Source organism: Xiphias gladius, chromosome 22 (genome assembly GCF_016859285.1).
Source record: "Xiphias gladius isolate SHS-SW01 ecotype Sanya breed wild chromosome 22, ASM1685928v1, whole genome shotgun sequence".
Lineage (NCBI taxonomy): Eukaryota > Metazoa > Chordata > Actinopteri > Istiophoriformes > Xiphiidae > Xiphias > Xiphias gladius.
In genome coordinates this window covers 9,049,710-9,118,462 of record NC_053421.1, presented here as the reverse complement: position 1 = coordinate 9,118,462, position 68,753 = coordinate 9,049,710, and the positions used below count along the sequence as shown (strand labels likewise).

The 68,753-nt window shown below is 39.8% G+C and overlaps 2 protein-coding genes across 3 annotated transcripts in view; both read left to right on the top strand.

Annotated features, from left to right (window-relative positions):
- The first annotated feature begins 9,007 nt into the window (after nucleotides 1-9,007).
- has2 (hyaluronan synthase 2) lies at nucleotides 9,008-25,899 on the top strand. Its single transcript, XM_040118910.1, has 4 exons — nucleotides 9,008-9,739; nucleotides 18,216-18,842; nucleotides 21,804-21,905; nucleotides 22,043-25,899. Exons 2-4 carry the CDS (start codon nucleotides 18,216-18,218, stop codon nucleotides 22,970-22,972), a joined length of 1,659 nt encoding a protein of 552 aa, XP_039974844.1. The 5' UTR covers nucleotides 9,008-9,739; the 3' UTR covers nucleotides 22,973-25,899.
- A 28,698-nt stretch (nucleotides 25,900-54,597) lies between these two features.
- Nucleotides 54,598-68,753, top strand: part of LOC120784292 (zinc finger protein 407-like) — a 155,047-nt gene continuing 140,891 nt past the window's right edge. For both annotated transcript variants that reach the window (XM_040117969.1, XM_040117971.1), the window contains exons 1-4: nucleotides 54,598-54,719; nucleotides 56,547-57,257; nucleotides 57,463-59,718; nucleotides 67,128-67,242. In XM_040117969.1, coding sequence (XP_039973903.1) covers nucleotides 56,615-57,257; nucleotides 57,463-59,718; nucleotides 67,128-67,242 — 3,014 coding nt within the window. In that variant the 5' untranslated portion in view covers nucleotides 54,598-54,719; nucleotides 56,547-56,614. The remainder of the gene's footprint in view (nucleotides 54,720-56,546; nucleotides 57,258-57,462; nucleotides 59,719-67,127; nucleotides 67,243-68,753) is intronic.

Here is a 68,753-nt window from a genome sequence, read left to right as displayed (position 1 = left end):
GTATTTTACACAAATGACAACATAACAAGACTCATGAGCACATCACAGCATCCTCTGCAAACAGCACATAAATCAAATCAAGGCACTGCATAAACATATATAAATGATCCAAACCAAACCTCATCATCATCATCATCATCAGTGTGCCTGAAACCACTTAAACTATTACTTTAATTTGATTGTAAAAATAAATTACGTTAAGCCTAATTTTCTTTCTGGGAGTCCGGTAGACCCAGGCCCCTCTTTAAAGGCTCAAAAAACATATACTTAACATTGTGTTATCCCCTTATACTTCATGACTTTTCTTCCTTTTCTGAGGATTTGTTTTTAAACCTGATTTTGAACCGAAGACATATTTCAGAAGTCTGCTACAAACAGTGACAACCATTTCTTCTGTTTGGGTTCTCAGAGACTAGCAGTGAAATGTTTTATGGTTTTATTTGCCAGTTGGTTTTCATATTAACAATACATGCTGCATATACAACTAATTCGTTAGTTAAGAGTGTATATACTGCAGACTGTATACCAGTGTATGAACAAGTATATTTATTTAGAATAATACATTGTACCCTGATTAGTGGCAAAATTAGCTTAAGGCAATTTGTCAAACAGATTTCTGAATATCACTTGATATTCGCTCACATTTCTTGCTTTGTAAAAAAAACACAAAAAGATACAATATATATAATTTCAGATTACAAAAACAAATGCAATCAAGTAGCGAACATACTTGTACTAACTTGTAAGATTGTGATAAAAAATCTAATTGCATCGATGGGTTGTGATATAATTATTTAAATTAAAGTCTCTATAAAACAGGAACTGCTGAAGCCAAATTAATGGTAAGTCATTGATAAACACACTGTTGATAGCTACACTTGACCTGCTTTTTGTTCATCTTATAAAACTGGGTCTAATTTTTAGTCCCTTTTTATTTGATGGCAATTTAACCAGTTAGTTTTATGTCTGAATAGGCACCAAAGTCACTTTTAAGTAAAGGCCACGACCACATTATCTTGCTAGGGTGGTCCAACCCAGGAACATTTCCATACTTGTTAACATTTCCGTAAGTATTTGAACATGGCACACATCTGGATCAAATGTCACCAGATTAATGTAAAAGCTGCAGCAGCGCAAGATTAAATACACAAAGAAAAATTAAAATTGTAATAAATGTATCCATTCATATATTACACGCTGTGAGTACTTTTTGGCTCGTAATATCATATATGTAATCTGTCGGAGTTGCCACGTTGCAAGCATATGGCTCTGTTGGTAAATGCTGCTCATTGTCCTATGAGAGAGGATGATGATTGAATACATGTCAACTGTAATTCTCACAGGTTGTGGCCTTGAGGTCTGTGTGGCCACTACAGGGGACGAGAGAAGAGGAGGCGGTGTGGGTGGCGGTGGCGAGATATGGAAAGTATATGGAAAAAGACATAAAGAAGGAGAGAGGGCAAGAAAGAAAGAAAATAGGCATAGGTAAAGAGAGAAGAGGAAATGTAGAGGGGACGGAAAGAGGGAAGTGTATGGAGAGTTATCCTATAAAACATCACTATGGTAACAATACCACAACAAGATGGGTGGGGTACCATGTCCAGACTCTCTATCCCAACACACAAGCCGTCTCTCCTGTTCTTGCACTCACGTCTTACCACAACTCCCTAATGAGTACACACATTCACTCAAAGCAAGTCACCACAATTACCATCCTCATTGCTTCAGTCTTCAGCTCTTTCTCTCTTTTTTCCCTCAAAATCAAGTCTTTCTCTCTTGTTCAATCTCTTTTGTTCTGTCAAAGTGAACTGCTGTGGCCAAGCTAATGTTTGTGTGTGTGTGCGTGTGTGTGTGTGTGTGTGTGTGTGTCTGACTATTGGTTCCATCCGCAGGCGATAGCAACACAGCACGTCATCATGGCATAGGTGGAAACTCTGAGCCAGGGGAAGGAGGGAGGGGGAAGAAGACGATTTCCTCTCAGGGATCAAAGGTTACTTCTATCCATTACCATCACTGCTCCACCTCAACTGACTGTCTGTGTGGAGGAAGAGATTAAAGTATGAGTATGTACTATGTGTGAGACTGTGTGGGACTATTCTGTGAAGTTATTGTACTTTCTTTCATTCGCTGTGATAGTGTCGATCGTGGTGAGCAGAATGTTTGCAGTAGAGATTGCTTTGCTAGATGTGTGCTACTGATAATAGGAAGATATCTGAGCTTTTTTTTCAGCTTAGTTCATTTTGACTTCACTCTCATCAAGCTCTTCTTGCATCAGAAACTTGTGTGAGAAAGCACAAGCAGCCCAACCTGACCGATCAAATTTCTTGCAGTCCCCACATTTCAACAGTCACCACAGTTCTGATGTGTATTTATATGGTGCATTTCATCTACGTCATAGCATATGCTGGCTACAAGCAAAGGCTCTGTAGCTGAGTGTAACCCCTGTTAATCCACCGTTAAAATGCAGGTCACAGTGGAGTTCAGTTTAAGAGTTTTGTAGAAGTCTAACTCAATGGCCCCCTCGGTGCAATAACAGCCCCCTTTTCCCCATAGAACTTCTGCTGTGTAAACCATTGTTAAGTTTTCATTGTCCTCAATGACTTATGTTCTATGTAAATGAAGTAAAGGGTCAAGACCATTGTGACTAGGTTGGATTTTGCTTATAAGGAATCTAAGCTAGTTAAGGCATTGCTATTTTAAAAAAAATTCAAAACTTTTCGAACTTTTAGCTCACTTTCTTCAAAGAAAGTTGCAGTGAGAGAGAAATACATACACGGAGATCTCTGATTGGTTTACTTGTGGTTATTGCTTTTAGTCACACCAGTGTCATAAATTAGCAGTTCTAAATTTCACCAGGTCTTGGTGGGAGAAAACTGCTGGATCAGCTCTTATATAACAGCAGGTCCAAATGTCTTAATCTGGGTGTGAAAGGATCAACCTTTTCTCCAAGGCCAGGTCATTACTACAGCCTGGTAAAAACAGCAATATTTAAACAATTCTGCAGAGCCTCGTCTGCTGTGTGTGATGTATCTATTAAAGAGCAAGATAAATGTCAAATTTAGTGCCTTATAAGGAGACAAAGTCAATGTTTGACTTCTGCCCTCCCTAAATATTATTCCTTCCTGATGGCTGACTGCGTTTTTTGGAGGGAGGGCAGAGAACAGTTCCCAATTTTCCTAAATTTAAGGAAAATCACAGCTTAACATACAGCCCTCCAGAGAGAGACTTGAGGAAATCATTGACTGAAGGCTGTGATGTATTTAAGAGCAGAGACACATGGTACCAATTGCCCCGAAACTCCAGGAGTAACACTTTTTACGTCAGGGCGTAGAGAGGAAGGGAACCCAACATGGTATCCCGTTTGTGTTTGTATTAGATATTTCAGTATGACTGTGTCACTCCTGACTCAATCCATTTGGTGTGTGTGTGTGTGTGTGTGTGTGTGTGTGTGGGTGTGAGTCTGCGCTTGTGTCTTTGTCTCTGACTTAATCCCACCAGCCACAAACCCCGTTGGCAATATTCAATCAGCGGCCTGTTTTTGGTGGCTTTCTCATTGAGCTGTCTAGAAACTGCACTCCACGCCCTAAAACCACGCCTCAAGACGCCACCGATTTGCAACTGTGGTTAAATTACACTGAGCTCTCATTTGCACCACCCATCCATTCAGCTATAGTCAATCAAACTTTCAGGCCTTGGACTTGGAGTCTTTTTTAAATATCTGACCCACTTTAAATCCAAGCATATTGAGTGCACTTTTAACACAGAATAGGCTTGATTTCTCAATTCGAAATCTCATATATGCCTCCTCCAATAAATCCAATTATGTAATATGTTGTACTCATACAACAAGCACACTGTAAAACTGTGTAATAGCAACAAAAAAATTAAATCTGGTGGATAAACATGATGTAAAAAATGCCTCTGTTTACATTGCAAATTGACACTTTGCACTTCTAAAAGAACAGGAAAACTCATATCGGCATGTGAGATAATTGTCAAAGTGCTGGAGACTTTCCAATTACAGCGTGCAGTCTTTGACCTTCCTACAAGTACATAAAAGGTAATAGGAAATGATAGCATAAGTGAATTCTAAACTAGTGATTCACAACAAGTGGTACTAGTAGTCCAGGGGAGATTGTAGAATAGCTCATCTAATGTGATGAAATAGAAATTGCGATTTGATTAAAAACATGTATTCACATATTTAGTCAGTTGTAACACCTGAACACCATGTGTTGAGAGTGCATGAAAAGTAGTTAGCAAAGCAGAGAAGTCTGAACAATTAGCTAAAAGTAATGGATAAATAGTTCAAATAGATTAGTAAAATTAATGAATAAGTGGTTGAAATAGTTAGCTAATAGTGATGGGTTTATCCATTATGGGTGTAGTCTTTGTATGTTGGTTGCTTTAAATGCTACATCACCAAAAGAGTGATGAGAGGTGTTACTTATGGTCTTGGGTTTAAGGAACTGAACTTCAAGGAGGTCACTGTAAGATGAGTGAAATAGTACACACACCTACACACAATATTTAAGGCAAGAACAGCAACAGAAGACAGCTGGCTACAGTGTTTTCAACACCATTACACACCTGCAACCTTTCATCTTACACCTGAAGGTAAAGTAGTGTAATAACGACCACACTGACAAGGACAGCTGAAAGAGACAGAATTTCATCTTAAACATCTGAATGTATTTTCTGTGATCTGAACATGCTGTGGAGCGGCACCACGGTCATGTCTTTTTGTGTGCGCACTGATGTCATCAGTGGTCCCTGTTTCTCCGGTCCTTTTGTGACCATGTGTGGTAGACACCGTCCAGAAGAGCGTCACTCATTCAATCCTGGCCCCTTTGAGATTTTTCTCAACTGATTGGAATAAACCACAGTATATTTTGCCCGTGACCTTTGCTCCTCTAAAGTTTAATCTACACTTAGGTTGAGGGGTGGTTGTGTCAGTGTGGGGGATTTGTGTTCAATCTCAGGCTGCCACACTGGACAAGGCAAAAGTAAAACAAACCTTAGATTGACATTGTGTCATGTTTTGTGAGTCTAGGTCCACAGCTAACTATACCTCCCAGGATAATTGCTCATTATATTCCCCTATGCCTTGCTGCTGTTTCCTGCCTGTTGAGTCTCACAGTGGTACACATAGAACATAGAACATAGAATGTGTGTTTCTGGCCATGTGGCATGTGGTATTGTCTGTTGATTTCAGTGCATATGTAATAGACACACCATCAATGGAAGTGACAACACTTGGTTGTAGTTCTTATCCCACAGTGTGTGATGGATATTGTTCCATAACATGACACTTAGAGCACACCCTATGTTCAGTGGTCTGCATGATCGGATGTTACCATTTGCTCCCATCCGCCCTAATGGCAGAGACTTAGTAGCAAACAGACTTTGCAGTGGATGCTATAAGCTGTGCAGTAAACAAACATAAGGAAAAATTACTGAATAAAAAAGCATGTGACATAAGCACGCTTTATCGTAAATCAATCTTCTGAGCACCTCATAATGGTATAGAAAGGCCCTCATTTTGAAAGTTTCCCTTTATGCCAATTGCATCTCTGTTCTATACTGTGTTAACTCTACATCCACTTCCTAGAAGCCTTTAGGTCTTCAAGTAATTGTATATTTCCTTGTTTAAATAAATACCCAAGTAAATGAGCTTGTACAAAAGAAAAAAAAAAAGCAAAGAGTACAGGACTCATTTAGACCCAAACAATATAAGGCCCTTGTGACAATGATGTCGCTCACCAGGTGGCTCAGTTGGGGATAGACCCACTGGAGCTTGGAAACTGTGTGTTTTTACTGCATCATACATATACAATGCAGGTCTACTGGGGGCTTCCTACCACAGGCCCCATTTCTATTCCTCACCTCGGCTCATAGACGCTCATGTTCAGAACGTGATTTTTCACAATAACGATGCTCATCACGTGAGTTTTGGATCTTTGAAAATATGACATCATTGTGAGCCAAACCTTCGGTTTCATGATAATATTGTCAAATCAAGTCAAGCTTGTCGTAATTATAGGGACCAAAATCATGAATTACAAACTGGCCTCAAAGGGCTAAACAATCTGTACAACATATGACAAACTCTATCCTCAGACCCTTGATCCACAGAATAACCCTTTAACATTCATAACATTCATAAACCATGATTATTAGTTCAACAAAGTGACACACTCTGACTTGTTCAAACTTGTCAGTGCTGCATTATTTAATACTGATACTGCTATTTAATACTTTAACAGAAAGTGTATCTTACATCCAACTTCACACTTAATTTCTACAGTGTTTCATTCCTTGCTACCTACGTAGCTGAAATACTTAACATCCTTAGTAGAGTTCAAAGTGAACAACCATGACACCAGATCACAGGATGGGTTTGCTTTAAAAGTTCCTGTACCAACTCTGAACTGGGGAGGACTGTTTTTTCTACTACTATGGACATTATTACTTGAATGAACGGCAAAACAGACTAAAGTTCCTCTGAAAGACTTTAAAGTCTAATCCTGAAAGCTTCAAATAACTATTTTTCTAATATTTGCTAGATGAAATATGCTCCAGAACATATGTTCATGTGGAGAGGTGTTGTCAGAGGCTTCTGTGACCCAGACTCATCGTACAGTCTGGCAGCGGTGCAAAGATCTCTACTAAAGTTTTTTAAACAGCTCCCCGCACTCCTAAATAATCAGAGAGGGCCAAAGTCAGGGGTGGGAGCTCACAGCTGTCAATGAGCGAACTGGCTTCTGGTCTACAACCCCTCTCACACCAAGGCTTCAAGCTAGTATTAGCATGGATGTGTTATAAGAACTGGATACTGTAATCAAAGGTTGTGCCCACTCAATGAATATGAATTGCTCGCCGGGTGCATAAGCAAAAAAAGTTTTTCAGCTTCTCGAATAGCTTCCGTCTTGTACAGACAGCAGTACAGTAAAATTAGTACAGTTAGTGTTTTCCCCGCTGGCTCTGCCGGCATGTCGGCCCACAGATGTTACATTGGGATGACATCAAAAACGTAAAGCCCACTTTTCTGGGCTGTGGGAAAGTTGTACAAATATAAGACCTACGTGGACAAAAAATTCATAACAGAAAGAGTTAAAACCGACCTTGTTTGCAGATGGAGGTTTCCTGTCAACAGTTTACTGATGTCTCTTTCATAATGGTGGCCTATGCAGAAAATGCTTTTGGTATTGTTTAGAAGCATTTTTGATAAACAGTTCTGTTCAAAAACAGTTCTGTTCGGTGCCAACCTCTCAGACAAATACATTGTGCTTTCACTAGTTGAATAGGAACTTCTAGCAGTTTATAATACGAGCTAGCAACAGACGAAAATGGTCTGTTTGTATCAACAGTAACTCTCGTATGGCATTGGGAGAGTGAACCATAAACAGTAAGTCATACGTCAATCAGATAACATTACAAAGAGACATGCTGGATTATATACATTCGTTATTTCCTGTGAATCCCTTATGCATGTGAAGCCAATTTGAATCCAGCCCAGGGATGGCGGACATCCACCACTAACACTGAAAACGACTACAGAGTGAGGTAGTTACTGAATGTAAATATATTGAATGGCTATTGCTGAAAAAAATCCAATAAATAGTATCAAAAATGGGGCTTGATGAGGGTTAGAACCTTCAAGGTCTACTTGTTCATATTTTTATTGATACATGTGAATGCTTTATTTGTTTGTCTCCGTGTGTGACAGCTGTTATTAGTGCGTCTTATAGTGATGTTGTATATATGTAATTTGTTCTCATGGCTGACTTGTAATAGAGATCTTGATGTCAATGAGAATTCCTGAATAAATAAAGCTTAACTACAACATTAATAAAGCCTACTTCATGCTTGTGTACATTGATAGAGTTAACAGCATTCAGAGACGATCCAGAAAGGAGCGCGATCTACAGACATTTGTGGATTTATCGCTGTCCTGGAACAGTGTCTCTTTATATTTAAAAGGAAAATCAGCCCTGTTTTCAGCTTTGTGACAATGCATTTTCAGATAGTTCAATGGGGGGTTTATTTTTTTCAGCCCACAAAGTTACATGTGTTCCCTCAGTGTATCTGAGAAATTCAAAATCACTAAATCTGGAGATACATGATTTTCACTGGACAGTGACTTTTGTGTCCTAACTTTCAAGCTTTCCAGGTACTGTGGAGGAGTTTTCCGATGATGATGACATTCACTGACTGATTCATATGGTCGCGGGAGTAACATGAATCCTGATTCTGGTTGGATATTCCCCTTAGATTTCCCTTCAGAGGAGCTACTGTACATTTCAGAGCCCGAACTCCGGGTTCTGCATGAAATAGCACTGCCTGCTGGTCGAAGCGGGGAACTGCACAGCTGTGAATCAATGAAATGACTGAAATTCCATCACATCCAGACTCCAGCTTACACGTGCATATGAGCATTTCTCATAGAGATGACTGCTTGGATTCTCATTCTGCCTCCAGGTATTCTGACACTGTCTACCTTCTCCACGGGTGTTTTTTTTTTTTTTTTTAATGATCATATGCATCACACTCAGTGGCAGGCGGTATTCACAGGCTCAATTTAAAGCTCACCATTTGAGTATTTGAGCTGTGCCAGTTTTCACACGATGCACGGGGGTAATTAAAGACAAAACCTGTAGGTTTAACTGCTTCTCGGGAACATGCGATAATCCTGCTCTGCCCTCACGTTTGAATGGGGGGCATGGTCAGCCAATGCAAGTCTCTCTCACTCTCTCTCTCTCTCTCTCTCTCTCTCTCTCTCTCTGTGCTCGTGTGTGTGTGTGTGTGTGTGTGTGTGTGTGGCTACCTCAGGAGTTTGAATGACTTTGGATAAGTGAGTCCTTCTCTCCTCTCTCTCTCTCTCTCTCTCCGTCTCTCTCTCTTCTCCTCTCCGTCCCTCCTCCTTATACCCCCAATACCTTCCCCTCTTATTAAAACAACACGCCAATCTGTTGTAGCCCGGTAAAAGGGGTTTGGGAGCCGGAGCAGCCATAAAGAAGGCTCCACACACACAGTCGTCTGGAAGGAATGAGACAGCTGAAACAGCGACACAGAGACTTTTGGCCACTTCTGTGCGCTCTGTGTAACTTGGATGCTGGGGAAATGATAGACATGCTTAACGACATGCCCCTCCATGCAGCAAAAATACAAATGATCTGACTCATATTTGATTATTAGAGTCTCTGCTGGAAGCTTTTTTTCCCCCTTCAGAATATGACTGACGCTGCCAAAGGTGATGGCTTTTTTTGTAACTTTTTAAAACTTTTAAATATAAATGAAACTGTCAGAAGTTGATGGAGAGCAATATTTATCATTTTTACACAGTCTACTTTTTATTTATACTTTTTTATATGAATGATGCTAAAGTTGACTGACATGATGTTTGTGTTTGGACACCTCAGATGTAAGTGGTGCATAGTTAATGACTGCAGACAGACCGTTAAAAACTAGAGAAGACAAGCAGAGGTGATTATTTTTTGATTAATTTTGAGCGACCAGTTGAGAAAACTTAGAGGAGCGTGCACGAGTCTTAGTTTTGTTTTTGTTGTTTTTTTAATCAATGAGGATCACTTTGAGCGGATTCATGAGAGTCACTTCTCCACAAGTGTCCCTTGAAACTTTGCCAAGACTTTTCCTCTCCGTGGAGCGGTACCAGAGCCGCCGGAGCTGACCGCATCCTTTCTCAAGGACGAACGAGAGGACAACAGCTGCTTTCAAGGTAGGCGGCCAGTGATCTTTCGGTCTGGTGACCCTGCAGCATGCTGACAGACAGCGATGAACGCTTCATCACAAACCAGACATACTCATGCAGAGTTGGTTTGTCGGCTAATTAAGCGCATTCAAATTTTAATTAAGGGCACGTGGAGGCTCCAAACTCGTATTTCAATAAATGTAATATAATGTAACAGCTTTCTTTCATACTTTTAAATTATATGGATGTTGTCCAATATTTAAGCTCAATAAAGGGAGTGATGCTTTAAATTGGGGGGCATGCCAGCTGTCACTCTCTGTCTTTCTCTGTCTCGCTCTCTCTAGCCATGCCTTTCGACAAGTGGTGCGTAAAGCGCGGAGAGCATCCCTGAAAGGTTTGAAGTTGAGAAGTAATTGCGTTTTTTTCCCCTCCAGAAATGTGAGCTACGTATTTAATATGTCATAAAGTAAAAACTCCGAGAATATTTGTCTGAAAAGTTTCATTTGCCCCAACTGGCACGAACATCTGCATTCCTGCCTTGCCCAGCCGTGCCAGCTGTGTGAATGTGGGGAACATTTGTGAACTCCACTCTTCTTCTTGGCTGACAAAGTTACTATAGCCCGAGAATAAACTAAAGTGGTGACGTCCCAAGGCATTCGTCATTCTTTGAGATGTGTGAGCCAATGGGAAGGCTGGAATGGGACACGTTCACTGTGCCCCGTCTTAGGGGCGCGTAATTTGACGTCTAATTTGTAAGACCGCTATCTGCGCACATGCGAATGCTGAATAGCCGTCACGTTTTAGACAATAATCGAGTAATTATAGGTAATGATGGGGTCGTGGTGGCTGACATGCAACTTGTTAAATTGTTCAGCTGTGTATTTAGCTCTTCCTAGATTTAGAGCGATGTTTTGCTGGATATCAGAATTGCAAATGCATGTATACAGAACTGAAAGCTTATGGCACGTGCCACCTAGACACACGGCACCTATAACAAAATGAATGCAAACTTGTTACTTGATGTTGGCATCATGCCTTCCTCGCACACCTTCTACACACAGTTTACCCACAATTCCAAATGAGCGTCTGCCACACTCCTATAACATTCTGTTTTCCTCCGGCCGCCTATTCTGACCTCTCAGTTTGCAGACACCATCTGTTGGCTCATGTAAAACCCACGCAAGGAATCTGTGAGTTGGATGTCCAAGCATTCTTGACATTTCTCTATGATGTACAATAGAGTTTCCATCCTACACATGGAAATTCCCCCTACTGACCCGGGTAACCGTTTCATGATGCGTTTTAATACTCACTGGAACGAGCTGAACCCAAGTCATGCCCAGAGGAATGGAGTGATGAAGCATGTACACCCCTATCAATGATTACATACAGTACCAATGATGTTGGACGCATTATCCTCAGACACACCGTTGATCCAGCGACAAGTATTACTGTACCTCTGGGGGAACTTATACAGTAGCTACTGCACTAATCGCTATTTCCACTTCTTATTTAGTTTGCAATGCATATGTAAATTTCAAATGATGGATGCAGACCACATCTTCTTTGCATAATCGGTACGGGTAGACCTTCTGTCTGTGTATGCACAAACTAATACCAACATACTGTCCCTAATCTCCACCCTGGAGGGAGTTCCTTTGCTGAGTGTGGGGCTCAGTGTACAGTAGTACAGTAGGTAAGGAAGGCAATCCAACTCTGGTGTCTGTTAGTAGAATATGACAGTAGCCTAGTGTATGTGGTGACAGCAAGAAAAAAAAGAGGAAGAAAAAAAAAACGGTTGAAAAATAACTTTTTTTCCACTCCTCATTCATGACACAGGCATACAGTTTACTGCAGGCTCATCAGTGCTACAGGATGTTCAGGCTGTTCCTCCGCACAGCGCAGAAAGCATTTTGCGACTTAACAGAGGAAGGCATTCCACGACTGGTCTCCATTAGGGCTCACAACAAGTCTCACGTGCCATTACTGCGCACAGCAAGGGTCCTTCGGTGTATAGGACCTTAGGGCTGGCAGGATATAACTACTGAAGTTAGAAGAAACACACACCGCCACCACCTAGCTCATCTATTCTGCAATAATGCCACGGTTTTTTCCAGGTTTGCTTGGTAAAGTAGGAGTGAAGCAGCGGTGTAGCCAGCCAGTAAAAGTGTACATTTGGATTTCTACTGCCTCACACTGAGTGACGCAGAGTCTCGCAGGGAAGAGTGATGCCAGGTCCAGGAGTTACAGTTTACCGTGAAGCAACCCAGGAACTGTATAAAGTAAGCTGTGTTTGAGTGCCTGCAAAGCAGATTTAGTTTGTTCCCTGACTTTTCCATTTATTTATGATACTGATGATATTACCTATGGAATACCTTGTGGTAAATCTCCAATGGTCACAGTCATGTCCTTTCCTTCTTCCTTAATACCTCCAAACATATTTTCATTTATCCATTCAGGCTGACTGCGAGTCTCTGTTATCTCTTAGCCATAATTAGCCCTGATAATACAGATTGCTATGAATAGAATTTTCTGTCATGCAGGGAGGAAGCCAGTTATTTTAGAGCACTGTTGATAAAAGTCTGTCGCCGGAAAAAAGAAAGTGTTGGGTCGATGGATGACAGACAGAAGCTGGATTCTCAAAAAGGGAAACATTTTAAAACACAGGCTTTCAGAAGCAGGAGAATCCAAACACTAAGGTTTTTTTTTCACATGACCGTGAAAAGCTAAAATATCACATTTGCTGTTACTGTGTGAATGCTGCATAGGGAGGAAGGGAGACAAATACTACGACAGCAGAATGGCTGTAGAGGGATTTACTTTCAGCTGAGCTGCATCTGTAATTTGGCTGGAAGTGTTGGAGCCTGCCATAGTCGCAGAACTCCAGTGCCTCAGCTGGCAGTGAACTGAGCCAAGTCCACCACCATGCCCCAAGTCTCTCTCCCCCTCCCTCTTTGGTATTTGCCATCCCTTTTTCACAAACCTCTTTTCTTCCAACCCACATTTTTTTTTTTTTTTAGTGAATACCGTCATCCTCCACCACTTTTCCAAATCTTTTTTTCCACTTCTCTTCTCCTCTCCTTTCCCTCACACCTTCTCTATAGTACGGTTGCATTCTACTCTACTCATTCACAAAAAACGAAAGCCAGATGAGTCAAAGGGAGAGGACATGCCAAAATACCAAACAGCATAGCTTGCCTTGAAAACCGAGAATGGATTTACCTCAGCCTTTTATTACCTCACTCACCTTCACTTTTGAAATGAATAAAACTAAAATTGTTGTGGTAAAAGAATGAGATGATGCAGACACAATGAAGAAATTGATGTAGAGTAATACAAAACACTCTGCTAGGATGTTTTAACCTTTAGCCCCTTTGCCCGTTAGAGCCCTATCACACCTGATTCTAATAGCACTACGCAGAGGAAATGACGAGATGGCTGAGGGTGGAGAAAAATGACAAGGGAAATGTAAAAGTCAACTCCCTTTTAATGTTGTACCTCTGCCAGTTGTGGCCCTTTCCACCTGATTCCAATCATGTAAGGAGCAGTGCAGTGGAGTGCAGGTGGTGGTGTTACTGTTTAATTCTGGTTCTTATAATGACAACACTCCCACATCAGCAGCACACTGTGACCACATGGGGGGTTTATGAGATGGAGGAGAAAGAGGGGGAGTGGGGAGAGTCAGTCACTTCCAAGCGGTACCCTTCAAGACCTATTTGACCTCTTAGCTCCTTTAGTGTAGAGTTTCATTCATACTAGAGCAAATTGTCTAGAACGGTGCAGCGGCCATTTCACTGCACTATATATAACATTGAAAAGTGTTACTATGAGGACAGTTGTTGATTTCATATGAAATATGTTCAGGTTTTTTTCCTGACACCACCATTTCATTCATACTGTCTCTTGAGCCTTATCTGACCAAGATCTGACTATTTTTCATCAACCATCAATGAAAAGAAGAAACTTATAATATGAACTAAGTAGACTTTATGCTAGAAAGTTGAAAGCAGCAGGAAGCGGGAAATAGCAAGCTGGCGTTAATCCAGTGCTGTGTGTCTCCCCTAAGATAGCAGCTAACTCTCAGGTCTCTCTCAGTCGCTTCCTCTCCTCTGCCTCATCATCTGCTTAAGAGCATGAGAGCTTTTCCTGCATCCTGCTACAACTGTCATGAGGGCCATCTCCACATTTAGGGCTTTTCAGCCTTTTCTAGCCCTGCCCAGCTCATACACACACCCACACACCGACACACACACACCGACACACACACACACACACACACACACACACACACACACACACACACACACACACACACACACACACACACACACACACAAAATAATGCACACACCAGTTTACTGTGTCTATTACTTATCAGGTTCCAGACTGTATCTTTCTCCATTTTAGCATGTGTGCTTTTTCTTTTGGAAGAACATCATGCGCTTGTGACTTCAAAGGTGTGTATGGCCTCAGCACATCTGTTTTTCACACACTGTCTTTGTGATAAGATAAACTTTGTCCAATATTTCTTCAGTGGATCAACAATAACAGGCATTAGAAAACTATAAATATCATTAATACAGTATGTCTTCATTTGCATGTATTTGTTGTAAATTGATAGAATAATGACATTGTTGTAAATATGCCCTCAGTTTATTAAATAGACCTATTAAATTATAGACCTTCTTCAGTCATGTACCGCCCGAAGTATACCGGCTACAGGTGTGAGCTGGTTCGCTCTTCAGAGCAACATTGAAGTTGGATTTGTGAATAATGCTCATCTGGCCAGAGCCACACATTTATGAATGTTACACTTCCAGCCAGTGACTGCTGAAGATGTAAGCTTTATATTATCTCAGCTCCACACAGACCGCACAGACAGGCCACATATATATCTGGACGGCTATACACTGTTATGCAACATACATGAGGGTTATTACAGCATGCAGTCATTGTCTTGACAAGACTAAATTAATTATTATACTTCCCCAAAATGGGTGACAGAGATGTTTCCTTTAGTTCCCCATGTACCATGAAAATTAATACACTAATATGCTTAATCTGAGACATTACCACAACGTAAAACTTTTGACACACACAATTCTAAAGACTGAATATAAGATAGATGAATGCCTCTTTGTGTATTTTCTCAGCTAGTCCAGATATTCAGACCATTTATCTTTAACCGAGTCGACACTGTTCGAACATCAAGGCTGCTACCACCCCTAACACATCCATCCAGCTATCTCTCTGTTGTTTTGACTGTTAAATCTCAGTAGAGGAGTGACTTTATTTCAAAAAGGGCCAAATGGGGTTTTCTCCAGAGGACACGGTTATGTTAGTGACATTCATTCATTCATCTCACTGCTAACCCAACATCTATTCTCTGTCCTTGCAAGACTTAACATGATTGTAATATTATCTCTGCAACAGAGCCAGAGGGAGTTTCACTCAAGAGAATGTTAATAACGTCAGCGTGAGACCGCTAAAGCATCCAAACCAAGGTCATCACAGGGTTGGACACAGACACACGTACGCGCACATACAACAAAGACCAGGGGATATTGATGAGGTTCTATCACTCACATGTGTCAAGATACAAAAACAAGCATAAAGCTGGGGTGAAATCATCCTCAAGTGCTGATGACATCTTCAACTTGCACATGTCATATACTGACCCATGTAGATACACATACACACTACTCCAAAGTGACATCATCCACATGTGTCGATGACACTTCAGATGCTCGACTGATTAGAGGCTTTATCTCTCAAGTTTGGGCCCAAGTTTGGAAGTCCATCATGACTGATTTTTTTGTCTGCAGTTAATCTTCTTGCAGTCTGAGCTAACTGTTAGTCTGACCTCTGCATTGGATCACACGCCCAAATGGCTTATGACATTTTATGAAGAGCAGAGCATTCTAACACGTGTCAATATCTGTCTTTTTGCACTGAATCACAGAATTTGCAAAACTGTCCGCATTTGACAGTGTTCAACCGGTCTGACAGAACAGCAGAGGGTTTATGCCCTCGGAACATGTCCTGAAATTAATTTCACAGTTTTGGTTTTGTACTTTAACCACAAACGTTTTATCAGACCGAGCATTTCATGTCAGTAAAGTGCAGATCGTAAATAAATGAGAAGTCAAAAAGCATCACACACCGTGTGGAGTTTGCATGTTCTCCATGTGTCTGTAGTGGTTTCCTCCAAGTTTTCCGGTTTCCTCCCAGTGTTCGAAAAGTGAATTGTAAACTGTAAAATTCCCAGTAGGTGTGAATGTGTCAGTCTGTATTAGACATGTGATTATACTGGTGAGCTGTCATGAGGGTACCACATTATAAGATTAGATCTTAATACTAAAGATTTTGACAACACATTCACAAACCATTAAGTACATACAGTATATTTTGATGACACATGTATGGTAAAACATTTTTGCTGGTTGAGTTGGTTTTGTACCCCCTTATATAGTTGTAAAACCTTATACACACACATACATACCCATACAGATATATGCACAAACTGTAGGAGGTCTAAGGTGGAATGCATTCTCAGCTTAACATAATTAAAAATGTGTATTTTTACAGACACACACACACACACTCCTCTCTCTCTCTTTCTCTGCACTAGTGTAATAAGGTTAAATATGTGCATTTGTGTGTGTGTGTGTGTGTGTCTAGTGTGTGTGTGTCAGGGGTCTTGTAAATGAGCAGCTGACGTTAAGAGCCTTGCCACGTGCCAGAAGAGGCCTGCTACATTGGTTGTGGCCTTCTCATCCAATAATTAAATGAACAAGGTATTATGTCTGAGCCAAGGGGTGTGTATGTGTGTGTGTGTGTGTGTGTGTGTATTCCTCTCTCTTAACTTAGCCTCTCTCTGCCTCTTCACTGTGTCTCTTGCTAGGTTATTCTACTGCAGTCTTTCTAGATATCTATCTGTCTGTCTCTACCCCTCTTTTGCCCCTCTCCATTACTGTCTTTCTCTTTTTGTCTCTGTGTATTCCTCTTTCCCGCCATCCATCCGTCCTGTGTGTATACTGGAGCTGTGGTGTGAAGAACTCTTGCCAAATCACAAACACTGCCTGGCTTTGTGTTCTCTTTTTTTGATAACTTTATTGCCTGTCCTAACTTACGTGTAAAATTTATGGGTAATGATTTATGTTATAAACTGTTGTACGGCTCACTAAATGTGCACCAAATGGCACCAATGCAGTCGCACCAAAAACAATTTCAAGAGTTTAAAATCTTTAAATGCAGCACAAAATATTAAATGATGTCCCACAAAGTGGGGCCACACTGACCCAGTGACCAAAAAAGCATACTTTGACCTTCATAATGTCAAACTCCCTATGCAAAAAATCACGTTTCTCATAATGTGTAAAGCAATATAATGTCATACCCTCTCTACCCTCTCTTCGCTGTACATCTTTATATTTGTATCTAATCGCAGAAATCTTCTTGTTGTACTTTCTTTGGGAGTAGCAGAGGGGAAGAAGCACACATGCAACATTAGAAAATCTAAAAAGCTCTTGTCTTCTTCTTCCCACGGAGATATAAACAGATGACATCAAAGGGTGGTCCGCTCTGCGTTGAGCCGAGCTGAGCCACGCTGAGCCGCGCTGAGTGGGTCTCCCTCAGTCTGCCAAACAGATGGTGGTAGTAACATAATGAGTGCTGGAAACAAACTTTAACATTTTGAGCAGAAGATTTCATGCAGCAGGGCCCATGTTCATAAAAGACTGTCCCTCAGAGTTTAGACACAAAAGCAGATGTTCTTCCTCTGTCCCCACTGAAAACACACAGAATATTCCTTCACAGTCTAGATGGGAGTTCCTTACACAGGGTATTTGGATGAAAATGTTCAAAACTTAAGATTTCATAATTGTTTTTCCCAAACATTCAGGATGCTTGGAGTTCATATATTAGGCAGAGGCAGCCAGCTTGTTGGTTAATTAGGTCAAGAAATCTTGTAATGTGCACCCACCCACACTAAAGCAGAGTTGGAACAACTGGCCACTCACAACTGTCTGACATGTAGACAGGGATTTTGGGGAGGGGTAGAGGGAAGGAGAGGGGGAGGAAGGGAGTAAAAAAAGGAGGAAAAACTTTACTGCTCTCTCTACCTGAGTTTGTTGTAATTAAACAAGGTTGGGTGTGCCATAAAAGAGTATGGTCAAAAACTGTGAATAATTTTGTCCATATTTTAAATCTTGTGAAAACTTTATGTTTTCTAATAATTACGTTAAAGAATTTTAGTTATGGTGCTCTAAATTATTGTGAACATAAATTTTTTCTTTTTCATTTTCCCTGCACCTTTTGCCATTTAAAATCATGAGATGATCAGAGATATTTGCAGGAGATTTCTTCTGAAAATGAAGCCTAATATGAGGCTAAGGATTCTTCATGGACTCATTGCACTGCATGGAATCAGGCTTACAATTAATATACAGCACTGCAATCATGAAACAAATCATAAAATGTACCCCTTTGCTTTTGTCCCTAGATGATGTGTCAAAGAGTCCTCATCTACCTGCGGATTTTCGGGACAACCATGTTTGGCGTGTCCCTCCTGGTAGGCATCTCCACGGCCTACATCATGGGCTACCAGTTCTTCACCACAGCCCGCAATCACCTATCCTTTGGCCTGTACGGAGCCATCTTGGTTGTCCACCTTATTATCCAGAGCCTCTTTGCGCTCCTAGAACACAGAAACATGCGTCGGTCCTTAGAGACGCCAATCAAACTGAATAAATCCTTGGCATTGTGCATCGCAGCGTACCAAGAGGATCCCAACTACCTGAGGAAATGCCTGGTGTCGGTGAAGAGGCTGACGTACCCGGGGATCAAAGTGATCATGGTGATTGACGGGAACTCAGATGATGATTTGTACATGATGGAGATTTTTAAAGAGGTGATGGGATGGGACAAATCGGCCACCTATGTGTGGCGGAGCAACTATCACAACAGAGGGCCTGAGGAGACAGATGAGAGCTACGCCGAGAGCCTTCAGCAAGTCTCCAGGCTGGTGTTGACCAACAAGTGTGTGTGCATCATGCAGAAGTGGGGAGGGAAGCGAGAGGTCATGTATACAGCCTTCAAAGCACTGGGAAGGAGTGTGGACTATGTGCAGGTAAGCCTGAATAAATTAGAAATGGATATTAATAGAGAGGGTTTAAATTAGGACAATGAAGGAATGGTGAAAGAAGGGATAGATTGATGGACAAATGACGTTAATGTGAAATTGGCAGATAAATGGGGAGAGGGATGCAAGGGAGGGAGGACCAGAGAATGTCAATGCTGTACATTAGACACCATTATATAACATGTAAAACATTCAGTGCTATACGTGTGTATCTATGTAGATGTACACATGCAGGTAAGACAAGGACAGTTGACATAAGATGGAGGATGGACGGAAGGGGAGAATATAAGATAGTTTGAGGGAGGAGGAAACCATGCTAATTTGGGTTAAAGATAGAGGTAAAGGGAAGACAAAAAGAGATGGCTGGAGAGGAGAAGGGGGGCTCTGCGAAGCCAAATGTGGGGTCCACAAAGAGTCTTTTGTGTTGCTTTTAAACGGATGGCGGTTGTATGCATCGTGTTGTGAAGTGTAGCGTGAAGAAGGGCAGCAGCAGCTTATGTCTAAGTGTAATAACAGATCTGGTTAACAGAGCTGAGTATTATAACATCTATATGAGTGGGATTTAGGAGTCAGGGCCCAACGCTGTGTCAGAGAGAGGTTATATTTGGTACACTATGTTTGCTGGATCTCAAATAGCTTAAAGTCGCAGGTGAATATGACAGATCTAACTTTCTGTAGGGCTAAAAGCTATATGGAATTTAGTGAATTACTGCCATCAGTGAAAATCAGTTAAACAACAATAATCTCAGTATTTGCTAAAGACACTTAAATTGTATTTTTGGAAAAGCCGGTTCCCAAGGGTGTTTCACTGGCGAATATAGTCTTATAATGCTAACATTGTGTGGTGCTGTGGCCTAAAATATAAACACGCACTGCAAACATTAACAGCATTGCCAGGCTTGGTAAGACAAGCTGATGAAGTATCAGAAAGGGTTTTTTATCCTGCAGGTAGTAAATGTTAAAGGAAATATGGACTTGTGGAGATAGATATTATGGTCATGAACCAATAGCATAGTTATTATTCATTATAGCAAACCACGTAGCTTTTGACAGAACAACACATTGTACATTTTGCAAATAAAAAGTAGCAGTACAACACACCAAGTCAATAAACTCAGGGGTTTTGCTGCTGTAGTCTTACATGGTCTGATATGACCGGCAGCTTATAGGGGCGGATGTTAGCAAGTAGGTATTACTGTGTAACTGACATCACAGAGTCAGTTCACTGACTTTATGACTCTTCTCTGTCTGAGCTACGGTTTCACAACATTTTAGCATTTAGCAGTGTCATGTAATTATCACTTTCAGCAACAGCAGTCCCTGCTCAGTCAACAAATACGTAGTCTTGCTTTAAATTGTGTTGGTCTAAAAAGCAAAAGCAGTTTTGAACGGTGGAGCAGTCACATGGAGCAGTCTGACGCAAACCCTTTATCCTGAAATCTACTCATTAGTGCTAAATAATGACCTTAATTGCACTTTCCTATGATAATGTTTTTCTTTCTATCAATGAATGAATGATTGTGTTAAATTGTCCAGAATCATGTCTATGTATAGAACTGCACCAAGAAGGGGAGATTGTTTTCATTACATGACGTTTACTGCAGGACTGTTTGGCTGAGATACATCCAATACATTAGCAGGTCCTTGTAATAACTTGATAATCCTCAATTGGTGAAAAAAAAAACATGAATTAGCTGCAAACTGAAAGTATGTTTCTCCCTTTTATACCTTATATAATATATCATTGTAGTGTGTCTACATTTTCGGTAGGTTTACAATTCAATGTTTCTGTTGTAAAGTGCACTGGACCCTGTTGCCTTTACTGTGGGAGTGAACACAAACTGATAGAAAGAAGAGATACTGTATAATGAACTGATTTTTCCATTTAGGATTAATGTTAAATTTTAGATCCTAAAAACAGAAAGCTTTCTTATTTAAAAATTCACTTGGCTATAGACTTGTGCTTTTTCAGCACTACTTTGAGTGTATTTCTCAAGGCTCTCTTGTTACTCAAGAGAACCTTGAGAAAAAGCTGTATCCAATACACAAACCTCGCACAAGTGTAAAAGTAAACTGAAAGCTCTGTCCAACTGGCCAAAACATCAAGTGTCATTTTGTCATATTTGTTCTGTAATGTTCAGCTGCTGGTGTTAGGCCTACAAAAGACATCTTGGCAGTGAGTGAAACTGAACAGAAAGCTTATAACTATGATAACTTTAGAATGATTTTAACGAGTCTGCATTACAAAAGGGGGGACTCTGAGTATAAACACTCTTTGAAATGATGCTGTCGAACACCTGAGGCTGGCTGCAGCCTGCCAGAAACCTTGTGTTGAACAGAGATTTCAAAAGAACTTACTGCTATGCTTCCTCCTAATCATGTCAGTACATTTCCATATGTAGGGAAAGGAGAGACGGTGTTGAGTGCCTTTTTACTGTCATCGGGCTCTGCCTGTAACAGATGTGTGTTGTTAACAGGGATTGGGTTGGTTGATTGTTTTCATCACTTGATTTTCTTAGGGAGGAAAATTACCATTTATAGAAGAAATGGGAAAGAGATAAAAAAAAAAAAAAAGAGCATCAGAAAGATAGTGGGTGGTGATTAAGTTTTAAAGCAGTTACACTGTTCTGTCTTTGCAGGGGATTAATCACTGACCATATTGTTATTCAGACGATTAAAATTTAAATCAGATGTATTATCTTTCACTTTTACCACACACTGTATTTAACTGCGCCAAGGGGATGGTGCACATGAGAGAAAATATAATCCACATTGCTGCCATAAATTAGTGGGGGAGACTTTGCTTGTGATTAGATTTAAGTGTAGTCTAGCAGTTAAAGTGTATTGTATACTATCCTCAAGCTGTGTCCCTATTTACATGACTGTAACAGATGACTTTTGACCCTAAAACACAAGTAACTCACTGTTTATTTTGTGGGTTTTACTCAGGTGTGTGACTCTGATACCATGCTGGACCCAGCATCATCGGTGGAGATGGTGAAGGTTCTAGAAGAAGACCCAATGGTGGGAGGTGTTGGAGGAGATGTACAGGTTAGTTACAGGACTAAGAATATTTTCTTAATCCTTGCAATGACAGATTTTACAAAATGAGCATTTCACATCAATATGTTAAACCTCCTACTTTGTTTTTGTTTTTTGTTTTTTTCTGCTTATCAATTCCTCCCTAGATCCTAAACAAATACGAGTCATGGATCTCCTTCTTGAGCAGTGTACGGTACTGGATGGCCTTCAACATTGAACGGGCTTGCCAGTCCTACTTTGGCTGCGTGCAATGCATCAGCGGCCCTTTAGGAATGTACCGAAACTCCCTCCTGCATGAGTTCCTCGAGGACTGGTACAATCAGACCTTCATGGGATCCCACTGCAGTTTCGGGGATGACCGTCATCTCACAAACAGAGTTCTCAGCCTTGGGTATGCTACCAAATACACAGCACGATCAAAGTGCCTCACTGAGACGCCAATTACCTACTTGCGGTGGCTCAATCAACAGACTCGATGGAGTAAGTCTTATTTCAGAGAGTGGCTATATAACTCCATGTGGTTCCACAAGCACCATCTATGGATGACTTATGAGGCTGTGATCACAGGCTTCTTTCCATTTTTCCTCATCGCCACTGCGATCCAACTCTTCTACCAAGGAAGGCTGTGGAATATTCTTTTATTTCTACTCATCGTGCAGGCAGTGGCACTGATCAAGTCATCATTCGCCAGCTGCCTCAGAGGTAACATTGTCATGGTGTTCATGTCGTTCTATTCTGTACTGTACATGTCAAGCCTGTTGCCAGCCAAAATGTTTGCAATAGCAACAATCAACAAGTCCGGATGGGGGACCTCTGGGAGGAAAACAATAGTGGTGAACTTCATTGGTCTGATTCCTATATCAGTTTGGTTCACCATTCTCTTCATTGGGATTATTTACACAATAATCCTGCAAACTAGAAAACCTTTTCCTGAATCAGAAAAGATTGTTCTGATCATAGGGGCAGTCGTCTATGCCAGTTACTGGGTCATACTGTTGACGTTGTATGCAGTGCTCATTAATAAGTGTGGGAAGAGGAAGAAGGAAACACACTATGATATGGTGCTGGACGTATGACTTACAGTCATTGTTTACCACTGAACTCTCTTTTTGGGTTGTTTTCACTCACACAGTGTTGTTGTTATGCAAATGTTTTTCAGATGCAGAGCAGGTCTGGAGGCAAAATTGTTTGAGTTCAACCAAAATGGGCAAAGAACTGGAGTTTATTCACACTTGGATGACACAAATATAAATGGCAGTGACTGCTTTCTTTGTTCATTCATGATGATAGCATTCATGATCTTGGAACATCACCATGATAGCTAATTAACTTACCTAAATTACTTTCACCCTAATATGTTTAGCTGAATATCAGCTAGTGTAAGCTAATTAGCCAACCTAGGTAACTCAGTATTGCAAGATTACATATATTGGCAGTTGGCAGCAACAGTGCTATAGGCTTTGTAATATAAGCTACCTCTCACCCTTGTCATTTTCACTGGGCTTCAGTCTAACATTACCAACATAGCCAAAGAAATTTCGGATCCACCCACTGGGGTTTAACTTGAACCATAAAAATATTTTACCTCCAGAGCCTCATTGTGTCTCTAGAAATGTTTGTACACCCTTAACTAGAAACCAATCTATATATTGCCCCCGCCAAATGGGAGACAAAAGACTGCAAGTATATTTCTACACAACATTGAAGATTATATTCCTAACTGTGTAAGTTATTGAGAGAGGCTATGGGAATCACTATCTGATTAATGTAATCCATAATTTTCTGGATGGTCTGTGTGGTGAGGTTGGCCATTTTACCATTAAAAATAAACACAAAAATGCACAAGAAGTTAAACCACATATGTTTAATGATTTAATGTTCAGTTGTTACTTCTGAGGTAAAGGCATTGGTGTACCTTTCCAGTGTCTTAAAATCTCCCTTAGGAAGAGCTACAGTATCAATTTACGAAGAGTGAAAATTTGCAGAAAGGACTTCAACATGGAGACCTGCTCTCTTTCTTTTGTTGCAGTCATGTCATATGGGAAGATGCGAACTTCCTTATAGTCTTCATGCATGGTAAATGTGTTTTTAATGCATCTATTTCAACCAAAGATAGTATCATTTAAGTCAGTACATAATTGCAACTCTTATGCTAGTGCAGTTATTTGTTGTTATAGGTTGTGTTTGTGGGTGACATTACAGTGTTTGATTTGCTGTTTTAAATGAATCAAAATACATCACTCAGGTGCATGTATCTTGAATGTGAAAAGGTGCAAGATCCTTAGATATATCCAGTCATGGTATTAAAAGGCTACAAATCTATTCTGTTTGAATGTGTGGATACTTCCAAGTCTTGTCCTTGGACAATCAATCATTCCCATATGACGTGAATGCAGTATTTTCCTCAACGTTTACAAAGTGAAGAATCTCAAACTGGTCACCAATTGGTAGATATAATCTCCACCAGATCAGGTGACCAGGTGAACATGTGACCAGAAGAGAGACAATGTATCATTGCTGCTGTGACTGTTTTATTTTTACAGAAACAATGACCTTTTTTTCTTTTTTAAAATATGAATTATGGGTGTATTTTGCAAAATGCTTTTAACACTATTGTTGTTCTCGCTACCAAGTTGAATGATAACCAGCGAGCAGATACAGCGGACATGTTCCAATCCAAAGGTTTAGTGAATTTTTTGCCTTCCACAAGCCCTTGCTCTCTTCCTTCCTTCACATACTGTATTGACTGTTCTGCTTCCTTGCATTGTGTTGAACGATCTGCAAGGGGAGTAATTAAATGTTAGAAAAAGTGTACCTAATGTGGGAAAAGTACTACCTGATAATAAGAATGTCAATAGGGGCGCTTGATGGAAGGAAAGAGCATTTTGGAATGAAATAAGCCCAGTTTTTGCTATAGGTCAGGAGCAGACATGAGTTTAATTCTTATGCACTTTTATGTCTCTCCTGTCGTCCAGTGTGATGCTTGACGTAATCAAGATGAAATACCTCAGTGGTTCTCTTTGCATTGCATCAAGGCGTCAGGGTGCCGTCCAAAGACTGATGCATTCTGAAGGTCTCAAGTAATTTATGATCTGTTTGTGATATTAAATATAAACATGTCCTTTTTATATACAGTTCCTTAATAAGTCAAAGCTGGATCTCTCTGCCTTGTTGGCCTTTTGCTGTAGCCGTTTACTTATTGTTACCTTGTATTTCAATGCATTTTTATATAGACATTTTTATATTCTATTTTTGCTTAGCTTCCAAAGATTCTTTATTTTCATTCATGTTTTTATAAGAAAAATGGAAAAATTTATTTGTTGTGCTTTCAACTGTTCTGACAGTGACTTGTATATCTGACCAAACAATGTGAAATTATGAGCTGGGGGTTTTGTCTGCAATAACAGCAATAAAAATGCAATTTGTAGGGATAAGTTATTGATTTCAAGAGATATGATGAACCTGTGTTTTTGTACTTTGTACCTAGATAGAAAACCAGCATATTTATGTAAGAACATTCTGTGGTTTATAGGATTCTGTACTTAGTAAGATGTCCTCTGGTATACATGTAAAACCCTTAAGGTTCCATATGCCTCAAACACTGCAAAAACAATAAATATATTAGAAATGATTTTTAATATATACAGCAAGAGAACGTAACTGCTAAACTTTGTTTTAATTGCTTGTTTTTTTGCAGTCTTGAAACCATATGGAGTCATGTCTCCTATGTTCTTACTACAATGGACAATAAATCCAAGGCAGACTGAAAACTTTCAACCAAAACCATTTCTAAAACATTTGCACAAAATCTGCAAATTATGTATGTTTAAAAGTTGTGAAGTGCCACACTAAGCAATTACAAAAGAAAAACGGGCAACATTTTCATACAGTTTTAAGGAGAGGTTCTACTACAAGGTTTTAATGAATGGAACCAACAATTGAACCATGAGGTCGTTTTCATGCCAAACTTGTCAAGGGCAGTGTTATCATAAAGCACTTTTGTGTTGTGCCAAATAAAAACAACTATTGTTTTAATTTGCTGTTGTTGTTTTTATTCAGTTTTTAATTTATCTATTTGATGGAAGTGTGAGAGAGGCTTATTCTAAAGTCAAAGCAATAATGTTTTCTTGCTCTGAGATACTGCTCCATCTTTAACTAACCATTTGGACGAAACAGTAAGTGTTCTGTATTATTTTTTCTTTAGCATTTGCCAATTTTGTTGGAACAGGCGAGGAGGAATACACAGAATAGTATACTGCCACCTTAAAAACAGTACATCCTGTGCAAAAAGAAAAGATTATGCAGGGATCAGTCTCTCACCCATGTGTGGGTGGTACAGGATTGGCCAATTGTTAGAATGAAAAATATTGGATTTTAATGATTTGATCAACTAATTTATTATTTAATTTATTATTTAATAATCATCAAAACCATTCTTTGCTGCTTGATCATTACTGAACCTCCTTCTCTCACTCTTCTGGGCCAAGTCAGCTTCTCAGCAAGCCAACAAAATACATAATACCAACATTCAAGTCATAATTCTAATACAAATGCTACTTCATGTGACAGATTAGAGTTCTGTTTTTCTCTTGGTTTTACTTGTTAACTGTACCTCTACAATAACTCTTGTATTTATCATGTATTTATCTCTTGTTTTTTGACCATTTCATTTTTATCACCATGGCGTGTCTATGACGAACAGCTCTGTATTTGTCACCATTTAAAAATCAACCTAAAACTAAATTATTTAAATCAATGATTTTACTAGTTTAATTGAGACAAACTGAAGCCCTACAGTATGAAGCAGTATTTGTCAATATTTACAGTGTAAGCTTTAGCTTGGCTATTACTTTCTTTTTATCATTTTGTCTATAGATATTTGTCAGTTTGAATTTCTGTAGATGTCTGCTTTCGTCTGGGTAATACTAGGGGTCGTTTCTGCTCACACCAGTTTGTGCGTATCAGAGGATTTTCAGGAAAAAACTCTAATATGCCGTAAAGAGACAAAAAAAGAGAGAGAAAAAAATCTGGCAGTAGATGAACTGGTATATCACAGATACAACTTCCATTTTTTAATTTTAAAATGAAACAATATGCTACGATTAGTAAATAACTGAGTTGTGAGAGAGTGTGCAGCCCAAAGAGGGATCAGCCCATCTGAATTTTTCCGGAATTCCCCAAGGGCCAAGCCTAGCCCACATTTGGAAAAGAAAGAAAGAAGACTGTTTGTGTTAACGTGTGTTATAATAGGTCAGTGCAACCAGTACAAGAGAGGAAATATGGATACATACATTTAGGGACATCAACACAAATATTGCCCAGCATGTGCGAACACACATAATTTGAGACACAGTGATCACAGTGATTTGGTGGACTGGAGATGACCAGCTGCAGCCAGCTGGCCAATGAACTGATATTGTAGCCAATATGTGTTTGCTTTCTTGTGTGTGTTAGTTATGTATCGAGTCAGATGAATCAAGAGAAGGAGAACAGAGATGATTTATCAGAGTGTAGACGGTTGTCAAGAATAAAACTTATTTGCTGGACACACACACACACACACACACACACACACACACACACACACACACACACACACACACACACACACACACACACACAGATACTCACACAGAATCAGGAGTTTGGGGTCATGGCATATGTGCTAATGTTTTAAATCATTATCCAATTCCGAATAAAATATAGTGATGTGAATAACCCTGTGAGAAAAATCTGTATTTCTTTCCGTCTGTCTGCTTGTTTTAACATGTTTTTTCATTCACCTTTGGACTCTCTCTGCTGACTTTCTTTGCTTGTACCAAAAATGGAAACTTTACACTTTAGAAAATTGACATCATTGAAAACGTCACTGACTTTGCCAAAATGTTCATTGCATTGCCATCGCTCTTTATAATAGGTAAAATGATCTATCAGCAGCATTATTCAGCCTGTTCAAGGCAGGAATGTTGCGCTTTTATTCTGCCTTGAATAGGCTGTATAAAAGGTACGAACACAGATTGGGGTTGGCATTGTTGTTCCAGCAATAAGCCAGCAGCAGAGATTGACATCTGTGTAAAAGGGAGAGCCATCATGGCAGGACAGACGCGGAAGCTGTTGTGGTACATGTCCCATGTCACGCCGTCATGCTATCTAAAATCACGCATGTGGGTGGCATTATGCTGGCTTTGTTTGGTTCGGTATAAACAAGCAAAGTTGCAATAATGAGGGTTTTCTTAATAGCAATATAGCGGGATCGCGGTTTTAAAGAGGCTCAGGTGAAAAGACCAAAACCAACCACAAACTGATCCAATAAGTAGTTGTTTGTGTATGAAGAGCCTGATATTTTTTGTTGCTCTGTGCCATTGCTGTCCAAAAACTTTTAAAAACACATCAATAAACCACAACATTGCATTGCTCGTTTATTACAATAAACACACAGTGTTGTTTATTTTGAGTCAGTCCGACAGACACCATACTGCTGGAAATACACACCAGAGCACAAAACATGTATTAATATGTATTAATAAGCAGGAGAAAATTGACCATGATAAATACACTATTTCCGTCTGTTTGAGAAATGTTTGATAAAAATTACAGTGCCCAGTTGTTTTAAGAAATGACTTTGTCAACTTTAAAAATGAAACCAGTGGCTGGGCGATGAATGCCACATCAGGGTAGTGAAGTTGGAAAATATTGTGAGACAAACTAACACATTGCTGGTTTTGGTCTTTTTGATATTTGCTGACAATACCGAAAATAAAGAATAACACCAGCACTTTATAAAAATAACGTTAAACATAAAATGTACCTACTTGGATTCGAATCACTTACCACCCTTTAATTACAAAGCATACAATTTTAGCCAGATATAACTGAAAGAAGGTACAGAATATTGTCATAAAAAATACTCATACCTCAGCAAACTTTAACTTTAGGATAGGGAATTTCAGTAGAAGAACAATAGTGGCTAGGCCACTACTGTAAATTATCACTGAATTCTAAAATTGAAGTATTCCCCATTTTCCATCTGTCCATTTTTTTAGGAAAAGGGGTCCTAAATTAAGCATTTGCAGTATGATAATGTTTTTTTTCCTTCTCAATCAAATTGATTTAGTACATCTTGAACATCCCAACACTGAGAGTAGTTTAACATATTGTCCGATTACAGAAATAAAGATTACTGATTTATCATCTTTATTCAGGACTGCTTGCTGCCCATTTGGGAACGCTGGGATAACCTGGATACAAGGGTTTATATTAGAAAATATCAACACTCATGGAAGTCTTAATGACATCCATCAATCGGTTTAATAATCCCTCCAGGATGAGGATTGCTACACAAATATGCTGGAGCCTTCTAACAATTACTTTTAGCTTTGGTATGCATACTTTTAAAATAGGTAGCTGTGTTGACATCTTTTCAGCTATCTGAACTAAATCTTGCTACTGCTCTTTGTCAATTCCTCTCCTACAGTTGAACATATTTAAACTGGCTTTTTCTTTATTTTACCCAACCATGCCATAAAAGTCCTCACAAACACTTTCACAAAACTCTCTGTGTCTCCTGTGTTGTGTCTCTCAGTGAAATAAGTCTCGTCCATGGAGAAGAGAATAGCACATGTGGGTAGAGTAGCAGCACAGTAGAAGCAGCCAGCCTTCTCTCTCAGTGCGTCAGCAGTCAACGCCATCACTGCTCTGACTCTGCCAAATACATTACAGCACTGTTTGGCGCTGTTGCTAGCTAGCTAATGGCTCCCTACTGGCAAACTGTCTCCAGCAGCTGCTTGCTCCTCTCGGCTGGGAGCTACTTTTTGCAGGGGTTTGCAACTGCACTGCCTACACTTACCCATTCCACTGTCCTTGCCCCCTAAACATCATTTTCTCCCTATTCATAGAGTTTTAACTATTATGTTAAATTGAATGCACTTCCCAAGGACAGATTGCATCCCAGAGAGTTAAACTTTGCACAACTTGGCTGACACAAAGTTCTGTTAGCTTCACAGCTCCCCAGTGGTGATACTATGTCTAATGTGCTTTGTATGAGTTGGACCATAAACTAAGTAAGATTGTAGTTCTCCATCTGCGAGCACAGACCTCCTTGGTACCCAAAATGATGAAATCATTTTATGACACCAATTGATGTCACTGATATGACTATTTCCATTGGTAACACACCAGGAACAAATGGGACTACGGACCTTCAGGGGATGCCCCCCCCCGACACACACAGACACACATTATGACACATTCTGGATAGAATAATGGTAGTAATAATGACCATTCATGGAACAAGCTGCTTTGCATTGACCTCCCACCTTTTATCATTCATACCAGTCAGAAGAACAGCTGGTGCAACTAGAAGTAAGACTTTGCTCAAAAATAAATTATGACTCGATGTTTATTTGATGAATATGATATTCTCTTTGTTTGAGCAGGATAACAGCATCAGCTGCATCATCAAATTCAGAACACACAATCTAAACAGTAGTCAGCACATGTAAGAAGAACAGCTCTAAATTATAGAGTATGTATGGGGTGGAAGATTTTAGGCTAGAAAGACTAGAGAGACCTCTCACTCAAGTTAGATTAAAGGTGGTGCATGGAAAAAAAGCAACAGTAGGCCTCTGTTTTGTGCACCAGTGCTTTAGTTAAACAGGAGGCTGTGAAATTGGAAGGTAAACTGACCACAAACTTGGCTGCAGACATTACAGTATGTCTAAGTTTATACCCTGATTAGGTCACTTTCTGACCGAGTTAGGTTAGCTTCCTTACAAGAGACTTTGGAGTTTTAATTACTCATAATAGAAACCTAAAAACTAGGCGGGAGCCATTTCATAAAGCTAGTGTGACATGAAAATGGAAAGAAAGATAAAGTTGTATCAGGCCAAATGTGAGCACTATTGAAAAAAAAAAAAAATCAAATATCCTTCAATTTGATAGTCTCATTGAAAGATGCATGAAATTATTTGCTGATGTTGAATCTGCACAACTGTACTTTTCATGAGTGGATTGGATGTTTTAAATTGAACAGTTTAAGATTAAGATGAGTTTCTTCTCCAGAGTCTGCTTCAGTTTCCCAGGGGAACGATGGGGCCACGTTGCAACCAGCAAATGATCCTGTCAGTGACTGCTCCCTGGTTAATTGTTTTCTTTACTGGTAAACATTGGTTCAAACTTCTCAGTTGTCCACGTTCTTAGCCGTATACCTTCTTTATAAACATGATTTTCTTGGTGGATTTGTGATCAGTTTATGATTGTAACAGGCCCTGGGGTCTTAGGGTCACGGCTAACTGACATGTCAAGGTGGGGAGTTTTTCACAGTTTGATGAATCCCATTCCCCCCTGCCCTGTTTAGTTTCTCACCCTGCTTGGAGGGTTAAAGGGTTTTTAGTTTAGATCATTTAAGGTGATTCAACTTCCTCCCGTGACCCCCAGTCTCAACCATTCCTGCTTCCTCTGCCATGATGATACTTCCTCTTCCACCTCATTTAATTCTCTTTTTTCCCCCCCTTTCTTCTCCTCTCCCTTGTCTTTCCCCTCATATTCCCATGTCTTCTTCCTTTCCCTCCTCCCGCTCTCGCCATACTGCTCCATCTTACCTTTCTCTTCCTTTTCCTCTCCTCTGAACCCTCTAACCACATAATGACCCTCATTCAGTAGGGCTAATTGTTTTAAAAACTCCCATGTGTTCTTGTGCCTCAGAGAGAATTAAAACAGTCATTGATGCCAATAAAAAAACATTTTCTTTTTGAATGGCATGCACCAAATATCGTAAGTTTAATTACCACAGCATTTGTTTGACAAAGAGGTCTTCATAAAAATACTGAAATATAATGAGAAGATACTGTATAAAACATTAGATTGTGTTCTATCTGTCTTTGGTAAACTGGAATTGCTTAGTGAAGCTTTAATTGTTCACGTTGGTAGAGTCCAGATGTCTGTTGCCCCATGGCCAAATCACTGGCCACCCACAGTTTAGCAAACTCTTGATTTTGCACACACAATCATGTGTTGTAAAGTGCGCTCTGGATGTTCTGAGATCTTCATTCTATCAATTTTCGATTTATAGATTTTGCTCACTAAATTCATGGCTGCTTTCACTGTTGCAGAGCCACCACAGTGCTGTATCTATACAATTCACCTGTTGAGTAAAATGTCAGTAGGATTGATAAGAAAAAGAATGAGGACAGTAGAGATTTTGTTGCCCTCATATTACTGTATAACAATGCTGGAGTGAAGTTAGGAAAACAGACTCAACTGGTACCAACCATTGCCTACCTGTCCTTTTCCATTTATTTGTGAAGCAAAGATCACGCCAAAGCAAATAGGAGTCATAGGGGTATGCTTATGTGTTATATCTCTGTTTGTGTACTGTATGTGTATGCATGCACTCAGTATGTGAGAGACAGAAAGACAGAGAGAGATCTCCAGCTGTGGCTTGATTTCCATGGTTGGGAAATAAGATAATTACTTAATGCCTGGAGAGAAGTTCATAGCTAGAAGGTGCGTGTGTGTGTGTGTGTGTGTGTGTGTGTGTGTGTGTGTCTGTGTGTGGGCTTGTTTCACTATATCCATGTGGTCAAACCAGAAGCCCTCTATATTTGTGGGGTCTGACAGCTTTATTATTATGCAGACTCTGTTGAGACTAAACATGACATCAACTCTTCTTCCTTTGGTGGTTTTTGCTGTAAATCAGCAAAGTTTTTTTTTTTTTAGAATGACACAAAAATTAAATTAACAAGCATCTTGGGACAATGATTAGATAAAACATACAAAATACAGGAAATCTGCGCAATCTGATTTCTCTATTTAAGAAGTCTAACTAAATTTTCATATGGAAATTACATTTTATAATTGTTATATCTCATAATCACATAATCCATTGACCATGTAAAGTCTTATATGAATTATCTAATTTCTTATTCAGATGAAATTGTTCTTGTAGGCTCTGTGCAATGATGGTCATAACTGGCACCCATTATGTTTACATACAAATCTACATAAAGTACAAATGTTTAAACTACAAAAAAATATATCTCTGAATCATAATATGAAAAATGAAAAAAACTATGTTAATCACCCAATCTTACAGGAGGCCACACATCCCTGTCTGTAATGTAACTCCATGGTTGAATTGGAAGTTTGTCAAACTTAAAATTGGGCCCACGTTGAGTACTGAGACTGAGGGAGGTGATCATATTGAACGTGAGTTGGTGAGTGGGTGTGTGTGATAATCACGTTGTTGAATATATCCACTCTTCCCTGGTTTAACAGGATCCATGTGTCTTTTTTCTTTTTCTATCTCTGTATTTCAATGTGTGTCACTCATTTGCTCTCTGTCTTACACACACCACCCGAATCCCACAGAGCACATTGCACACACTCTAATTTAATAAAGCAGAGCCAATTTGACCTCTCCCAGTGGAAGCTGATTAAAGGACCGCTGACTCTTGTAAGGGAGGGTCTCCATTTGTGTGCCTGATGACCACTTCAGGTTCTGGGCATAGTGATAAAAATGTTGATTGTTTGGGAACTTTGAGGACATGAAAAATCCTATGTAAAGTACAGTATATTGTTTAACACGGGCTAGTACAGCAGATGTAGGAATTGATTTTGATTCTCAGTAGGAATGTTTGAATCATCAACTATGAGCAGAAAAAGGCTTTTATTTATTATTGGCCTATGCTGGGGGTATTTGACTAATTTTTTACTCTACAAATGCACATAATGTTCATGACTGGCCTAACATCCACCATAAAACAATTAATCAATATAGCATTTCTGTAATGCTATCAGTGGGAAAAATGAGTAATGAGAGGCTTCGTGTGTGTGAACACCAGAATCCCCACTGGCATAAACAGTGAAACCATTATTATAGGAGAAAACAATGTTGAGTCCTGGGAAAACCCTGAGATGAAGGGAGCATGGGGCATGCACATCTTGACAACAGATAGTCACAACAACATTCAGAGGGATAGAATCTGCTTTGTTTTATGCAAGTCAGGGAGCACCACGACAACTTTGACTTCCCTTGTCTACGAAAAACCCATCAAGTCTCCAAGGACTCAAATAAAGACTGAGCTGGACCAACTAAAGAACATAAGAAACCTAGGATGCAATGGTAGTGAAATTCACTTGAGCTTTTCTTTCTTACTCGAGCATAAAGTTCAATTCTTGAAAACAGTAAGTAGACCAAAAAAATCTCAACTCTAGGTCCACTAACCAGCTTTCAACTGCATATCAAAGTCTTTACCATTGGATGGAGTTAGCTCTGTTGTCAGGCAGATGTCTCACTTGTTATCAGGTGATGACTGAGTGAACTCCATCGACTGGTGAACACAATGAAATGCGGTTGAAGGCTTCAGAAAATGCTAGTAAGTGGACCTTTAGTTAAGGTTTTTATATCTAGCTTGTTCTTTTGTTTTATTTTGCAGTGTTTTTTTGCTTTTTCCCCTAAATTTAGCCAGCTGTGAACAGGATTTTAGCATTTTTATTTCATAAGTACACTATAATCATAAATAATAATCATAAATTCTTCTCAGAAGTTACATAAACCTAACTTGTCAAAATGATGTTACAGTTTACAACCAGGAATATTCTTGTGGCTCAGTAGTGTAAAATGTACATTATGTCAATTTATAGTTAACATTATTACATGATTTTCTCTTTTCCACATTTTTCTTCCACACTCCACTATTAATTGAGACTGCCCTGCTGTAAAAAATGAGCCAATAGGTCATCTGTTCCAGCGGCTTATTTAGGTTAGGGGGATGGATGGGTCGACAAAACACAAGATTTTCACGCAGTAGAAAGAACAGCAGTAGATCTTTTCCTAAAGTTGACTGGGTAGTTTTGTTCCTAAACCTAACCAAACCGTGAGTGTTCCATGAGTGTTTATTATGCACGACCTTGATGACAAAGGTCCGGTACACCTGCCACTGGTATGCTCCTATGGGTTGTAAACAAAGGTAGGGACAAGCGGCCTATATGGTTGTTTTTGGAGGATTTTTTGCTGTAAACAGTGTGATATAGTGTGACAATTTGAAACACTGTCTAATGTGATAAGGGAAATTATTAAAATTATTAGATTAGAATAATGCCTGATCTCTCTGCTTTTTACTGCAACTTTTACTATAAAGACTTACTTGAAAAGAAAAAAAATCAGTTCATGTGGTATGAAATAACATTTCACGAGTTCATTATGATTAGTAAACCCGCTGGGACACATTCTTTTCTCTCCCCAGGTGTTTGTGTAAACATGCATCTACAACTCTATTCTGAGCCCTCTGCCCTGTTCCAGCCCTTTCTCTTGAGGTCAGATGCCTTTTCATCTCACAAATCGAATTTGGTAATTTTTCTGTAATGGCTGAAAGCCAGTTTTAATAGGCACTCAAATAGAAGTCACAAGAATCATCTAAGAGAGAAATATATTCAGTACAACACCTGTGAAAGCTGGCCATTTACCAGTTACAGATGCGGTGGTGAACTTTAAAGCAGGGGGACTTTGAGGACATGACTTGACTTGATAGTCACATGAGCATGAGCCCTAGGCTTACAATATGTACCCACAGGAAGTTTAAGGCTGAAATCACATTTCTGGATTATGGTATTTGTGCAGATGATGCAACATGTGAAGCAGATCAGAGAACTACATGTGTTTTTTCTCAAGGTGCAGTAGTTTTGGTTGTACACCATTACTGAAGTGTTATAAAATGACACATTCTAGGCGTCTACTTTACCAGTGCTGCAATAAAACAGCAATTAGCACTTTGAAAATAGTTTCTCCAGGTTATCATTTTTCTAACTTCATCCAATTTATTCCACATTAGTTCAATTTACTCCCCATACAACAGCAGGGACTTATTTATAAAACTGTCATATGATCACATTTGAAGGAAATACGCTTATTCCCTTTCTTGCTGAGAGTTACATGAGAAGATTGATTCCACTCTCATGTCTGTATGTTAAATATGAAGCTATAGCCAGCGTGTGGCTAACTTAGCTTAGCACAAAGACAGGAAACAGGGGGAAGCAGCTAGTCTGGCTCTATTTAAAGGTAACAAAATCTGCTCATCAGCACCTCTAAAACTCATTTATTAATATCTTATATCTTGTTGTTTGATCTATCAAAAAACCACAGTGTAAAAAGCTGCAGTTTTCGGGTTTGGTTATATTCTGAATTATTTCTTGGCCAGGACTCCAGGAAGTTACTGTTCTAAGCCAAGAAACAGTCAAGTAAGTAACCCCCCCCCATAAAACAGCAAACAGTTGATTTTACACTTTAGCTTTTGAATAGATTCAACAATACAAATATGTGTAAATTAGCAAGCTCCAGATGTGCTGGTAGGCAGATTTTGTTACCTTTGGCCAAAGCCAGGGAGGTTGTTTTACCCCGTTTCCAGTCTTAATGCAAAGCTAAGTTAGCCAGCTGCTGGTGTTAGCTTCACAGATAGTGTACAGGCATGGGAGTAGTACCTATTTTCTCCTCTAACTTCTAGGCAACTTCCATACAATTAAACAACACCATATTTGATCTAGCACTTGTGGTTTATCAGTTTTGATATACACAATTATTAGCATGCACATTTAGCGAATTTTGTATTGTCAATATTTTCGTTTTCTTGAGTTATGTCTCATTCTGCTTGTCCAGAGTAAAAGATCAGATTGAGGCCAAGAGCTGTGTTAAATATCTCCACCTGGGCCCGAACTGTACCAAGTGGCTACTAAAGGAATGGGAGAGTTTGGGAGAGATGTCCAGTTTGTTATTAATGTAACTTCAAAACTATATTTACTACTTTCATTTTGTTTCTTTTTTTACATTGCTAATATTAAGTTGCTGTAACAGTCTGGTGTTTATTTTTAGTTCGTTTAGTTATTGTATTTTGTCCTTCCCTCGTATGTTCAATTGGTTTGGCCAGCCAGTACATACATGAAATCCAAACTCTGTGTCTTATGTCTTGTGACTCAGTCCCTGACACGCAGGAAAAAAAATGTGAAATATTCTTCCAAGAAAAACATGGTGCGATATGGCATCAATTATGTACCAGATTTGCAAATAGCAACTCAACCATGGCAGCTCTTGGGTGATTGCAATATATTTGTAAGTGGGCTTTTACAAGACAAGGACATTGGAATAAGTGTGGCTCATGATGATGTGTGGCTGTTGAGTTACATTTGTCTGCCAAGAAAACCTTTGTGAGAATTTGGCCCCTGGTCTTGAGAGGAAGACATGTTGTAACTGCTGTAACCATGCCACAGCCAAATCCATCAAAGTTCTCTAAAAATCTCTCTCTCTGTCACAAACACACACTATTTAGTCTATACCCATTGGGAATAAATACTGCAATGACTAGTTTATAATGGTGTTATTTTAATGTCTTTCAAATTATAACCTAAATATTTTATCTTCACATTGCTCAGGAGAAGCCAATAGTTGAATTCAAGTCTCTAAATCTAGCCCATATTTGAACCTTTGCATTGAGTGTGTTCAGGATCGATACAAAGAGGTGGTATTTTTTTCTTTTGGAGAAAAAGACACATGCTGCTCTGAGAAACGAAGGCCAAAACACAGATCGGCAAATTTAGGATTAAATTCTGTATCAGGAAGTGATTAAATTGTGTCATAACAATTAAAAAGCTTGGCCTTGACTACGTATTGAGAGTCATCACATAAACCAAGATGGGAGGTAATGGTTCTATCTTCAATATAAATAATGTTTAAAAACTAGGTCTTATATCCCCAAAAAGCTAAAAGTCAACATAGACAGTATTCAATACATCAAACACACTCACATTCAAGTGCTCACATGCAAATACTCTCATACAATAATACACCCTCTCTTTGTTCTCAGCACAGATATCCCAGAGAAATTAAGAGTCCTTAGATGATGTCAGATGACACAATGACACAAACAGAGAGATTTTATACTGGGTTTTCCCTATCATTATAGGACTTAGATGCAGCCCTAACCATTCTTGTGCAGCACCTAAACAGAATGAACAGAAAAAACTTTGCTGAGAGTTCTATACTGTTCTGTAGATATATAATACAATATTTTTTCTGGAAACTGGGTTTGAAAAAGTTGGTGTCATCTTATGTTTTAGCACGAGACAATTACGTGTTCATTACATCAAATATTCTTTTTGAATAGAGAGAGTGGGGGGAAGAGTTTTACATTATGGGTGTTGTTAGCCTCAATCTTGCTGAGAATGAGAGTGAGAGATGTATTGACTCTCTACACTAAGTCAGTCAGCCGGCTAGTGCTTACACCCACTGAGAAAGTGACCTGCCTACAGAGGTCCAACTGAACAGAAATTTTGGTAAGTTGCAAGTTGCTGTTACATTGTCAAATGGCTATGGGAGGATGATAAATTTGCAGTTCAAATCCATGCACTCAAAGCCTTGTTTTACTGATGTGCGCCTAAGCCCTGTAGAAACCTAGGGAAATCCTTGATATCAATGGGATTCTAGAGCAGTTTCATTTGTGTTTGATGGTTTTTTTTCCTACCAATGCATCACAAAGATCTTGGGTCTCAGATGTCTCGCTGGTTTGTTTCATATTATTTTGACTCCCTTTTGGAAAGGATGAAAGGAGAGGAGTCATGATGACGATGACACATCAGTTATGGTGAGAATAAACATTGAAGATAAAAAAAAATAGCTTTTTAGCATATGTACTATTCAAATTGCCATGAAAGTAAACAAAGATATTGGGATAAATAACTGTTTATCTTTCACTACCGTGTAAAGAGGTAAAACTGATGGGCTATTCTCTCGCAAGGAGGTTAAGAGGGGATGGCTGGGGTCAGGCTACAGGGAAAAAACCTCCGGTTCTGTGCTTCCATGTTCCCTAGGTCAGACATGCTTCATTTGGCCTGCCACTGCACACAGGAGACTAGTGGAAAAGCATATTATTTCCCTAAAAGGGTCTTTGGAAAACATTTAACTAAAACTGTGGCAAACTTACTTATAATTTGGTCCCTGGCTTTAACACTGAAACCCAAAAACTAACTGGACTTAAACTTAAGTGATGTAAGAATGTACTACTCACTCTTTAGAAGAATGTGAGCACTTCAGACAGGGAAAGTGCAATTCCCTGTCTGAATGGCAAAAAGAATTGAGGCTGTATCTTGCTGGATGTAAGTGAAATGTGGGGTTTGTTGATTACAAGAGTTGACCCATAAAGTGCAGAATGAATTTGTCTTGCAGAATTTTGTAGCGAAGCACACACAGTGACATATGCAAAAGGGGTATACATTAAATTGCACACATTAACAAAGATGCAACATCTCTCTTAATTGCACTGCCTTTCCCAATCTCTCTCTCTCTCTCTCTCACACACACAAACACACACGCACATATAATGCACACACAAACACACAATCAGGTCAGGCAGTGGGCTGGCTGTTGATTTATGGTTGCCAGGGGAATGTGGGATTCAGGGATTCTGTGCTCCAGATGTTTCACGGACAACAAGGGGACTTCCTGGTTCCTGCAAGACTAAAAGTGCATGTGAAAGCTTGTGTGTGTGTGTGTGTGTGTGTTTGTGTTAGCACACATGCGTTTCTGTGTTTCTTAGAAGCTTCACATGCGTCAGCTGCAACTCTACCAGCATGTGTGTGAAATCAGAAAAGACCTTTTTCAAACCCATCCCCTCCTAGTAGTTTTCTTCTCACTCCAAACAAGCAGGAGAGTATAAATTGTAACCCCCCCTCCCCGAGACAGAGAGAAATAATTAGATTCAGAGAAACGGACAGAGAGGGAGCGGTGTGAATCACAGTCAGCATTGGCCTGCACTCTCTACAAGGTTACTGCGATGATCTCGTCCCCCACACACAAAAAGAACAAGCTCCTGCAGAACATTTACATCTCTCATAAAACACCATGGCATGCTCCCCCAAGTCAGTGGGTTCAAGCCACAAGTTTGGCCTGTTAAAATATCATCTCCATTACATTTCTCCTTTGTAAGATGACAGTGAAAAAGGACTGAATGGGCTTTAAGTAAGCACGACATACATCACAGCTGTGAGATGGATTGAAACCAATGACATTGGTTGACTGATTTTGCTTTATTTAATTATATGGCGCTTATTTACCTCTCATCATTGTAAGTCTGAAAAATGGTAGTTGCAAAGAGAGGAGAACTATTTGTGCTCAAAGATGCACTAATCAATATTTTTTTACATTACTAATGGATCAAATGAATATGTATAATGAGAAAGAAGTCAGTCATAGTGACGAATCCACAGAGGTTAGACGACCTTCGTTGTCATGGTTACAATAATAAAAATGCAGTTAAGGTTGTGGAATGGTCCTGGATGAAAGAAACAATATTAACAATATTATTGGTTTCACACGAGAACAAAACAGCAGTCTCCTGTGTGAAAGTCCTACCTGTTGTTGACCCATCGATCCACCCCAACCCTCCTACTCATATTGCAGACTTCGTCACTCTTTATACTATGTCACCTGACTTCCTCCTTTGCTCCTGTCATAATTAGTAAAGCCACTAGAGGCCGCCAACAATAACACATAACTATTGGTCGTAATAAGCTCCCTGCACAGATGGCCTATGGGCTCGTTTGGTACAGGAAAACTGTCTTATTAGCTGATTATATGGCAATGTTGCATTTGCAGCCTGTTGTGCTGCCCCAAAGTGGACAATAAATCAATTACTGTAGCCTTAAACCAGTACAGTTCACTGTTACCTCCAGCAAGGAGGTTATGTTTTTTACTTTTTGCCAGTCGTCGGTTGACACCTGACAGCTCAGGCTAACAGGACACATTCTAGTAATAATGCTGAGAAGACGTATCTTTTACCTTTTTCCAGTTTTGTGGGGAGTTTGTGGAGCCCATGCACCTTTCCCCACATTTTCAGAGACATAGTACATTAACCAACCTGTATATACATTATTGGGACACCGTTGACTAGCAGCCAAGCTAACCCCATAGGAACATTTTTATACACGTCTCTCCACGTGTCCTGATATGAAGTTGACTGAAGAGCCCCAGAGGGACATTTTTCTTGTTCTTGTATATTGTACTTGAATACACACTAATAGCATGATACTTGGTGAATAATAAAAGTGAAAGTATCCAGAGAGTTATCCAGCGCTGTTCACTCTCTCTGACTACTTGTAAAGACCTTCCATGACACTGCTGACAAATTGTTCTGAATTAGACAATTTATCATCTATATAACCTAAATATGTAATAATACAGCTTTCTTTTTGATACATTGTTGTGTCACTTAGACAAAGTTTTCTACAGTTCCCAGGACAAGCAGCCAGCCAAACATCTACTGAATGAAGCTAACAGGGAAAAACAAACATGTTAAGTGGACTAAGGCTCTTTCTGGACTCATTTCAGGAATTGAAAGTGATCTTCCCTCAATAAAGTCCCTGGGACAGAGACTTTCAGAGAAGATCTGTATGTCTGCTCACGCTGATTGCTCCACAGAGGACCTGCTTGTCCAGAGGCTACTACCCTGGAAAGTCTGACTGGAATTTTCTGTCTGCATGAGTGCATAATTGAAAGTCAGAAAAATTACCAGGTCAAATAATGCATTTAAACAATTCAGCCGGTCACTTACCTCTGATTGTATTAAGCCTGTTACACTATAGAAGCTTGACTCTTGTCCTTACTTGATATAGCTCCTCCTGCTATCTACACTCAAACTGAAAATCTTGTGTTTAATCTGTGATTAGTGGACAGTTTACAACAATGATTGTGAAAATGTTTTAATAAAAAGCTATGGTCAGTGTGACCTTATTCTCATCAAGTGCACACAGTTTGATATGAACGTAACTTCCTACATAGCCCAAACTGTGCTCACTGGGATGCTTTCTTGATCAACAACTTACTCTAAAAAAAAATAGGCAAATCCAATGTTTCCGTCTTCCTTCACTGTCAAAAAGTTTAAAACACAAATCTGTGCCACTGCACGAGAAGTTTGATGGTCCAAATGGATAAGAGGTTACCATCTTGGACACTAGTGATGGTGTTCTGCTTTCCACAATGTGTTCTCAATAAAAACATAAAGGCAGAAGCAATTTTCATCATTGTCAAGTAGGAATATTGGACTACTAATAGCATTATTTTACTTAAATTGACTGATGTGTGAAAATGTTTAATATTCCCCGTTCTTGAAAAGTTTATGTTTATGGAAATAGGTTCTTTCAGAAAGATTCTATAAAGAAACAGCAAAGGGACCAATTCCCCCTTCCTTTAAATGGCTTGAACACAGCTGAGTAAGACAGACTTTTAGATCCAAGATCACACCAACACACCTCTGGGAATCAAATCAAACTGCTTTTTAATCTGTCCACTGTCATTTGAAACGTCATTTCATCTGCGCTCGTCTATGAGCTTTTAATTCCCCTCTGAACTACAGCTTTTAATATGAGCGTTATCTTTTTTCTTTTAATCGTCTCCTTTTAAATAATGATTTAAATCCAACATCTAAATCCATCATCAGGCTGAGAACAAAGTGTGCTCACAATATAGCTCCAGAAAAGAGAAGTGTATGAGAAGAGAGGATGAATAGGGAGATAAGGAAAGAGGGGAAAAGAGATATAACTCCTATAAAAATGTTACATGCCAGCATGATACACTCAGAAAAAGGTGGACTAGAATTGTACCTTTTGAACTATAGAAGCAGAATGTCATTTTCTACAAAACATTTATCCATCTAGGCTCATATTGTTGTTGAATTACTGTCTTAGAATAATATCCAATTTTACCTCTTAATTCAAACCGAAAGAGATCAAGGCACTAAATTTGTTTGGGAAAATCACTCCAGCTCTCTCTCACCCTTATGTTACCAAGTCTTACCTTGTTATGTGACGGCGGTGTTCAGTGCTGGTTTCTTTAGTATCTTTGTTGATCTTTACATTTTTCTCTGTCACATTAAAAACACTGTAATGCTTTAGTTATGAGAAATTAAAAACAGATGCCCCATGTTATAATAATTTCGAGTATTTTTCTTGTGGAGCTTGAAACTATATTTTTCTCCAACCTGCATCCATGACTTGTAACAGTATTATGCATATACAGTGCGTCTTGAAATACTTGCATGCAAATTTGAGAGAAACATTTGCAGCGGTTTGAAGTGGTGATCAAAAGAATAGACTTCTAAGTATCACGCAGTCTTCTTTTCATCCTAGGTTCATTCAGAAAGCATGTGGGATACAAGTTACCACTTTTCAAAGTAAATTGATTCAATATTTCCTCTTTCTTTCTTTCTTTCTTTCTTTGTAATATTTAACAAAGGTACATTTTCATATTTTTTTTTGCACTGCACATAGTTCTCATTGTAGCTGTGTCCAGTGGCAAAGCCTGCCCTTGAGGCTGTGACACACTTGAGCTTTGGGACTGCCAGCCCACTTTGGCGTTATTCTAGACTAAACACTCAGTAAACCACAGTGGATACACACATTTTCACAGCCAGCACAACACTGTAGTGAGCGTGTGTCTCAAAGAGACAGAAAGGGAAACAGACAAGGAGATCTAGAAGTTTGTATTTTATGTCCTCAGTGGATAATTTACAGCTTACATCTGTTAATTCCTCTGAGGGTGACTAACTCATATATTTCACATCCTCTAATTGGAGTAAAGGCTCATATCAAACATATTCTAAATTAGTGAACTATCTCATTTTTGACACTTATTTTTGACGTGTTTTATGGGCATTGACCATTTTGTCCTTTTTCTTTGTCCTTAATATGGACTGTCGATCATGTCGTTGCTGTAAACCAAGACATTAAGATAATCATCCTGAAAATATTCATACTATCATTCTCGTAAGGATAACAGGTTTACGAGCGAGACATCATAAAGTAATACTGGAAACTTGATCAAACATCATTATTAGAAAGATGATGATAAAAAGACCACGTCAGAGATGAAGTCATTTCAGAGTAAGGCATTGAAACTGAAAGTTTGAATTTACCTTTCAATTTGATGTGATATCTCAGCCATAAGTACTACTGTAACCACAAGAGAACAGAATCACAACAGTCAGTCAATCTTTTTATTCTTTAGTTAACAAAATATCATTCTAGGACTCTCAATGGTATTCTATCAGCTAAATATTAACATGTATATCTTGATACCTTGCTCCATTTCATTTTTTCCTTACACAGCAAATGCTCCTTTAAAAATATTAAAGATGTATGGTGATGTATTATTTATTACATTCCTAGAGGAATGGTTTAACATTTTGGAAAACATGCTTATTCGCTCTTTTACAGAGAGTTGGATGAAAAGATTGATACCACTGTCAAGCTTTTAAGTCTGGCTACTGCGAGAAACTGATTCGCTTAGCACAAAGACTGGAAATGGGAAAAACAGCTAGCCTTGCTCTTGTCTGAAGGTTATGAAATGGCCTACCAGCACCTCTAAAGCGCAGTAATTCACATATTATACCTCATTTGCTTAATCCATTCCAAAACCAAAGTGTAAAAACATGTTAATTAGTGAATTTTTGAGGTACTAGTGGGCATACTTTTGAACTTTGGACGGAGCCAGGCTAGATAGATAAATGCACAAGTGCATTTCCTAAAATGTCTAACTATTCCTTTGATTTCTTCCCTAACCCATCATCTCCTAGACCATTTCAATCTTTGTGCATGTTTTCATGTTTTCATATGTCCATGTCCACATGTAAATACGTGTGTAAAAGTCTTGGCTTTATTGTAGTATACTCCATTTGAGCACTTTTCTAACATATAACTCATTGTCTGTCTCTATGTATGGTTAAACAGTACATGCACAGAAAGCCAGCAAAATGTATTTTAACATAAATACAAAAATACACACTTGAAACATAAATACATACACACTGAGTCATAGAAATAATTGACTTTAAGTTTGATATTGGCTGTTACTAACAGAGAGCTTTCCGAACATCAGCCGTTGAGAGTCTGCACTCCTCCTACACACTCAGCCACTCTGAAGACCCATTTAGTGGGAATCACGTGTATGTGAGTGTGTGTGAACATGACTGTAAAGTTGAGTCCTCTTGGATGTGTTTTTAAGTGAAGGAAGTGGGTGTGTGTGTGTGTGTATTTGGGAAGGTCCGTTGTGTGGGGTTGCTGTGTTGAAACAGTTTCTCGGGTTCAGCCCTAACACCAGCAGACGTCATGACGGCATAATCACCCGCTCGCACACGTGCATACACACCCCTCAATTCAATGACATGAACCTGCAAAAGAAAATAAAAACATTTAAGGCTGCAGGAGGAGACGTCACATCTTGGACAGGAGCTCTGGGTAACAGTAACAGTTTTACAACTGCAGCCTATAACGCAGAAAAACAAGTTATCAACTCCATGTTGATCCATTTTGGTGTTCACTGGATATCCAACACTGGTATACTTGCCTGGATTAGTCGCATTTCAGGCCACAGCAGTGGAAGGGTTGTACACTTCTCAGATGTGGCTATATGTCCGATGTCAGTCATGGATAAACGTCCATAAATCTGCTTAGAAAAACAGCACACTGGGGCATCCTGGTGGCCTTTGGGGTTAAGGCATCTACCGTGACCCAAGCCCTCAATTCAACCCTGGCCAGGGACCTTTGTTGCATGTCATTTCCTGTCATCTCACTACTACCGACTCTGTAATAAAAGCATCGGGTGCTCCTCATAAATCTCAGCTCTTGCTTCATAATCATCATGTTTGGATGTTTTTTTCTAGTATCAAAAGTAATCCAGTGGCAGTTGTTTGCAAATCCATATCTATACATAAACTGTGTATAGATCATATCATATTCACACCTTAGGGCAATTTAGTGTCACCCATTAACCACAAAGGCCCCAGCCTGCTCTTGATTCTAACCCCAGGACATTTTTGCTGTAAGGCAACAGCGCTAACCAGGATATATTGAATACAATTTCTAAATAATGTGTATTTTTGTGTCATACCCCTATTATGTGATTAAAAGGGAAGAGTAAGAGTGATGTAATGGGAGAAATCGGCTTTGTGAAGATCCTGTGGGTAGATGGGGTCATCTGAGGTCCAGCAGACACACAAGCTATTGGGGGCGATTACAAAGCAAAAAGAGAGACTAAGATAGAGAAAATAATAGTCAAGGTAAGCCCGAGAAAGGGAGAGCATAATAAACATATAGTGAGATTTGTTAAGAGAAACCACTCTAAGTCTAATTTCTCCAGCCTCTTTGGGTGGGCCTAGGGAGATTTAAATCATGGCTGTTTGACTGATGTTATACACGGGCACTTTCATAGACATCGGTCTCGAGGATGTTTAGATGACCAGCAGCAGTCATAACATGCTGAGTTATGCTCTCTGTATTTTATGGTTTGGTTAACAGCAGCCTCTCCTATAAGAACAATTTACTGCTCTTTTCTCATACCCTTCGTTTAGGTTACTGTCAGCAGAATAACAGCAATTAAAGCGCATCTGAAGACACACCCTCCACTTTCTCCTTTGCTGTAACAGTATTCATACACTTCAGAACATCCAGTAAATTTCATCATATTACATGAAAGTGGAAGTGTGATGAAACACCTCTTGGTTTTAGGTCACTGTAATTGTGCTGACCCTCTGTGGTTGCTTTCCTGGTTTATGCTGTGAGAATGGTTGGGTCCTTGAGCTCAGATGATCCAGTGAACACGCAATAGTTACATGATGGTAAAACCCTTTCTTATGTCGTTATAATTTCTTAGATTTTTTTGTCCTGGGTCTTGTGTGTTAGTCTTGTTGCAAACCTCTCTGATGCAAATATCTCAAACCATGAATGTTTAATATCAGAAAAAGTATCTGATAAAAATATCTATGCAGGATAAATACTTAATATACTTGAAATAAAACAAGGATCTGATCTTATCCTGCAAGTGATTTGTCCCTGATTTCCTATTTTGTTTGGCTTTTTCAAGTAGCCAGAGAAGTGAGCTGAAATCAGAGAAAAGGAAAAAAAAGATTAAGCCTACTGTGCTCCACCCAAAGCTGTTTAAATGGAACGTTTCAACAGAGACGTCTCAGAAACCTTTTTTTTTCTCTTACTTTCCTTCTTGCTCAAACACACAGTGACACATAGATACAGGACTCAAACAAACACAGAAATGCAGTCCCCAGGTGATACCTCTGGCTCTGCCTAATGTAGTGTGAGGTAATGCTTCTAGGAAAGGATGGAGAGGTTGGAAAGGGAGGGAAGGGGTTGTCTGCGGGGTGAGAGAGACGCTAGAGAAAGAGTGTCCCGCAGCTGTGTGGCCTGGATGTGTTGCTGTGTTTGGTGCGAGACAACCAGTGGGCTCCCCCTATGAATTCATCATCAGACTATCAACGCAGACACGCCCAGTCAACACAGAACACAAAGCACGGCCTTGATATTTGGTCACCCTGCTAATGTCTTAATACCGTCCATCATATCTTCCATGTTTTTAATGATTCTGTTTTATGCTCGGAAAAGTGCTGAAGCAGAAAGAGGTCATTGTAGTAGCAGACAGAGTACTCATCGTGGTCTTAAATAACATGTCATCCTCCCTTCCCTTCTGTCCAATTTTACTCTAATCCCACACGGCTTGAAGCTGGGGATCTTAAGATAGAAAAGCAGCTTCAATTAGATCCAGCAGACACCTGATCTGTATATCAGACCCAGATCTGTAGAGGGAAATGTCAGAACTTGAATGACAAGGATTAGTGAAGCTGGTCTGAAGGAATTCTACTGCACATGCCATTCATTTGGGATGCAGGTTGTAACTGTGCTTACTACAGATGGGATAAAGGCACGGTAAAGAGGAATGGAGAGAAGCTGGGCATAGTTAAGTTAAAAATAAGTCAATTACAGCAACTTACAGTATACTGATCTAAAAGCATGGGCGAGCAAATAAAACTAGCAGAGTAGAATTTTAGATGTAAAGGTTCACCACTGAAGGAAGTATTAGTTATGCTCTTCAAAAGCCTTTAGTAAACTACATATTGAGGGGCTGTGTGGTTGTGGGTCGATGATATGCTCAACATTCACCTTCAGACTAAATCAAAGGCCAAATCTTTCACTGTGTGTGTCCTCGAAACCCTCATACTAAACCTAAACATCCCTGTACCCCATTCTGAGACTTGCCTTTAAAACGTGGCTTTGTGTTTACATAGTGAGGTGATGCATTTTGGGGCTGCTGTGACCTCATGGTCTTAGAAAGCTGCTGGCACAATAATGAAGTGAAAACTCTCTCTCTTTTTCTCTCTGTCTCTCTCTCTCTCACACACACACACACACTCACACCAGATCACAAAGAAAGAAAAAAGGTTTTCTGGGAGGGGATAATCCTCATATTCCATTAGAGCATATACGAGGATCTGGGAAAGATTCAAAGACTAATTGTGCAGAGTTGTTCTTTTTGCCACTGGACAATAATAATAAACTTTACTTCCCATTGATTTCATAGGAAAACAAACATCTTAGCAAATCAAAGGTTGCAGACTAACAATAAAATACAATGGCTTTCAGCTGCAGTGACAAGGTAGTGGTTGGATTTCCCTTGCCACTAAGCCCTATTTATCCTTACGGCTGCCATTTACAATGCATAAGGCATTGTTAAAGCACTTAACCACCACTCAAGAGACCCAGGTTTATTTCCCCGTACAGCTGTAGGGGGAAACAAAAGTATCAGACAATTTTATTGGAAAGGTCACATTGGAGTCTACACGCAACCCTGGCCAAATGGTGGACCCCCAGCATCGACAGGGGACCCTGGTAACAATGGGAATTGGCAACACTAAATTGGGAACAAAAAAAGAAGTAAAGGAATGCTGAAAATATAAGGCCAGTCCCAGGACTTATAACAGTATGCCCACTAAAAGATGCTCTGAGACACAAATTGGGCCAAATAACACCAAATTGCCTGAATCATATTACAACTAGAAAGTAGTAAAATGATTCACTTGACCTGTATCCCATGTTTGACTGCAAAAAGCTTGACACAGGATTCAAGTTTGGTGTAGAAAGGTTACACACAGGTCAGTCCTAGAGGTTTTACAAGGGCCATTCTTGTTAGGAGGGTCCTGGACTGACAGTCCTGCAAGATTTCAGACTAATTATCTATCGCTCTTCAGTGGATAATGTGACTGTGTGCGGATACACAGACGGCATGTATTTAACACCACTTTTAAAATGTTACGGATGTTGATAGTGTGTTGTGAAATCTGTACCACAACCACAGCAGACAGGCAACTTAGTTTGGAGTTGCAACACAATAAGCTAAAAAAAAAAAAAAATTTAACCAGGAGATTCCTTCAATAGAGTATGACTCTACTGACAGATAGAAAAAGACAGATAGTTATTTGATAGGAAAAATCATAAGATGTAAATCAGCAAAGGGCTGTTCCAGTAAACCCCTTCCGTAAAAAGAAGTCTATTTAAAGTCTAATTTTGGCTGGCTCTGTAAATTCGGAAAAAAAGAACCTTACTTGGTATCAAGTAATTTTGTTTGCATGAGTTTTCTCTTTCTTCCTTTACTTCTATTCCCTGAAAGACTATTATAGCATTATCGGTTTCTGGCAAAGAGTCCTGTCTTTCAGCAGACTGTTTTCTGTGTGAGATGTGTCTCGGGTGGTTGCCATGACGCCCCCCCCCCACACACACACACACACATACACACACAGTGCAGCTGTGACTGAAGGGTGCCCATGTGTGAAAGTTGTGCAGATTGCTCCCTCTGGTGGGGTGAAGGTAGTCTCTGTTCAATTGAAACATGAATTTATGAAACTCGATGATACATAACATTCCTAGCATGAACACACTTGGTACGATGGTAGCTAAGCAGACTAAAGCACAACCTTTTTTAGTGAATTAGGGTGCCAGTTGGAGGACGATCTCTGGGACTAGGGGACCACCACAAAATACACCCAATGGTTTATAGACCATTTAGACTGCAGGCTCTACAACTGCATTTGCTGCACTGCTGCCAGTGGCCCATTTGTCCTCAAAATTTAAGATGGGATGGATGATGGGATAAAGGCACAGCAACGCTGTTAGAACTTCTGACCCTCTTATCAATTACTTTCTAACATGAAACATGAATCATGAATCAAGCCTTGAAACATTTCTAACATGTTTCAAGGTTTGATTGAAAATTAATATCATATGCTGGGTCTTTGCCATAGCTCAGGGTTTAGTCAATATGACCCAGTGGATACACTGATTACTAATGGAGCATAATATTTCACATTAGGTGGTTATTGAAGGCCCTGCAGATCCACACGGGTGTTTTCAGTTATTCTGGGTAATTAGATCTGCTCAGTTTGAAGTTACTTGAGGAAACCAAACTCCTTAATGAGACTGATAAAGGTGTAATTTCATCCCAGTAAAAGGTGCATAATAAAACTATAGTCAGGGAGATATCAATAGGACTTTTTAACAGAGGTCTTTTTGACATGTCACAGTCATAAAAATACAGGCCTACATAATGAAAAAAATTAATGATGGCTGAATTCCATTTAGCTGCTTATGTTTCAGGGTCCTGATATTGTGCATGCCCCCCCCCGTACACCATCATGACTTACTGGGACACTTAAACAGAACAAAGCCATCATTAATGTTGTTAGTAACACGTGTTTTTCCTACTATGACAAGTCAAAATGTCTGATTTGAAAAGGCCTATAAAGTGCAGCCTGCCCAGGGTTACAGTCCTGAGAGGAGGAATAACTAGGTAAAGCCTGAAAAACACCCGTGTTGATGGATCCTGAGTGTGCAGGGTCTTTAAATACAGTTAAGGCCAAATATTTAAGGATGTTGACATTAGTTGTGTTTCTTTTCTTCCCACTATTTATTTATTTTATACAGCATCACTTAGAAATAGTAACAAGGAAGTGAGGTATGTGTATATGTTTACAGGTACAGTATATGTATATGGAAATGTACATGCACATTTGTGTACATATGTATAGATTGATTTTGAAAGTGTGACTTGGCATTGTCATGTTTTTGAAAATACTGTGAAATTCATTAATATTTCAGACAATAATTTGTTGTTTCCAAGGCAATAAAACTAATTATGTAGAGATAATTACTGTAACGTATTCAGGAAAACGCTGCCTGTGAACAATTTTACCTGTGCTGTGAGACAATGTCATGGCTTGATCACTTTGTACATCTGATGTAGGTGCCTGGGCTAACACAGGCATCCATTACATGATGGCAACTATAGATCATATAACTACTGTTATGACTGTGGATATTAAGACCACTTTCCTTGCTTACTGAAGGCAATATAAAAAGTGGTAGGCTTACCTGGTCTGGCCTTAATAGCTACCTTTGAAGAACATAGAAGGTCTTTTATATGGACTTAAATATCCCTTACATATGTAAGATGTGAAAATGTAAGATACCAGGGAATTCTGCTCTGCTATTACGCCAAGTCATATTTTAATGCATAAAGTGAGCCCTTTTATAATGTAAAAACAAAGTGTGGCTGTAATGAACATGTGAGCTGCAAGACATGTCTTTTAACTGTAGACTGAAGTTTGGGAAGTTAGTTATAGGGTCTTATTTGAGCTTACAAAAACATACTATTTAAATATACGCTCTGCATCAGTGAAAAAAAAGAAAGAACTATGTAGTAGTACTATTTAGAACCTCTAATGTTTTTTAATATATATTTTATGTCCTTTTTGTCCGTGGACCTGGAAATATAGTTAGCTGACTGATTGATGATTGAAAACAAATGACAAGAAAAAAAAATCCAAAATTCAAGGATAATCTGTCGATTTCACAGCAAAACTTTGTGAGAATGAAGCAGATGAGAATGAAGCAGTGCCCAACAAAGCCAGTCTCCCCTCTTTTAATAGACAACTAATGGAGAAAAATGAATGATGAATCCTAATGAAAAACGGGGTGTGGGGCAGGAGAGGGGTCTGTGTTTCCAACCATCCATGTCATATAATTTTGACTGTGATAAATTAAAGAAAATTATTGCAAAAGTAAACTGTGTATTCATTGTAGGAGGTATCATTTATCACCTCCTGACCTGTCAGACTACTTAATCAATGAATGCCCATGCATTAATCCATCTTCAGTCTTTCCATAAAGCTAACACTGGATGTCCAATGGAAGTGGTGATTCATCAAATTCTGACCATGGGAAAAAAAATGACCAAAAAAAAAAAAACACACACCGTCTCTGTTTGGGCGACACCACACGCTGAACCAACTTTAAATGAATACAATAATTTAAACAATATTTATTTATTTATATTTTCATAACAATTTGATGACAACTCATAAAGGTAAAAGAAATAACTATGAAGGAATGATGATACTGTACATTAACATTTTTAAAGAATAGCACCATGGATGTCACCTGCCCTGGTCAGTCTAGGCTTTAGACCCGAAGGTTTTCACCAGCCACGAGGGTGTGGCTGGTAAAAACCGGATTTTCAGGTCAGTGGTTATGTTAAGGGTTAGGGTAAGTCTCCAGGAAATCAAAGTGACGTCGATCAACATGTGTGTGGGGGGCGTGTGTGTGTCATCATGACAAAATGTAGTCCTGTAGCAGGAGCTACCAGAGAGTTGGTTTTGATTACTTGGGCAGGAGTTTATATGTCTGTCTTTCTGTCTGTGGTCAGAATTTGTCACCATGATAGCATCACAAGACCAGCTGTGCAAGATGCAGTAAAGAAACTTTACAGGTGTGTAGTTGGGATCAAAATGAAGGCCGTGTTGGAAGGTGGGTGTGGTCCGACCCATGAGTACTGAGACTTTTCAGAGATAAAGGGGTTGAAGCTGAAGCGCAAACATCTGCTACTGCTGAGCCAGGAAAAAAGGTGTGAAGTAGACTACATTTAACCAGATAATATAATTTTTAAAAGACAGAATTCAGTTTTTGTCTTCATTTTGCCACCGGTAACAATATTTTCTCCTGTTTTACTACCTGTACCACTGAGGAGGGAATTGTGGTTCAGATCAAGTTGGTCCATCACCAATGGTTTGGCAATTTATGAAAGTTTAGCCAGTTACTTTGAGTAGTTAGCTGTTAGCTGTGAACTCTCATTTGTGAAATTGCCATTACATTATGGATTTTGAGGATTTTCCATTATTTAGGGGCTACTAATAATGGTATTAAGTATCTAATATGATACTAATTTTGATTTGAGACATTCGAGCGTCTGGAATATTCATGTGCAGATTATATGGTAAATCAAATCCAAACCATTTCTTCCTTCTGCAGTTTTCACATTTTTTAAGCAGCCTTCACATGTAAGAAAAAAAATGCATGGAAACAGTCTTTTTAGAAGTACGTTTCTAAAAGTTTTTTGTTGAAAAAAAATTTGGGCTCAGCCCCTGGTGGTTAATACTCCAGCGAATGCCTGTGAATAGCACCATATTCAATTGTTTGAATTTTATTGCTTTGCTTTCCAAAAACAGATTACCAGAAATATATTCATTACAATATGGCAACATTTTTAAAGATATTGTGCTAGGGATCTCTTTCCCTAGCATAGTTGGTATACGGCAGTTTGTATAGGTTTTGTAAATTTTTTCTTAAACTTCAAACAAAGGGACAACTCACTCATTAGGACACTGCATATTACTAATACTGCAGAAATGTAATATGTTGTGCGACATTCACATTAATATGTCCTTCCCACGTGGAAATTATATTGATGCTATTGTCCTCAGCTTGCAGATAGTAGTACCACAAAAAACACTGCTCAACTCAGCTTCAAACAAGGTACAGATGAACAGTAATGTCAGTCCTTCTTCTTCTTCTTTGTTTTTTGAGGTCTATCTGCAGTTGGCAAACAACAAACTTGGTACATTATTGCCACCAACTAGTAGGGAGTGTGGATCAGAATACGATATTACAAGCATGTCTCCTGTAAAAACTGTCCCTCACTGATCCTTTTCCTACTTTGACATGAAACTCTGGAACAATAAATGCTACATCTATTTTATTAACTAAACTCTTTGATGCATATGTGTCAATCTGGACGTAACTACAGTAACTATCAATATATGCCTGTATGGTATGTGAATTAACAATAAACACTCTAACCTTGTTCTTCTTTTATATTGATGTAAAATCTACTGCGGTGTCAGGAAATATCCACAGTGGTACTGCTGGCAATGGTACTGTTGGACTAGAGTTTAATTGAATACTTTAAATTCTGTTTCTTTTTGTGTCACAATCTATCCAAAGCGTTTTGTTTTCCTCCTCTCCTTCTCCCATCAAGGTTTTAAAGTGTCTTGTGTTGGGTGATCTTGACTATGCCCTGTAAATTTACCCAGTAATTCAGTGATAGCTGTATCCTTCTCATTTCTAGAGGCATTTCTGCCATTTCCATCTGTAATTCTGCTGGTCAGTTTGTTTTAAATGCACCTGTGCAAAATCCCAAAGCCTGATACAGAATATTATCTAACCCTTTGAGAGATGTGCTTGCTGCCCTCCTTAAATAGCAAAACTAATATATTTTTTTCCTTTTTTCGGATGGTCACATACTGCACTAGTTGCTTGGTTTGTTGTAAAACATGACAATAACGCATCGGGTCCTGATTAGATGTATTGCAAGAGTTACACTGTTGAGCAGTAGCAACGAAACCTTTAAAAGAAATTCACCCTTGGCGTTTTGGAATTTTCCAATGAGTGTTCAAATGTTACAAATTTCAATGTCTTGCCGTTACTTTATGTAGTTTATTTGTTTTCCGCACGGAACAGGAATGCAGCATTTGACAAATCAGATAGAAAAAAAAAAAGAAGCCGCAGGCAGGAAGGAAGGCCGCCCTCTCATGTGACGCATGGTTCGCGCTACGGTACGCCATTTGTGTCTAGCAGCAAAAAGCGCGGAGAGTGGAAATAGTCGTATAACAAGAGGTAAGTTCACTTAAGAAATGACGGCATTACCTAATTATTAATCGAGTTGCTTTCACTGAAACGATAGATGACTCCCTGGGTTGTTTTCAAGCACTGTTTCGGCACTATAGACCAATGTTTTAGAGGTCGATGTTAGCCTCCTTTTTGGGCCTCTGTGCTGCCGTCGTTTTCCAAGCCTGGTAGCGATCTAGACCCGCCTTTGTCTTGCTGTCATTGGATTCCACAGCTGATCTAGCAGTTTAATTGGACGTGCTGTGCGTATCTCAAAGTACATTTGGGGAACATGTTGCTAGTTAGCATGTTAGCCGCGGTAACCAACCGCAATACTCACAACAAGTTAACCTAACTTATACCCTGGTGCAAGTCCCTTTTACGGCGTGAAAAGAGTTTTCACACAGCCTTTACAGACGTTGTTGCCTCAGTTTCCCATGTGCGGTCTAAAACCTGTTCAGCCAACTTAACATTACTTTTAAGCTAATGTCGGACGCTGGGAGTTGGTGTCCAACCGCTGGAAATTCACCCATATAGAGTTAACAGTTGGAGTTACCATGTCGACAGTGTAGCTACGTTGTGATCAAAGTCATGCTAAACGGCGACATAGCTGTACCAGAGGAAGACAGCATCAGTTGTCCATCTCTGAATGCGGTCCCAACCGACACCGATGCCTTCTGTTGAGATACTAGTCGATCTCTGGTCTGTACGGGGGACGCGACAACGAACTCCCAGTTATAACCTGGAGACATAAATGCGACACGATTTAAGAGCCGTTATAGTTCACCCAGAAGCCACTCTTAATTCCGGCGTGCATTGATCTTAATTTTAGCGACCGAATAAGTTGCCCATTGCTGAATATCCCAACTTGAAGGTGTCCCTTCTGCTAATCCTGTAGTCGTATTCTACCAAAACACACACGCGATGGCGGTAGTGAGCGCACTGAGCTCATTGGTTGACCATAACAGAACCTGTATGAAGCGACATGGTTCCCCAAGTTCATTTTCAGTTGATACTGGGTTTAGATTGGCAAGTGCAAATACGATGAGTCTTGTTAGCAGTACACACGTGGATTTAGGTAAAGGACATTATCCACTGTTTCACATAAATCCTCATTTATTTTAAAAATGATAACGATTAGATATAAGGGATTTAAAACATATTTTACCTTTGTGATAATTTACATATGGATTGCGGAGAATGGGTGGAACATTATATAAATTGCTCAAGATTACCTCTATATTTTATACAATTAAGGGACATAGTCATCACTTTCACTACAATATGTAGCAAAAAGAAACTTTAAATACAGAAAATACAAGCACAGACTAAAACACTTCCTAAGTTGCACTGCATCTTTGCCACTAAAAAACAAACGTTGAAACTACTGCAACTGTGCGATGCGTTACAGTTATGGATATTCATTTTTAAATGTTAAGATGTACTTTAGTGATATAATTCTGGCAATGACTGTAGCTCCACTGAATCATGTCTACAGGCATTTAGTGATGCATCTTAAACCCACAATGACATATGTATACTCCATTTAATAACTGTAACTTAAGTGGACGTGTGTTTTTGCTCGTTTAATAAGCAGCAACCGCCAGCTCTCATGATGGCAGCAGTTTGTATCTGGAAGCACTAGATGGCGACATTTACTTGTGTTTGGTCAGACAGTGTTGCTGAAGGATTGATTGCTTTTAAGAAGCTTGTGGTTAATTGCACAGTTTGTGGCTAATGCACTCAGTTTGTTTTCTCAATTTTTTTTCATTCACTTAATTGTGTTAGAGACAGTAACACAGTAACACAACAGTGTTTTGTTTTGTTTTTCCCCAGGAAGTTTGATCCAGAGTTGATGATAGCAATCAACATCTATGCTAGTTGTGATTATAGCAGGATAAGATATGGATAAAACACTGATATCAGGAAAGAAGGCTGAAAGTGACACCAGTGGGAAGGTTGAGACCGATGATGTGGAAATGGAGGAAAGTAAAAGATACTCACCCAGCAGGACTCCCGAGCCCGGTGAAGCAGATGAGGAACTCGCTGTGACGCCGCGGCCAGACTGCGTACCTGAAGACGGGGAGGGTAACCTCTGCACAATTTGTGGCTTCTCAGCCAAATGTCCAAGATCACTGAAGATTCACTATGCACGAAAGCATGGAAAGAACTCAAAGAACAGTGATAAAACTGCAAAGCCAGCTGAGAAAAGTGAAAATATGTCTGATGTCAGTCCAGCTGAAAACCAACAGGAGTCAGACATGGAGACAGAGAGTGGTGCTGAGGTTAAACAAAACGAGGAGTCTGATCTTTTGGAATTGAGGTCAGCAGCCAATGACAATGGCATGAACACAAAAAGTTTAACTAAAAAGCAAAGTGTATTAGACAAACAGCAGGCAGATCCTACCCAAGAGAGAAGAGTAAGTAAGCGAACCCCCAAACCTAAGATGATTTACTCTTGCAACTACTGTGGGCAGGAATTTAGGGACAAGGCTCCTCTAGATCTTCATGTCCGGAGATCCCACGCCAAAGACACCCCATACACATGTGAGTATTTGAGTATGCAAGTAGATTTTGGGTGAATTGTAATTTGATATAATAATGGTAATATATGTTAATTGTAGTCATGTCTATTTTTACTCTTTCTGCATTTATTGTTCAAAGTTATAACTGAGGAAATTTTTTTTTACCTGAATTGTTTAATTGGGTGGTTGGTAAGACTTGAAAAGTGTTTGTCTGAAATGTCTTTTAGTTGATGCTGATGAGAACATGGAGGATGAAGAGGAAGCTGAGGATCGCGGCAGCCCTTTGAAAGCGACTTCAACACGAGTGGCGCCCAAACATGCGCAAAGCAGGTTCCAGCTGAAGTGTGCACACTGTGATTTTAGGGTCAGTACGCCTGCGCTGCTGGAGAGCCACGCTCGAGTCAAACACCTGGACCAGGAGTGGTACCGCTGCAAATTGTGTAACTTTTTTTCAGCCACACCTGAGTGGATGGACGCTCACTTGTCCTCGGATAGCCACATGCAGCAGCAGACAGGGAAGAAAAATGCGGAATCTTCCGCATTTGAAGTCTACGTTGAGTGCATAAGCAGAGACAGTGCTGGAGATGGTGCAAATGTAGATGATAGGCCTCAGGCTGTTGGAGAAGGGGTAGCTACTTCAACAGAAGGAGACCAGGAAACTGAAGAGACAGTGGAAGCTGCTAAAGCTGTGTTGGTTGAGGGGGAAGATGTAGAGCTTGAACCCCCCAGAAAGAAAAGAGGAAGACCGAAGCAAGGGTCCACGACCACTTGTGGTTACTGTGGCCTGGTAGTGTCCAACGCTACCAACCTCAGTGTTCATGTTCGCCGTAAACACAGCAAGGAGTATGGATACAGCTGCACTCTGTGCAACTACAGCTGCGTGACCAAAGGAGACATGGATCGTCACTGTATCACGAAGAAACATGTTAGACGTGCACAAGAGTGTGCAAATAAGAACCCAGTCAACAATCACACAAGTGCATCACTGCAAGAGCCCACAAGTATACAAGCCCAGGAACCAAATGCAGCATCACTGACCACCAACAAAGAGCAGGAGTCTAACAACACGGCCTCTAAAGAACACAGCGGGGAAGAGCCAACTCAGTCAGACACAGGCCAGAAAAAAAGTAAATATGACTCTGTTAATGCTTGCAGGCACTGCGATTTTGTTGCTCAATCAATCCCTTCACTCCATCTCCACGTCAAGAGAAAGCACACCAAAGATTTTGAGTATGTCTGTCTAGCATGTAGCTACTATGCCGTAACAAGCAGGGAAATGTCTCGCCATGCAAACACAGAGAAGCACAAACAGAAAAGCCAGAAATACCTGGAGCCACTGGGGGGTGAGGGACAAAGAGCTTTGGCACTCCCGTTGAAGCTGAAGGAGGTCATTGAGCTTGCTGGGGCAAACCCTAACCCTGAATTTGAACCCCCTAGCCCCACAGAGGAGTCTGAATCTTGTTCTGAAGACAGTCAGGCTATGGAAAGTCAGAATACAGCTGCACCCTCCTTCACCACAGGACCTGTCGATGCTGTGGTTAGTGTCGCTGGCGGTGCAGATAAGAAGCAAGCGGAGAATATGACATGTTCCACTGGTGGAGAATCGGATCCGACCAACCAGACTATTAGACTTACAGTACTGTCTGAACCCCAGCAGGCTCCAGCAGACCTTCAGCCTGCAGGTGACCAGTCTAAACAGCAAGAGAGCCAGGGGGAGGGGGGTAAACAGGCAGACGATGAGCATTTACATGCTAATGTGATGATTGTAGATGCAAAAAGCGACAGCTCTCATTCAGATACACAAATGTCCAAGGCCCTCCCCTTCGATGCTTGCATTGTATCCATGAAGGCCCTTGCTGAACAGGAGCAGGCGCTGCAGGAAGGTCTGGCTCTGGAAGGTGAAGCTGCTGTGATATGTCTCACTGGAGGCTCACCGATGCCTCCCGGCTTCCAGGCCCCAAGTTCTGCATACGTTAAGAAGCTCAAACCCAAGGAAGTGAAGTTGAGAGAGGAGGCCAAAGGAAGCAGCTCTCGCATACGCTGCGAGGATTGCGGCTTCATGGCCGATGGCATCAGCGGCCTCAACGTCCACATCTCAATGAAACATCCTTCCAAGGAGAAGCATTTCCACTGCTTGGTGTGCGGCAAGTCGTTCTACACCGAGAGCAATCTGCACCAGCACCTGACAAGTGCGGCCCACCTCCGCAATGAGCAGAACAGTGTGGAGGAGCTGCCTGAAGGGGGAGCGAGCTTCAAGTGCGTGAAATGCACAGACCGCTTCGAATCGGAGCAGGATCTCTTTGTTCACATTAAGGAGAAACACGAGGAGCTCCTCAGAGAGGTCAACAAGTACGTGTTGGAGGACACGGAGCAGATCAACCGTGAGCGTGAGGAGAACCAGGGCAGCGTGTGTAAATACTGTGGCAAGGTGTGCAAGAGCAGCAACTCCATGGCCTTCCTTGCACACATTCGCACACACACCGGTATGTATCCTGCTTCTGTTTGCTCACACACTCTCTCTTTCTCCTACTCCCTGGGTCTCACACACATACTGTCTATGTACACCAGTGTACTATGTACTACATGCAAAGGCTGGCCAAAGCTGTTATCACTCATTTTACATGCAATATTAAGTAAAGATGGATTAAAGGAGCACCTTGACCCTACAGCCAACTACAAGTTTGTTAAAACACTACATGAAAGCACAGTATTGGGAAGATGTTTGTAATACTTAATATCTTATCTTAATTTATATGGACTATAAGATTTTTATCAGAAAAATGTAAAAATACATTTACTTAAATGCAATTTTAAAACTTTACAGTTGCTGCATAAATTATTTAAGCTCCTGTAACTGATACCAATTGGGTTTGTGGTTCTTAAGAGGCAGTTGAACACCTCTAGTTTTACTAAAAAAATCATAATAGGAACAGCGTAATCTCTTTGTGTAGCTGCTCAGCTCTGAGGCCTCTGTTTTTAGCTACGACAGTATTGAGTGGGGAGATACAGCCTCTTCTTCTGCATATCAGGCTAATGTTAAGGCTACTATCTACTGCAGCCAGGTTATAGCTGTTGCAGTAGAGATGAAGGTAAAGATTGATTGAGCTTCAGACCAGCAAGAGAGAGGCTAATGGACCCCAGATTGGGATTCCCTGAGCAACGCTTGGTCAGAGACATGTGCGACTCATAATTGATGTGTCCATTACCAAGACTCAGTTGTAATTATAGTCAATAAGTCTCTGTAAATGTGTTAAAGCTTAGGCTAAAAGCATTGGAGGTCCAAAGAGAGGTGGGCTAATAATTTAAAATAATCAATGCAGACGTATTCAAAGGCTTTAATTTCCCTTGTGTCTGAATGTCCATGTTTGTGTATATATGTGTGTGAGCACTTGTAGGCCTAGTGAATGTGTGTATATGTCAGCCTTCATGGCTAGCTGATTATCCTCAATCCATTAAAATTTATCTTGTCATTTATAATGCAAAGCAGGGCTGCGTTGTTCAGGGCTTCGGCTGCAAAATGTCCGGCAGGTTAAGAACATAGGGCGCTCAATTACTTTTCCCTGACCATGTGTATTAATTGCTTTTAAAATCAACTTAATGCAGGAACGAGATGTGAGGGCGCCATCAATAAATGCCCTTCCCTGCCTTCTACGGTCCATCCCCCTTTTAGCCCAAACTTTAATGGGACTTTAATTGAAGTCTATGCTTTGTGCCTACCACATGTGTACATGAGTGTATGCGTCTTTGTGTGTGTATGAAGTGTCTGTTGAACGGGAGGTAAAACAGGATTGTTTACACTTTTGGACTCGTGACAGTGGATGGTTTGTGTAGGTATTGTAGCTTTGTCATGTAACTCTTTCTCAAAAAACCCAAAGAAAATATACCGTACATATCCTCACTGAATACTGGTCAAGTACTTCAAATAGTGTGCTGATTTCACTCTTTCACACTTTCACACTTTCATTATGTCCGCATATACCCATAACCGCAAAGGGCTAAAATGTGCTGCTGTAAAATATCCTGCTATTTTGTTACTTCTGTAGTATAAGAGAGATAACCAATATATTTGCTGGGGCAGAGGAATAAATTAACTTAAAGGAAACTTTCTAAACATTTAGGTCCTTTTTTATGCTATGTATGCCATTCACCTTGTGTGCCAAAGTCAGATTGCTTACTGCTCAAATCAGATTGCTTAAAGCTGTAAGAATTGGAGGTTAAAATCATGATGATTAATGTTGAGCCCCTACTTTCTTCTTATTAATGGTAAGTCTGTATGTATTCATGATTTTACCCCGTGTCATAATTCTTGAGTTTTGAGGTCACTTTCTTAGTGTTACTTAAGAAAATGAAAGCTGTGACGCTGAGGTCCCAACAGATGGCTTCAAGTCAAGGGCACGTTCTCAGGTTTCAAATGATGAATAGTTTGCTTTTTAGGTTTACTTCTTTTTATTCAATTGAGTTATGTTCTTGTTTATACGATTACATGTCCACTTTCATTTATGCAGTTCTTATTTGTGGAAAGCACCTATTTTTCTTCATTTTGACAACATATGCCAGTTGTTATTATTGCTAAGTTCCTTCATTACATTGAATTATTCACCTTTTTATGGTGGTCGTTTATGCTGGGAATTTGTTTGTGGGGCTGTGGAGTAGCACGGTGGGGGTCTGCCAGTTTCTGGGCTGGGAGCACGTCCAGATCCTTTTAATTAAGACCAAGTTTTTATTCACTTGATTAATCAGTGAAATCAGGAGACGGTAGTGGGAGGCTGCACACAAATTTGTCAATTTGTCCCTTAAAGGAAACAAATACACATGCTTGCATTTTGCCAATGAGGGTACAGCTGGAATTTGCATTTTGAGGTAAATTGGTCACTTTTTCACTGAAGTAAGCTGTCTGACCTCAGACTGAGCCTTAACATAATGGACACACATGCTATGCATACATGTTCACACACAGGAAGTGATGTGGGTTTGTGGAAATAAAAGTAAAATGGATAGTGTTCCACTGGCCTGCCTTATGTCAGGATTTTTTAAAATTTCAACACGTGTAACGTTTGAACATAATGTATGTAAATTAACACAGTTTGACCAATTTGGGCTTTTGATATAGAAATCTCTAAGATCCTTGTATCATTGAAGTTATTTAGTGTTTTCCCTTAGGATTTTATCTTTTAGCACGTGTAGAAGCATTTTAAAGCACTTTTAAGACATCATGGGACATAAAAATATCCAAAGCATTGTCTTCCCTCATAGACACTTTATTGAGGGAGAACCTTTTATCAAATTCAAAGTGGATGGCAGGTGTAATCTACATATTATATATTATATTTTATTTATTTTACTGTCATATTACGCCCAAGTCCATTTTGTAAACACATCCAGACCCAAACAGGGTAGACCAAAATGGGCAAAAAAGTAAATACAATTCCAAAGGGTTTTTATTGATGAAGGATGAGATGTTGATTTATCTGCATGAGTTCTGTACTAACCATCACCATCATTCTCTATCAAACTAATCGATGGATTCTAAAATGTAGAAAGTTCAGATGGAGAAAAGCATGCATTTGAAACGGTGAAAGCTGAGTCCAAGTGAAAACAGAAAGTAGATTTTAACAAGACTGAAGTATTTACAGCTCTAGATTTAATTGCTGTTTTTCCATGCCAGTGCCTCCTGCTGCAGCGGTCACCATGCAGGCAGTGGAGGAACTGGTGAAACAGTGTGTGCAGAGGGAAGTGTTCAGGCTTCAGAAATCTTTGGATGAGCTGGCAAAGGACCTCGAGTGGGCACTGGAGGTCAACTTGTCTCTCAGGAGAGCTGTTGGAGAGATGGGGTGGCAGCTAATCAAACTTTGTGAGGATAACCATTCTTTCCAACAGACTCCTCAGATGATGGCTGAGAGGGTAAACGCCAGGGATGATGGCGGTGACCAGAACCGTGAACAGCGGCATTTAACTCCATTGCAAAAGTAGTTTCCCCTGTTGAACCTTTCGTCCTCTCCTAGCCCCCCACAGACACGGGCCTACAGTTCCTCCTCAAGTTGTGCAGAGACATGATTTTCACCTCACTTGCCACGATTGCCGGATGGGGCTTCCACTAATAGCTCTACACCAGCTGTATGAACACCATCAGCTCCTAATATCTTAAACCATTGTTCTGCAGACTGTGGATCCAGAGGTAGAAGACAGAATTTTTAGTATTGCCCCCGGCCTCCGGATGATTATGCAGCAAAGATGTTTATGATGATTGTGGACTTCTCCACCTACCTGTTCTGGGTGCAGTAATGGCCCAGGGATGTCATTCTCAAGTTAAAGGAGCTTCTTCAGAACCACTTTGAGGACATTTCAGACCGGCTGTTTATGAAAGAATGAGAAATCCCAGGAAGGTGGATCCCAGGACAGAAAGGTTTTTTTGGTTGAAAAAGACTTATTATACATCTGGCCTTGTCTTTAGGATAATGACCGTGACATAGGTGTACAGTAAATCACTTTGGTGCTGCTGACCAATTTTCAAATTGCAAATGTCAGGTTTTCTTTGTTTTATTGTGTATTCAATCATGTACTGTATATTTATGGGACATAAAGGATGTGGGTCTATTTCCAAATATTAAATTTTGATTAGTACTCTTTATGTTGCAAAATGGCAAATTCTGGTGGTACAGTTCTATTTACTGCTCATACTTAACCTTTCGTTTGTTGTGGAAATATTACCAGCTGTTAGAGATTTTTATTTTCCTTTTTTTTGTACTTTAGGGAAGGGTGCATGGTTTAAGTTGTCTTTAGCCAATTAAAGACTTTAGTTTCCTGGGCTTTTACATTACAGTACTACATATAGATACTTAAGCAGCAGTACCCAAAGCTGTCCTACAGGAAGAAATGTGTTCCATAGTTCCACTAATGGGCCATCAGTAGAGAGGACACCCACCCTCAATAAACCAGGCAGCCACACACAGATGCTCAACTGGAGTGCACCACTAGGAATCTGTAGCCTTTCTCTACCAATTTTACACATGACGTTCAGTTTATACATCATGAAGAGTACTACTCAGCCTGTGGAAACAGTTTCATAATGTCTTCTGTGGCTGTGGAGGAAACTTTCCAAAGTTTGAAAACTAACCTTCTGAATGTCATTTGGTTTATCTCCACTTGGACTTGAGACTAAAATGTTTAATAGAAGGTGGTTTTGAAAGAAGTGAGCATCTAGGCAACAAGGGGTTAATGAATGATGCTATCAAGTTGCATTATGGGAAATGAAAGATCCAATGTTTTTGGGCCTTGATGCACACTATGGACCAAAACTCAGAATCTGCTGCTTCAATTTTTATATATTTTTTAATGTGTCTGAATCACCGCAGTATCTCTGTAATACAGGGGCATATTTTAAAAGCTTTTGTTTTTTATTTCCTGAGTACTAGCCACAGATGCCATCAAACTGTGTCAATTTGCCACTGCAGGAGTAAGGGACCCTTTTCTCTTCTTCTCTTCCCCTTTAACATGAAGTTACGGTATATTTTTCATAGGTTGCCAATGTGCACAATTGAAATTTCCCTAAAAAGAATCATGTTTAGTATTTTTGTGAATTGTGGCAGTGCATTAACCACATTCTAATCCATTCACTGTAATGTAAATCAGATCTCTTAGTAGGCTATAATAATTGAAAACAATGTGATGGATAAAAACAATTTTTAACTGGCTATCTGTGACCCTGACTATAACAGATGATGATGACCTATATAGGGCTTGCTGTGCAAACTGTGTGGTAGGGCTGTGGCCAACCTGTGGTGGAAATTGGGACACTCTCAAGGGCTAACAGTGTATATTAGCTGGTTGTAGGAATAAATATAACAAAGCAGACATTTATTTCTATACAATTATCATGTATTATTCTCTTCTTCCGTACCTGATGTTAAAGCCAAGGCTATGACAGGAATGTCTGGAGTGTACAAGGCTTAAGCTATCACGTGTGTGCGTAGTGAAACATTGCATGAGGTTGTTCTCTCCTCTCAGGAAATGAATTAGTCATTCCCTGTCTCATCTGGGATGTGAGGGAACCATCGCCCCTATGTGGATGGCAATATTAATTTAACATGACACTGCATTGATGGTCAATTTCAGTTTCACGGAGGCTGTTTAAGTGGAGTGGTGGAGCATTAATGTGATAAGATGTGAGAACTGAGGGACGTTACATCTCTCTCCTCTCTGCCATGTCTCATACTCAGCCAGCCATCTGGACAAATCAGCTCCCCACATGCCTCTCTCTCACCTCAACTTTAGGATGTGTGTGAGTGAGAACGAGAAATTTATTAAGTCTCCTTCTGTTTGTCCATGGGTGATTATGTCTCGTGAATTTAATGTGTGTGTCTGTATGCACATACATAGGTGTAAGGTGGGGTTCTGAATCTAAATGTGGGTAGGTATGTGTAGGTGTGATGGTGGGTGTGGTGTGAATGTGCATGTCTGTCTCTTTGTTTTTTATGGATGTTGATGATTTTGTTGCATGGTTATTTATATTTTTTAGTGTGTGTGAAGGTGCCTGCACATTCAGGTGTGAATTGTGCAGTAATGTATAGGGGTTTTATGTGTTTAGCTGCCTCTATGTGCTCTTGTGTATTTGCCTTTGTAACTGTGTGTAGTGATTTGTGGGTGTGTATGCGTGTTTCTGTGTGTTTGTGTAGTATACTGTAGGGACTTGTGAAATGCAGAGGCTGGCTTTGCTGTTGCCCATGTGTGGACCCCCACCCGCCCCCTGTGTTTTTGGGCCTTGTTAGCACAGACTTGCCTTTCAATCTTCGTTACTGGCTTAAAATTCGATGTGTCGTACTTCCAGCTCACAGCAAGTGAACCGTGTATGAACGAATTAGTAATCTACACAAAGTGCTTAATCAAATCAGCGGTTGCCCCTGGAATAAATATTGTAGAACGTCTTTGGATATTCACTGGGAAAGGGTGAAGGTTTGCTCAGAGATGCGTATGTGGATATCATACCAGGCTGCCACTTAGATTGGAGTGTCGCACTGTGTGACGCTGGCCTAAATCTGGCTCAGGCTGACAAAACTAGGGATAGTATAGGAGGAGTTTGGTATGGTCTCCATTTTATTTTGCCAAATGCTTCTTTAAATTTAATAAGGAAGTGTAGGCTTTAGCATCATATTTAAGAAAATATTTAAATTATTTGGTCGAATGTAGAGTTGGATTTTGTTTGGTGAATCGTGTATATTTTAAAAAAATATATACCTATTTCTTCTGTATTTGTTTTGAGGGACCCGGTTCCCTGTTTTAACATGACTCAGAAGATGTTTGTGTGTCACACAGACAGCACAGGAGTCAGCCCTCGCAGCTCTGCTCTTAAATGACGGATGGCAGGCAGGAGCTTGGCCACTCTCTCAAATGCTGCCCCGCCCTCTGGACTTATTAATGACAATAATTAGGGAGAAACCTCCCTGTGAAACCCACCAGAGTGATTAGCGCTGTAATGATGGAATGGGAGGTAGTGAGCGCACGCAGAATTGATTTACGTATTCGCCCTGACCTTTGGAATCCAATTTACGCATCCACAGGCAAAGGAAGAGTAGGTAAGAGATGAAGGAGGATGACAAAGATAGAGAGGGAACGAAGAGATGCCTGGCACTTGGAGTGGCACTGTACTTTTTATGGAGACGAGACTAAGGGCATCTGTTTTTATAATTCTGAAGTAATTTTGTGGTTGCGAAGTAGGTTGAAGTCCTAGCACAGAACTAAGATGAGTCTTACAGGCCTGGCATTGAACAATGACCTGTAATGTAAAATCTAATTTTTGCCCAGCTGTGATACAGTCATGTTTTATTAAAATTGCCACGTCTTTCTTTCAAACATAATATTATTGCGGCATATGAACTCTCCATACTTTGTTTTACAGGATCTAAGCCCTTCATGTGTAAGATATGCAACTTTGCAACCGCTCAGCTGGGAGATGCCAGGAACCACGTGAAGAGACACCTTGGCATGAGAGAATACAAATGTGACATCTGTGGGTGAGTTACAAAGACAACAGCTTTAAGAGTGACTGAAAACACTTTGTAACTCTAGTTGATAGCTGGACATTTGGTACTTTTCCATCCTTTACTAAATGTCTAGTGTATTCCTGGTCTTTAAGTGTGTGTTGGTGTATGTGTTAGAATTAGACTGATATTCTTAGATAGAAGATATTAGTCTAAAATCAAATTTGCCTGATCAAGTTCGGGACTTAAAAATTAACATTTAGATGATAACATTACCTGCTTCCTCTATAAGCATCTCATATTTATTTGGAAACAAGTCTAGGAATAGTTTAGGAGAAATTTGGTTCAGTTTCCAGAACAGCTGACATAGTTTTTGAGTTGAGAGTTGAACCTGAAAAGCAGACGCCAGTGATGGTAGGTTCCTCCCTTCAGGTGTAGGAAGATTTTATGTTGGTTTGTATGGAGTGATCTGGTAATTATCTATTGTATAGCCAACTTTAAATAGCATTTGTTTCAAGCCAAGACAATTTAACCCTGCCTCACTGCAGTAAGAGAAGTGGAATGGGTTTGAAAAAAATTTGAGGTGGATTGTTTTTTGAAATAGTGAGATTTCGATCTGTAAAAATAAATAAACAAAAACAATAAAACATCCCCCCACACTGTTTAAATTACCTGCTAATCCGAATAATTTCATTAGTATGTTTTAGGGAACCTTGGTGTCCTTTTGGCACCCTAATATTATAGACAAAACACTAAACACATATGTTAATATTTATTGATGCAAGAAAATGAAAAAAAGGCCAAGAGACCAAAAGCAATTCAAAAACTTTAGTAATGGTCTCACCTTAATGTGTGAATAAACTTTCTCTAACCCTTTACTGCTCCCAGGCCCTTCTTAAAAAGACAAATGTATTGCTCGCAGTCAACTTTCCTCGTGATTTAAAGTTAAAAAAAAGAGTTTATTTTACCTTCTTCATGGTTTCAGCTGTACAAATAATCCAAATTGGAAGTTTATGTAGGTAACCACGAGCCTATAAATACCCAGTTCTGCAAGAGTACAGTTATTATCCCACTACCTTGTACCCCCTACATGTCGACCATATGTTGTGTTCAGCTTGTTTCATTCCCGTGGTATACCTCCTCAATGCCTTGCCATGTTCAAATGGATGTGTTAAGCTGTTTAACATGCATTTGGGGAATAAAGCAAATTTCCAGCTTTGTGCCACCATGCTTTTGCAGCTACCCACTCGCTAAGATGAAGACATATGTAGAGTTATTAGTTTCTCCCTCAGTGTAATTCTGTGTAAACCGTTCCATTTAGTTCAGTCGCAGGCTGATTTTGTTCTTCTAACGCTGAGCATAGCGAATGTGTTTATTTGCTCCCACTGATGTTTGCAAACATATTACAGCAGGAGCAAACAAGCTTTGGTTTAAACACAGCTTCTCCTTTAATGAGAGGAAAGGCTCATGTTTCACAAGCCCTCCAGCTGAAATCCTTTTCTCCCAAGTGCTGCAAATGTGTTGGGCTTTGACCAAGCGTCTAG

Bases quoted from the DNA above. Each gene is read 5' to 3' on its own strand.
- has2 (XM_040118910.1), top strand. From the start codon at position 18,216: ATGATGTGTCAAAGAGTCCTCATCTACCTGCGGATTTTCGGGACAACC. The intron at 18,843-21,803 runs GTAAGCCTGAAT...GGTTTTACTCAG, and splicing joins GGAGTGTGGACTATGTGCAG to GTGTGTGACTCTGATACCAT. The intron at 21,906-22,042 runs GTTAGTTACAGG...ATTCCTCCCTAG, and splicing joins GTGTTGGAGGAGATGTACAG to ATCCTAAACAAATACGAGTC.